Source organism: Andrographis paniculata, unplaced genomic scaffold, assembly GCF_009805555.1.
Source record: "Andrographis paniculata isolate CXL003 unplaced genomic scaffold, ASM980555v1 Contig54END, whole genome shotgun sequence".
Lineage (NCBI taxonomy): Eukaryota > Viridiplantae > Streptophyta > Magnoliopsida > Lamiales > Acanthaceae > Andrographis > Andrographis paniculata.
In genome coordinates this window covers 1,310,878-1,382,966 of record NW_026137589.1, presented here as the reverse complement: position 1 = coordinate 1,382,966, position 72,089 = coordinate 1,310,878, and the positions used below count along the sequence as shown (strand labels likewise).

General features: G+C 30.9%; 5 protein-coding genes across 5 annotated transcripts; 3 read left to right on the top strand and 2 right to left on the bottom strand.

Annotated features, from left to right (window-relative positions):
- Window positions 1-29,135: 29,135 nt before the first annotated feature.
- On the bottom strand, window positions 29,136-32,745 carry LOC127255858 (polypyrimidine tract-binding protein homolog 2-like). The gene is made up of 6 exons (XM_051281611.1): window positions 32,742-32,745; window positions 30,675-30,736; window positions 30,503-30,576; window positions 29,827-29,919; window positions 29,602-29,659; window positions 29,136-29,309 (listed from the first exon to the last, which is right to left on the bottom strand). Exons 1-6 carry the CDS (start codon window positions 32,743-32,745, stop codon window positions 29,238-29,240), a joined length of 363 nt encoding a protein of 120 aa, XP_051137568.1. The 3' UTR covers window positions 29,136-29,237.
- A 5,558-nt stretch (window positions 32,746-38,303) lies between these two features.
- LOC127255880 (uncharacterized) lies at window positions 38,304-39,121 on the top strand. The gene has a single exon (XM_051281638.1). The coding sequence runs from the start codon at window positions 38,366-38,368 to the stop codon at window positions 38,996-38,998; it is 633 nt and encodes a 210-aa protein (XP_051137595.1). The 5' UTR covers window positions 38,304-38,365; the 3' UTR covers window positions 38,999-39,121.
- Window positions 39,122-58,798: 19,677 nt separating this feature from the next.
- Window positions 58,799-59,239, bottom strand: LOC127255857 (glycine-rich cell wall structural protein-like). Its single transcript, XM_051281610.1, has one exon. The coding sequence runs from the start codon at window positions 59,237-59,239 to the stop codon at window positions 58,799-58,801; it is 441 nt and encodes a 146-aa protein (XP_051137567.1).
- A 2,600-nt stretch (window positions 59,240-61,839) lies between these two features.
- Window positions 61,840-63,825, top strand: LOC127255856 (GDSL esterase/lipase At5g41890). Its single transcript, XM_051281609.1, has 5 exons — window positions 61,840-62,083; window positions 62,707-62,837; window positions 62,937-63,176; window positions 63,261-63,519; window positions 63,584-63,825. Exons 1-5 carry the CDS (start codon window positions 61,840-61,842, stop codon window positions 63,823-63,825), a joined length of 1,116 nt encoding a protein of 371 aa, XP_051137566.1.
- A 4,857-nt stretch (window positions 63,826-68,682) lies between these two features.
- Window positions 68,683-71,198, top strand: LOC127255855 (uncharacterized). The gene is made up of 6 exons (XM_051281607.1): window positions 68,683-69,502; window positions 69,702-69,776; window positions 69,993-70,320; window positions 70,407-70,506; window positions 70,595-70,957; window positions 71,127-71,198. The coding sequence occupies exons 1-6, from the start codon at window positions 68,683-68,685 to the stop codon at window positions 71,196-71,198; spliced, it is 1,758 nt and encodes a 585-aa protein (XP_051137564.1).
- Window positions 71,199-72,089: the final 891 nt, after the last annotated feature.

Genomic DNA, 72,089 nt, shown 5'->3' with positions numbered 1-72,089 from the left:
GATTATTGTTTTGAGACGAAAGAATATAGCAAAATGAAATTTTTGTTTTTGAACAGAGAAAATATATTTAATTGAAATACAATACTAAAAATATTTAAACATATATTTTAATTTTTTTAATAATATATATTAATTTATATTTTTAAAATACTAACAACACTATTTATATAAAAAATAATAAAATAATATTATAATTTACTATTAATAACTTATAAATTTACACTACCTAAATAATTATTTTCTATAAATAAATGAATCATCTATTTTAGACAAAAGTACTATATCTATATATATATATATTTATAAATGAGAATTAGATTAAAATATTTGTCAACATAATAAGTTGATTTTAGTTTCTAGGGAAAAATAAAAATAAAAATTAGTATGTACTTTTTATTTTTGTTACTTGTATTTTTTTATGTTTTTTAACACTATTTTTACCACATGAACATGTTGTGGTAATTTGAATAGTAGAAATTTAATTTTTATCAAATGATATTAAAAAAAAAATCAGTTAAGATATACATAATCACTAAACCAAATATATCAAGGGAACTAATTAATCTTGATAATATTAGATTATTCGAAGGATTGTTTAACTTTTAAATAAAACGGTCATTCAAATTATTTAATATGATATCACAGCCTTAGCTTCGAGTTCATGTTCCACTTTGATTCCACATAATTTATGTATAAAATTTTTACCTTGGTACGAAAATATATATTTATTTATGAACTGTTGTATATAAGTTTGCTTTAAATAGCTTACGATTTTAACATTGTATTTTAATCCTTCCGTAAGTTTATTTTAATAAAGTAGCATTCACAAGCATTTTACATGAAAATGTGTTTAGTTAGCATATTTTTTTCAACATTTCTACTACGATGTATTTACGATTTTCAATGAAAATATATTTCTTCCGTTTATTTATAAGAGCATTTGTAGTGACATGAATTTAACTGGTCTCACTAATTTTATTCAGGTTCTTTTAATCAAATAATAATAATAATAATAATAATAAAAACTCTACACAATAATTTTAATATCCAATGCAAAAAATTAAGAGAGGATTGAATGTGGCCTTATGGAAATGAGTATGCAATCAAATTGTTTTCTTTTTTTTTTTTTTTCTTTTTTTTTAATTATCTTTTTTATGTTTTTCTCTCCCATTTTCTTCTTTTCTTTCTTTTTTTTTTCTTTTTGTTTTTTTTCTCTTTGTTCCTCGCACCTTCTTCTCTTTCTCACTGTCGTTGTATCCCTATTTCTCTCGCATTCTCTTTCCTTTCCTTTCTCTTTTCGCTATCTTTTTATTCTTTGTGTATGAAAAACAATAACAATAATAATAATAATAATAATAATAATAATAATAATAAAGATTATATTTACAATTTAAGTTGAAGTGAATTTCAAATGCTTTGACACATTAAATTTAGAGAAGATTGAGAAAATTTTAAGGATAATCATTATAATTTTTTTAAAGCGGATATTAGCTTTTGACACGTAAATTAAAAAATATTAGTATTTTAACATTTTAGGAGTTAGTTGTGTAAAAATATTTATGCTTTTACTGAAAAGTAATAATATGTAATAGTTGTTATGATTCATTCATATAGCATACGTGCATTTAATTGGATTATCAAGTCATCGTGATGACTAATATTGTTATGAAATGACTATAAATATTCATACTTATACCAAATAAATGGTGGAATTTGTGGAATGAAACACACATTTTAAATTTTAATTTCTCTATCCCCTCTCTATCTCTCTCACTCTCTCTCTTATGCTTTCTCTCTCAAAACATATAAACACACTTTCGGTTATGTATATATAATCATATATTATATTTTGTATACTTATATATTATGTTGTATTATTATATATATATTTTGTTATATATTTATAACACGTTATTAGTACGAGACTTTGCAGAGGAAGTGCTAATGTAAAGATAGCGTATTTTTTTATGATTTTTTTAGTTACTCAAACACGTTATGAAATTTGTCCGAAGAAAAAAAATATCCCGAAGTTCTGCTCTGATACAATAAGAAAATATTAAAGTGCTACCGAAACTCCACCAAAATTTTGAGCTATTTATTCAATTAATTTTTTCAATACAATTATTACTAACATAAATTTGCAATTTTTCCACCAGCTATTATAGAGAAAACGGCACTCGAAGATGTCAATATTTAATAAATGAATTTATCTGAAAATAATGCGAGTGATGATGATAATTTTATAAACACACAATGATATGTGTGATTTTTTATGTACCCAGAAGGTACATATTTTGATAACCATGAATGTTATATTTTGAAAATCCCCGATGATGTATATTGAATACCTTGAAGGTGTATATTAAGAACTCTGAAGGTTCTTATTTTAAAACCCTTGATGGTGTATATTAAGCATCTTGAATGTGCATATTGTGAAATTTCTGAAAAAGAAATATGAGTGTTGAGCATGTTATAATGAATAATATGGAAGATAATTTATGTCTCATTGATAGTGCATCAACGCACACCGTTCTGAAATATAAGAAATATTTCACCAATATGAAGTTAAAAAAAAATTGAGGTGAATACTATAAGTAGTTGTGCGAAATTAATTTAGGGCTCTGGAAGAACGATAATATTTCTCCCCGAATGAGTAAAACTTGTATCCAAAATGCATTATATTCTAGTAAATCCTAAATAAATTTGATGAGTTTTAATGATATTCGCATAAATAGATATCATATTGAGACATCAAGTGAGACAAATAATGAATTTTTGTTGATTACAAAATTCATTGATGGACATAAATATATATTAAAAAAAATTGTCTTCATTGTCTTCCAGATTAGATTGCACAAAGATTAATGCAGTTGAAACATATATGGTAGATCAGAAGTCTACGGATTTTATGATTTGACATGACCGATTTCGGCATCCCGATAATACTATTATGAGACGACTTATTGAAAATACCTATGGCCATAACTTAAAAAATCAATGGGTATTAAATACAAATAAGCTTAAATGTGTTTCTTGCTCAAAAGAGAAGTTAATAACTAGACCATCACCAGCAAAAGTGGAAACTGAATCCTCTACATTTTTAGAATGAATTCAGGGTGATATATGTGGGCCTTTAGATCCACTATGCAGACTATTTCGATATTTTATGGTATTTATCTATGCATCTACTAGATGGTCGTATGTGTGTGTTTATTATCCACCCGCAATTTGACATTTGCGAGGTTGCTTGATTAAATAATTAAATTACAAGCTCAGTTCCCAGATCACCCAATAAAGAAAATTCATCTTGATAATATTGGGGAATTTTCATCTAAGACATTTGATGATTATTGCATGTCTATTGGAATTGACATTGAACATCATGTACCTCATGTACATACACAAAATGGTATACCTGAATCACTTATAAAAAGACTGCAATTAATTTTAAGACCTATGTTGATTAAATTTAAGCTTCTCGTATCTACTTGGGGACATGCAATTACGCATACAACAACACTGATAAAATTAAGACCGACAAGCTATCATAGCTACTCCCCAATACAATTGGTGTACAATGAAAATCCGAATATTTCACATTTGAGAACTATTGGGTACGCAGTTTATGGGCCAATTGCACTGCCCCAACGTACAAAAATGGGTCTCCAACAAAGATTGGGGATATATGTCGGGTACGAATCACCATGTATCATTAAATATCTTGAACTATTAACTGGTGATTCGTTTATGACTCGTTTTTCTGATTGTTATTTTGTTGAGTTATATTTCCCAACATTATGAGGAAAAACTAATCAACTGAAAAATAAAATTATTTGAAAAATACCAATCATTTTTCTTTATCCACGTACAAGTTAAAGTGAATTAGAGGTGCAAAGAATTTTATTTTTGAAGCGAATAGCAAATCAGTTGTTTGATGCTTTTTTGTGACGTCAGCAGAGTTACTAGATCTTATATAGCTGCTGAAAATATACCTGCTAAAATTGTTATTCCTATAGACAAAATACAAAGTTCTAATGAATAAAATGCACGACTAAAGCGTGGTACACCTGTAGGTTTCAAAGACAAAAATCCTTGAAAAAAAAAACAAATGAAAGGGTTGAGGATTTGAATGTTAATCAAAATCCTTATAGAATAAGTAGTAATATAGATCAAATTTCTGAATAAATTGATCCTGATAAACTTGCTGAGGATGTTAATCCTAATATAATTTCTCCTGAAAAAAATGAAATTATTGAAAATTCAATAAATTATGTTACTATTGGAAAGTATTGGAACCGAAATGATACAATTATGGATAATTCTTTTGCATATAATGTAGCACTTGATTTAATGAAAAATAACGAGGATCTAGTTGATGAATGTCGGAAAAGAATAGATTGGCCAAAATAGAAAAATGCGATCCAGTCTGAATTAAATTCATTGGAAAAACGGAAAGTTTTTGGACCCATTGTTGGGTATTTGTTCGAAAGCGAAATGAGAATAATGAAACTGTCAGATATAAAGTAAGACTTGTTGCCCAAGGTTTTTCACAAAGACTTGAAATTGATTTTAATGAAACATATTCTCCAATAATTGATGGAATAACATTTTGATATCTTGTCACTTTGGCAGTACATGAAAATTTGGATATGTGTCTGATGGACGTCGTAACTGTCTATTTATATGGCTCCTTAGATACTGATATCTATATGAGAATCATTGGAGGATTTAGTATGTCTGATGCATACAAATCAAAGCCAAAAGAATATTATTATATTAAATTACAAAAATCTTTGTAGGGGCTCAAGTAATTTGGTCGCATGTGGTACAATCGTCTCAGTGAATCATTATTGAAAGAAGGATATGTCAATGATTCTACTTGTCTGTGTATTTTTATAAAGACATGTGAGAGAAATTTTGTGTAATAGTTGTTTACGTGGATGACTTGAATTTAATTGGAACTCCTGAAGAGATCCAAGAAGCTATTGAATATTTGAAAAAAGATTTTGAAATTAAAGATTTTGGGAGAACGAAATTTTGTCTTGGTCTAGAAATTGAACATTTGAAAAATGAGATTTTGATACATCAATCTGCATATACCCAGAAGGTATCGAAACGATTTTCAATAGATAAAGCACATTCATTAAGTACTCCAATGGTCGTTAGAACTCTCAATCCTATTAAAGATCATTTTAGACCAAAAGAAGAGAATGAGGAAGCACTTGGTCCTGAAGTACCATATTTAAGTGCTATTGGTGCACTAATGTATCTGGCTAACAGTACTATACCAGATATAGCATTTGCTGTAAATTTATTGGCAAAATTTAGTTGAATGCCAACACAACGACCTTGGAAAGGAATCAAACATATTTTTCGTTGTCTCCAAGGATCTATTCATTTCGGCCTATTATATCCAAAATGATCTCGACATGAATTGATTGGATATGCAGATGCTGGGTATCTTTTTGACCCGCATAAAGTCAAGTCTCAGACTGACTATATATTTACATGCGGTGGTACAATGGTATCCTAGAGATCCACTAAACAAACATTAAACGCAACTTCTTCGAATCATGCAAAAATAATAGTTATTCATGAGGCTGGTCAAGAATGTGTCTGGTTGAGATCAATGACTCACCACATTTTAAAAAATTATGGTTGGAGATTTGAAAATGATAATCCTCCTATTATTTATATGAAAATAATGTAGAAAAATGGTGAAATAGATGTGTTGGAGATTCGATCAAATGATAATTTAGCAGATTTATTGACCAAGGCTTTACCGACGACAACATTCAAGAAATTGATAAAGAACATTGGGATGCATCGGCTACGATATTTCAAGTGATGTCCATATCAGGGAGAGAAAGATTTCGAGTGATGTCCACACCATGAGGAGTATTTTTAATGCATGAATATCGTATTTTTTTTTTCCTTCACTAGGATTTTTGTCCTGTTGGATTTTTTTCTGATAAGATTTTAACGAAGTGTATTTATTACAATTAATGACACATAAGTGGAAGTGTTATGACTCATTTATAGAGTATACATGTCATTTAATTGGATTGTCAAGACATCAATTGTGGTGACTAATATTGTTATGAATTGACTATAAATAGCCAATACTTATATGAAATAAAGGGTGGAATTTGTAGAATGAAACACATATTTTAAGTTTTAATAATAAATAGCAGTAGATATAAGTGAATAAATTATTTTGATGCATATAACTGTTTCTCTTATAGTTATACCAATTCATCGATTGTTTTAAAAATATTTTTATTTTCTTTTAAGTGATTATTATTATATTTTGTGTGTATTTATATCAACAATTTGATTTTAAAATTATTATTTTGATTTTTTTTTCTCACTTGGTAGATATGCTATTATTATTATTATTATTATTTTTATTTTTTTTTATTTTTTATTTCAATACTATATATCTTACTTTTTAATTCATTGTTTGAAGGTGTTGCCAGAATGTCATCAGATCGTTACCCGCTATAATAAAAAAAAAAATGCAATATTATTATGGTAAGAATATTTATTATTTATATTTTTTTATATTTAATAAATTTATTAGATACTATATTATTACTATTAACTTTAAATATAATTTTTTGTATTTTTTCTTTTCAAATAGATAAACCATGAAAGATGTTAAAAAAAATATAGATAAGAAACACGAAAGAAAACCAATACTATGGTAAAAATATTTTTAATTTTTAATTTAAATTTGAAATGTTTATGCATTTATTTAAATATAATTTATTTTTTATATAATTTCCTTTTTAAATTCAAAGTGATGAATAGACAAAATCTCAAAAAAATACATAATAGAATAATCGCATTTACTTTAATTTTTAATTATATTTGTTATATTTTATGAGTTCGTTTGATTATTATTAGTTGAATTTATTATTTTATATACTATGACTTTTAATTTTATTCCGTTTTTTGTTTTCTTATTTAAAGATAGAAAAATTATGAAAAAAATTTTGATGAAAAATATAAATAGAAATAATTTTATTATCCGATATCTTAAATTTTAAATTTATATTTATTCTATTTTATAGTTTTATTGTGATTACATTCTATTTTTTTAATGAGTTTTTGAATATGTATATATGATTTTTTTGGGTATAATAAAAAAATTATCTTAGAAGATAAAAAAAAAATTAAGAAAAATACATAAAAAATAAACAAATATTAAAACTGTATTTGGTTTATGTTTTTAAATTTGAAACGTATAATATTAAGTATAAAAAAGTATGTAATTAATATAAAAAATAAATAATTTTTTGTTAAAATATAGTGTATTTTGTGTAAATATATGCATGTATATATATATATATTCTTCTTTTATGATTTCATTGAGTTAATTAATTTTTTAAATTTGATAATTGTATTACTACTAATGCAATTTTATATAGTTTTTAAAAAATATATTAAATTGATTTGATTTAAGTAATATATTATATATAACAATATAAGTATATAATTGTATAGAAAATATTTTAGTATTATTTATAAAAATTATTAAATTAGTATATAATTTAATATAAAAATAATTTGTGCATAATACGGGTTACACGTTGGCAAGTATTATAGCATTTACCTGTATATTTATAGAAAATTATAATTATAGTATAAAAAAATGGAAATCCAACGATAAAATAATATAAAAATGCAGAATATATATTATCAATGTTGCATTTTCTAAAATTTCCACTCTTTATTTCTTATCATTAGAATGAACAATTTGGGTATCAATATATTTTAAGAGGCTTTTCGTCTAATTAAAATATAGTAGTTGAATAATTTTTCTTCTTTTGGGAATAGAATTTTCTTTCAAATATAATATATGTGTTCTTTTGGGTCTCATTTTATATTTATATATATATATTTTAATGTGATACAATATGAAAATAATAATAATAATAATAAGATATAATATTACAATAATTATACACTAATAAAAATTTAAACTAAACTCAAAAAAATTGAGCATATTTTCCAACTATATGGATGAAGGCAAGGAAAATCAATGAGGTCTTCTAAAAGCATATATGATGTAGTTTTGGATGTTCATTATTTTTTTATGAGGCTTTTTTTTTTTAAAAAAAAAAAAAAAAAAAAAGTAAGTTGTATAACTTTGTTTAAAAGTAAATATTTTTGTCTTTTATAAAGATTTTATTTTCTTTTCATATGTTTTAAATATTTGAAAATGACCACTTGTATTTCTTTTTAATTTTGAAAATGTTTGTTTTTAGCTTTTTACTATTCAATTTTTATATTTTTCAATAAAAACAATTTTTTTTAACTCTCAAAATATCGTGACAAATTATTATTTAAATAAAAATTCAATGTCAAACATAAGTGTAAATATCTTTTTGATATGATCTATCTTTCAAGCTTAAGGCTAATTTCTTATACATTTGTATAAAATAATAATAATTCCGATTTTCTCATCTTAAAATTTAAGCTCAAAATCAAAATCCAGAACCAAACACAATCTAAACAACATTTGAAATTTTGATCATTCTTCTCTTCATCAGGGCCGACAATCTTATGTTTGTTTGATTTATTTTTCCTTTTAAAATTTGTAAAGAAACTTTGAGAAAATAGAAGGAATGTAAGATCATGAGATGGATTTGGAGAAAATAAAAAATATACTCTATTCAAAAATTTTTTATTATTTTATTTGAAATGTTGTAAATTTTTTATATTTGTTCTTATTTTAAAATTAAAACACTTGAGTCGGCACGAAAATAAAAAAAAAAAATAAATTAAATATTTATTTTTTAATTTTATTAAAATTAATAACGAGTACTAAAAAGAAAATAGAAATAAGTTTGGAGGATAGATAGTATATAACTATTTCCCTTTCACTATTCTAAATATAATTGTATGGTTCTTTTAAATAAAAAATAAAGACAAATTTGTTAAAAATATTATATTTCTTCCGTCTTAATACAATAATCTTGTTTACCATTTTTATCCGTTTCAAAACAATAGTCTTATTTTCATAAATAACCATATCATCATAAAATTATCCATACTTTTTCATTATTATTACACAATTATCACTACTTTTTACACTAATATACACACAAGGGCAAAAAAGTCATTTATCTTTACTTTTTACCGACTATTAATATAATATCAATATTCCTTAAATATTATGTCCTAACATATACCCTAAATTCTAACAAGGCCTAACAAAATCTCTTGTAAGGTTATTGTAAGGCCCAAGTTTGATTTTTTATTTTTTATTTTTTTATTTTTTTTTTATTTTTATGTCGGTCCAGTCAAATTTTGTGCTCTAAATAAAATATTATTTCAAGACAAAATTTTTATTTATTTATTTATTATTATTATATTTTTAGGAGGATTTGGAATTACCAGATTATTACACAAATAAAATGTATCATCAATATATAATAGAATATCTGAAAAATATGTGCTGATTTTGTATGTTTTTTTTCTTCAGTTTAATATATTAAATTTATGTAAAAAGAGTATTTCCTCCATCCATAACATATATCTTCGTTTGAGTTAGACATAAATTTTAATAAATATTTATTTGTGGATTTTGAAATAAAGTAAAAATATTTTGAAATATGAATAAATTAATAAGGTAAGTTATAAATTGAATGCATGAGTAGTGATAAAATACTTGTAAAATATGTATAATATTAAAAAATATTTAAAAATGATTTATTATAAATAAACATACATACTTTTTGTGGACTAGCAAAAAGCAAAAAATAAATATAAATTTAGGGGACATGAGAGTATTATTTTAACTAGTGTGATATATTGTTACTCGAAATTTTTAAGAGGTCAAGATGTATTTATTTAAGGGTGTGTTTGTTTGGGGGTTTGGATTTTGAATTGAGATTTGAATAGTAAAATTTTTGAATTTGAATAGTTGTATGATGTAATATAAATAAGTGTTGATGTGATGTTTTGAATGTCAAATTAATTTTTATTATAATATAAAAATAAAAAATAAGTGTTTGATTTGATATTTTTGAATGAAAAAAATTAAATAAATAGTAAAAATATGAGGAAATCCCCCAAAAGAACACACTCTTAGTATAATTATGCAATATATTAAATATTCATATATGGAATGCAAGCATGTAAAATTATATGTGGCTAAACTCTTGTTAGATCAAATAGTTAATACCACCCTAGTTTGATATTGGGTGGGTGAGTGAGTTAGGTAAATATAAAAAATAAAAATTGGGTGGGTGAGTGAGTTAGGTAAATATAAAAAATAAAAAATAAAAAAATTATATACTGTGTGTGGTGTTATTTTTTTTCATCCCAGTAAAAAATATATATATTTTTATCATATAAGTGTGTTTTCTTTGATGAGTTTGAAAAAAAATTGGTTTGAATTTAGTATGAAAATAATACTCCCTCTCTCCACGGATAAAGTATATATTTACTTTTGGCGCGGTGTTTAAGAAATAATAGTAATTTAATTATAGTGGGTTGTTAAAAGTAGTGTAATGACATTTTTGCTCTTGTTTTTTGGTATAAAAGTAATGATGTGATGTAAAGCAAGAATATTTGTGGAAAAAAGTGAGGTATTTAATGAAATGTTTACATTGTAATTGGACGTCCCAAAATAGAAATATGTATATTTTTTAGCTGGACGGAGAAAGTATTTGATAAGATATTTTCTAAAAAAAAAAAAACATACATTGTTTTTAAGAAACACAGATTTCAAATAGTCCAATTGAAATATTCTAAAAATTAAAATAAAATATTTTCCCACATTACTTTTAAAAAGTCAATTAGCCATAACTTTCTCCCTATAAATAGGTGATATTGGGTTGAATTTTATGACACACCAAAATTGATAAGTAATATTTTTATATATAGTTGTGAGTTATTTGTTTTATCTTTTTAAAAATTGAGTTATGACCTTGTGACGGAAGGAGTATTATTTTACATATGATGTGTAACCATTACAATATAATACTCTTTTCTGTTCTATTCATAAAATATATATATATATATTTTTATTATTATTTTGGGTTGTACAATTACAAAGTAATTATTTTTTTTAAAAAAAAAAACTATATATCTTATATATATATATATATGTAAATACTTCAATTTTACCATCACATCATTACTTTTATACCAAAAAATAAAGACAAAATAATTTTATATTATTTTTAATTATCAATTATAATTCAAATACTATAATTTTCTATATTTCACACTAAAAATAATGATGTGTATATTTTTACCTTACATTCTTAATAAATATTTAAATACCACTTATTAATTATGATCATTTTAATTTTATTAATCATTTTTTAAAAAATTATTATCTATTAAATAAATTGATTAAGAAGTCATAGTGATTTTTATTTATTTAAATAAATTTTAAAATAATAAAATGATCACTTGAAGAATAAATTTAAAACTGTAGAATGAGTTTTTTTTTTTTTTTTTTTTAAGTTTAGTAAAATTATTTACTTAACTTAGGAAAAGAGTAATATTTACTTGTATGTATTGTTCATTTTGGTGTTTTATTATATGATATTTTTAAAATAAAAAAAAATAATTATTGAATATAAAACATACATATGTAGTATGCAATATTTTAAAACAGAAATAAAAATAAATTAAATAGTGTTAAAATATGACTTTGTTTATTTTGTATTTTAAGATAATATGATTTTTCTTAAATGTTAGGAAAAATTGTAAAAAATGCCTCGTATATAGGTCAAATTATTATTTTCGAATATTTTTTTTTTCACTTTCGCAATTTAGGACATCATGTGTACTCTGAATATTATTTTTGCTCTCCGGCGTCGAAAAAACCCACGTCACCATCACGTGTGCCTTCGTGGCATGACCGGCGCATACGTGGACATCGCCGTTGCTGTGTTGTCGTCCACATGGTAGTCGGACAAGTGACGTAAAATTATTTTTTTTCACTTTTGCAATTTTGGTTATGTTTACTCAAAGTATTATTTTTGCCCTCTGAGAATTTTTTTTTTTTTTTAGGGTCATCGGATAGGTGACGTGGAATATTTATTATTATTTTTAAATATATATTTTTTAAAATTTTAATTTGACATAATTGAACAAGTTGCTAATAATATATTTCCAATTTGATCCAATTGGAGCAAATTGAAATAAACAAAAAATATGGAACAAACTATTTTTCTGGCGTTAGAGGATAAAAATAGTACCTGAAATACAAATAATGTCCTAAATTGTAAAAATAAAAAAAAAAAAATTTTATGTCACATGTCCGACGACCACGTAGATGACAGCACAACAACGACGACGTCCACGTATGCGCCGACCATGCCATGAAGGCGCACATGACGGTCACGTGCATTTTTCCAGCGCCGAAGGACAAAAATAATATCCGGAGTATACCTAATATGTCCTAAACTGAAAAAATAAAAAAATATGTTCAAAAATAATAATTAGACCTATATACAAGATATTTTTTTGCAATTTTCCCTCAATATTATTAAAAACATATAATATATATTAACATAATATAATATATATATATGTTATTTACATATAAAAAATCTAATAATTCAATATTAAATTTTATACTATTATTTCAAAGGAGCCATTTGAGCTTTTTGTAGTAGATTAATAAATAATAGTATTTTATTAATTAGTGAAAGCGTATAAGAGATTTTTGATATTTTTGTCGAATTAATTTTTGTATAAAGTAATTGCATATGTAACGGTATGTTTGTAATTTAAATAAAAATTAAAGGTATTTTGGTATTAGTGTATAATTACTTTTACTAAAAAAAATAAGAATAAAAAATACTTTTAAGTGTAACGACCAAAATAGTAAAAAGATATTCCCTCCGTCCCAAACACCCTGCAATATTTCCTTTTTTGTTTGTCCCAAACTCACGGCAACATTTCCAAATTTAGAAATAATTAATAATATTTTATACATATATTAATATACACTTTAGTTTATCCCATCACATCACTTAAATAAAAAATCATTTATCTTTCCAATCACATCACTTAATATCCAAATTATCTCAAATTACCATACTTAATACTCCTCATCTAAATTCTCGTGCCAAACATAAGTGTTGCACGATATTTGGGACGGAGGGAGTACTAAATTAGGAGGGAGGGAGTATAAAAAAGCCAAATCCAAAAATACAAAGTAAATAAACCTTGTGCTTGAAAGCAAATCAAACAAATCCTTATATCAATATCAAGTTTGTATTACAAATTTTGTTTTGCATGTGCTCTAATATACAAGTATAATGTTATGCCAAATCTTCACCTTTCAATTATTTATTTATTTCTATAAGTATCATGCTAGTTTTTGTATATTATTCATTTTAGTTAGATATATTGAACATATATTTATGTTATACAAAAGTTTGATAATAAAAAGGATATGCTATTACTAATAATGCTTAATATATTAATTTACATTTAAAATATTTATCAGTTCTTATACCAATTATAGTAATTATATGCCTCTTTTACATATTTCATTCGCCTAACTAGAAAGTATACATATTTTTATTTTGGGACATCCAATTACAAAGTAAATATTTCATTAAATATTTTATTTTTTCCACAAATACCTTTATTTTACATCACATCATTATTTTTACACAAAAAAGTAAGGGCAAAAATGTCATTACATTACTTTTGACTATTCACTATAATTAAAATACTATTAATTCTTAAACACGGTGCCAAAAGTAATGTATACTTTGTATGTGGACGGAGGGATTAGAAGTTTTGAAAAATTTATAATTTTGTTTTAAAAAATAAATATTTAATACTTCATCCGTCCCAATACAATAGTCATGTTTAACATTTTTGTCCGTCCCAAAACAATAGTCTCATTTCCATAAATAACCATATCACTATAAAACTACCATTACCTTTTCATTATTATTTTGCACAATTGCCACTATTTTTTACACTAATACACTCACAAAGACAAAAAAGTCTTTTACCTATACTTTTTACTCACTATAAATAAAATATCAATATTCCTTAAATCTCGTACCGAACACAACCCAGACTATAGTTTTAGGATGAAGGAAATATAATACTCTATATCAGAACAAAAGAAATCTTGGACGGAGGGAATATAATACTTTATATCAGAACAAAAGAAATATTTGATATTATATTTTTTTAAAAAAATACTTTTAATAATAATAATAATAATACCAAAAATTTCAAAATATTATTCTCACACAAATTTATAGTTTGGGTGTGAGGGAGGATGGTTCTATTATTATTTTTACTTTCTCATTTAAATTTATACTCTTTTTTTTTTGGATTGTCATTGAGAAGTATTCTTATTTTTTTTTAAGTAAAAAATTATTATATTTTTATACTTTTTTTACTATAAAAAAATAATCATTATTATTTATTTTTGTACAAAAAGAATATTATTATTATTATTATTATTATTATTATTATTATTATTATTATTATCTAATCTTGTCTTGTCTGGGTACATGTGTTATTGCAAAATTATTGTCACACTTTTGTGAAGTGAAACCGACAGAAATATATAAATAAATAAAACTAGCTCAAACAAAAAGTAGAAAAAGCTACTAATTTTATAACTGATATTTCTCTAAAGCAATAATAATAATTTTTATTTATTTATTTGTTTTATTGGTGATCCCAACTAATCTCCAATAAGACAAGAGAAGTGTAATTATAATATGATATGGTGAATATATACAAAATTAATTGTGTATCAGACAATGACAAATGGAAGGAACATTCTCCACTTATAATTTAAATTCTTTTTTATTTTCCCTATTAAATTCCTTCCTTAATAGCGGGCCTTTATTTCCTGAAAATATAAAATTAATATTGGATATTATATTTCAGATATGGCAATTAAAAAAAATAAAAATGAATATATAAATTAATTAATTAATGCGAAATAAATAATTACTCCCTCCGTCCGAGATACCATGTCTACGTTGCCGTTTCTGTCCATACCACGTACCATGTCACTTTCCTTTTTTGGAAAATGGTTACACACTTTTAAATTTTTAAATTTTATTTTTTTAATTTTAATTAAATTAATTAGTTATCTTAATTTTAATTTATAATTATTTATATTATAAGATAATTATTTTTCACTAATACATTTATAATTATCTACTAATTACACTCCTTCTAAAATATCGTATCTACAGTGTAGCAGATACGGTATCCAGGACGGAGGGAGTAATATATAATATTTATGTATTGGGTGATTCCATTACCATTAAGCGCAATTTCGGGTCTGTTCGCAACCCCTTGAACGAAATCTGCATTGTTTACCCTCTTGCTCTCACTACAAATTCATGATTGAATCATTTATTTATTTACTTATTTTATGGAAACCCATGCTATGCACTATTTTTTATATATTTTTTTTATCTATTAATTTTTTAATATTTTTTTTTATTTTTCATTAAATTTATTCTATAATTTGTGAAGGAAAAAAAATATTTTATTATTATTTTTTATTTACTACCATTATTACTATAAAAATATATATATCTTCTTTAAATATATATCAAACAAATATAAATCATAAATAAAATAGAAAAAATTAGACGAACATAAAGAATTATTATATAATCAAGATAAAATTTTAATTCAAAACTTATAAAATTTTATAAATAAATTCGAAATTAATCTTATTCAAAACTAAACTCAATCATAATTCATAATTAAAGAAAAAAAATCTAAAAATATAAATTAAAATAAATTTTAAAAATTTAAAAAATTAAAAAAAAAATGTTATGAAATATATCCTTATATTTAACAATTTGTTCATATTTGAAATAATTGTTGTTTTTTAGTTGTAATAATTTAAATTTTAATCAAATAAATTTGTACAAATTACTCAAAATTCATATGTTTATTTGAATATATAAATATATAACATAGTATATACGTATTTTTAAATTAAAATAAATAATTTAATTGAAAAATAAAGAAAAAAATATTCTATACTTTATACAATATCATAAAATTTATATCAAATTTTTTATTTTTATAAATTTGGTTAGTTATAGTTTTATTAATTATGAATATTGTAATAAAAATATGTATAAAATTCATTTAAATCCCATAGTTATATTATAATAAATATACATTTAAATAAATTTAAATCATAAATAAAATAAAAAAAATAATTTAGAGAATATATAAATTTTATTCATATATGTATTTAGATAAGTCAATTGAATAAAAAAAAATATGAAAAATAAAAAATAAAAAATATGTACATCTTATATAAGTTGAATATTAAAATATAAAATTATTAAGTAAATATTATAAAAGTAATACGAACAATCAAACATCAACAAATACACACAAACATAAGATACAAAATATATTATAAACATTCAATTAATAAAATATATTTTTCATACAATAGAAAAAAAAATAATAACATCAACAACAATATCATTCGAAATACATATGTCTTTTGAATAAGCATATTATTTGAGGGAAATTCAAATTTTTATAAGATGTATATATATTTCAAAATAATCAAAAATAATTATAAAATATTCAATAATTTACATTGGGTCGATAATAAAACTTCGACCTATAAAATAAATACATTCTAATAGTACATATAGTTTATTACGTAATAATAATTGTTGATGTAATTTTTCAACAAAAATAAAGTAAAATTCAAAGATATAGAAAATATCCTTAAACTTGATTAATTAGTGCCTGAGATTAGGAATCTCTAAACACTGTATGGTACAGAAAATAAACTGGAAAATAAAAGACTGAAATTTAAAGTGGTGATCCCCAAATCTGACTTTGCTTTGTTGAAGTTGATTGAAGATGCCTTTTCAGAATAAATCTGAATCCTTAAATAACCTTTGAAGAAAACGGTTTGAACCGCCGTCTGGTCGGTTACAGCAACCGCTGTCAACCGACCACCAATTTCTCCTCTATTGACACGTATTACAACTTCCTTCAACCGTTCCCACCAGTCACAGAACTCAGACCTGCCTCTTACCCGACCTGCCTGTCCACTGCCAAATTTCTTTTGCCCGACTTCCTTTTTCGACCGACCCCCATAGCAGCCAACCTTTGTATCAACCGACCCATTTATCCGACTGCGGATAATCCGACCTGCTTGCCCGACCGCGGACCATCTGACTTGCTTATCTGATTGAGAACCAACCGACTGAGAACCCACCGACTGACTCTGGATACCTTATTATTATTATTATTATTATTATTATTATTATTTTTTGTGCGTAACAATAAGCCTCCTCCTCAAGACTCCTAAACATCACTTCCAGTGATGTTTTAGGAGTTTGCAGGCCGGCATCCGAGGCTACGTCAGCCTCAGATCCGACCTCCATCCTTCGAGGCTACGTTGGACCCGACCTCCATTTATCGCGGACTGGTGCTGGCCTGGACGTTGGTCGATCTTGCACTACCATTGTATTCAGACTCCCGTCCGACTTATTCCTCCTTTCGGCCACTGTTGTTCTGTCATTCTTTTGCTCGCCTGAAAAGTTATGGTCGGCGACCTGACCCGTGTCCGTCCATTCGGCGGGGTCCTCCTGACCTGTATCCGTCCATTCGGCGGGGTCCTCCTGACCTGTATCCGTCCAGGTTACGTAGTCCTCCCGATTTTTGTCCGTCCAGTCGACGTGGTCTTCCCGATCTGTATTCGTCCAGTCGGCGTGGTCCTCCCGACCTTTGTCCATCCAGTCGGTGTGGTTGTCCCGACTACGGTCCGTCCATTCGGTGTGGTCCTCCCGACCATGGTCCGTCCAGTCGGTGTGGTCTTCCCGACCATGGTCCGTCCAGGCGTCGTGATCCTGCCGACCTGTCTCCGTCCATTCGGTCGTCCCTGGTCGGGCCTGTCCTCCTGTTTGGTCCTGTTTCCAGTCTGTCTGACTGGGTATATGCTCAGGAATGGCGTTGTCCGTTTGGGGGCATGACATTTCTGGCGGTGCAGGAACCGAATTCAACATGAATTTTGATTGCTCCATCAAGTTTTGCATTGCGTCATGTATTGCCTGCAGATTTGCTATCTGCTGGTCGTACATTTGCCGAAAACATGCTGTAAAACCTGCTGTCAATTCGGCCCGTAGTTGGGAAGCTTCTTCTGCCGTGATAAAGCCAACGGCTGTACTGTGGAATTGAAAATTTGCCATATGGATCAGCAATTTTCTCCCACTGTGGTCGCCAATTTGTTGATGTAATTTTTCAACAAAAATAAAGTAAAATTCAAAGATATAGAAAATATCCTTAAACTTGATTAATTAGTGCCTGAGATTAGGAATCTCTAAACACTGTATGGTACAGAAAATAAACTGGAAAATAAAAGACTGAAATTTAAAGTGGTGATCCCCAAATCTGACTTTGCTTTGTTGAAGTTGATTGAAGATGCCTTTTCAGAATAAATCTGAATCCTTAAATAACCTTTGAAGAAAACGGTTTGAACCGCCGTCTGGTCGGTTACAGCAACCGCTGTCAACCGACCACCAATTTCTCCTCTATTGACACGTATTACAACTTCCTTCAACCGTTCCCACCAGTCACAGAACTCAGACCTGCCTCTTACCCGACCTGCCTGTCCACTGCCAAATTTCTTTTGCCCGACTTCCTTTTTCGACCGACCCCCATAGCAGCCAACCTTTGTATCAACCGACCCATTTATCCGACTGCGGATAATCCGACCTGCTTGCCCGACCGCGGACCATCTGACTTGCTTATCTGATTGAGAACCAACCGACTGAGAACCCACCGACTGACTCTGGATACCTTATTATTATTATTATTATTATTATTATTATTATTTTTTGTGCGTAACAATAATAAAAAAGTTCATTTTTATATTAGGTGAAACTCTAATATTTCGAAACTCCGACGAACTAAACTAAAAAAAAAAAAAAAGAGTTGTGTCGGGAGGCTTGAACACGAAGGAAAATCGTGTTATCGTCGAAAAACGCACCATCGAAAAGATACATAGAAAGAGTGATTGAGAGAAAAATTTATATTAGTTGATGAGAAAAATGAGTTATGCAGATGACTTTTTATATGCTCACCAATATATATAAATTAAATGTCGGAACGATAATTGCACAATTATCTCTGGTAATTGTTGACAATTAATGTCAGTCATAAATTTTCGGATTGATGTATAGAATTTATGACAAAATTTAGAATTTATGCATATTTTTATAATATAACCACCATTATTCTATTATTTTTTACAAAATATCTCTAAAATTGTGTTGATTATTGTATTACGAGGTATGATATATTTAATTATAAAAGGTTAATATATATTTTTTTTAAAAATAAGAAAATAATTTTTAATATGAATTTTACTATAAACCAATATAATACAATATTAAAAAATCTACATGCAAAAAACAAATGATGGTAATTTTATTTCGGGGTTGGAGATTTTTTTCTTCGAAAAAGTTAGGTTTTTTATCAAAGACGATGGTCAAAGTGTTAAAATGATCCCAATAATAACATCTGATACCAAAAATATTATGCCAGGAAAATTCTATCTTACATTGATAAATGGAGCAAGCAGTGGGAAAGCAAAACATCTGCTAGCCTCCCCAACTATAAAGTTGGAACACACACGCCAAATAGCTTTATTTCGGGTTGGAGATTTTTTTCTTCGAAAAAGTTAGGTTTTTTACCAAACACGATGGTCAAAGTGTTAAAATGATCCCAATAATAACATCTGATACCAATAATATTATGCCAGGAAAATTCTATCTTACATTGATAAATGTCATCAACGTAAAATTTTGAGGCAATTATTCTCCTGCACTTAAGAAATTTTGCCATCAGCTTGCCAATGCATTTAGATTCGTACGCCCAATTTTCTATTTGCAACCGGTTAGCAAGGAAAACCGGGAACATAAACTCTTCTTAGGACTTGAAGTGTTGGCAACGATACCAGTTTAGGAAGCCACAAGAGCATAAGCATTGTCAGCTTCATCAGATAGTCGATGAATATATTCCAAACGATAGCCAGGATGGGGTTTGTCCTCAAATAGAGCAAGCAGTTGAGATGCCAAATATTTACTAGTCTCCCTATCAGTAAAGTCGGCACGTGGCCGCCATATAACATTTTTTCGGGTCTGAGGATTTTTTCCCTCAAAGCAGTTAGGTTTTTGACCGAGCACGATGGTCAAAGTGTTAGGATGATCTCAATACTCACATCTGATACCAATAATATTCTGCTAGGGAAATTCATCTTACATTGATGAATGTTATTAACGTAAAATTCTGAGATAATTGTTCTCCTGGGCTTAAGGAACTTTGTCATTAGCTTATCAGTGCCTTTAGACTCGTACTCTCAATTTTCTATTAGCATAAGATTAGCACGAAAAATCGGGGACTTTAAACTCTTCTTAGGATTTGAAGTGTTAGCAATGGTACTAATAGAGAATGCCACAAGAGTATAAGCATTGTCAGTTTCATCGGGTAGCCGAGAAGTACTATCCAAATGATGGCCGGGAAGGGATTTGTCTTCAAATGGAGCAAGCAGTGGTGATGCAAAACATTTGCTAGTCTCCCCAACAGTAAAGTCGGCATACGGCCAACAAATAGTTTTCTTTTGGGGTTGGAGATTTTTTTCTTCGAAAAAGTTATGTTTTTTACCAAGCATGATATGCAAAGTGTTAAGATTATCCCAATAATCACATATGATAACAATAATATTATGCCAGGGAAATTGTATCTTACATTGATAAATGTCATCAACGTAAAATTTTGAGGCAATTGTTCTCCTGCACTTAAGATATTTTGCCATCAGCTTGCTAATGCCTTTAGATTCGTACTCCCAATTTTTTATTAGCAACCGGTTAATAGAAAAATCGTGGACTTTAAAATCTTATTAGGACTTGAAGTGGTTGCAACGGTACCAGTAGAGGATGTCACAAAACTATAAGCATTGTCAGTTTCATGGGGTAGTCGAGTAGTGTTATCAAAGGATGACCGGGAAAGAGTTTGTCCTCAAATGTAGCAAGCAGTGGAGTTGCCAAACATCTGCTAGTCTCCCTATAAGTAAAGTTGGCACGTAGTCGCTAGTTAGCTTTTTTTTTCGGGGCTAAGGATTTTTTTCCTCGAAGAAGTTACGATTACCGAGCACGATGGTCAAAGTGTTAGGATGATTCCAATAATCACATGTAATACCAAACTGTTGACAGCGGCGAACGGTGGAGGAAGACAATGGCTGCTTGCTGTGAAAGAAGACAACTGTGAGAGGAAGAAGACGGCGGCGATGATATGATAAGTAAACGATGGAGCGACTACTACTAGCGAGTAGCGAGTGAAGATGAGAAAGGAGCGGCGGAGTGAAGGTGAGAAAGAAAGGAAAGAACACAAAGGAGCGGCGGAAATGAAATAGAAATTAAAGTTTGAGAAATCACAATTGACAAGTATATTATTTTACTTTTAATATATATATAATATTTTATGTATTAATTTAAAGAAAGAAAGTAAAGAAGAGAGGAGGGCGTTTATTTAATATTATTTTTTAATTGAAATTAAAATTTAAAATTATTTATTTATTTATATATATATTTTAATTTTTTTATATATATGTATAAATTAAAATTAAAATTTAGAATTATTATATTTATTTATTTTAAATTAATACTTTATTTATTTATAAATTATAATTTTTATATATAATATTTAAAATAATATATTATTTTAACGAACGTTCGCGAACAGGGCTCGGGCTCGTTCGTTAACTAAACGAGCCTATTTATGTTGTTCGGTTCAGCTCGTAACGTTCGCGAACGAGCTTTAACCGAGCCGAACCGAGCCGTGTTCACGAACGGCTCGGTTTGTTTAACAGCTCTAACTGAGTCCCTAATGCTTTATGCAAACTCCTCCAGAAATTAGATAAAAATCTGGAGTCTCTGTCCGAAATGATAGTGAGGGGTACACCGTGAAGTCTAACAATTTCTTGTATATATATCTGAGCATAACGGTCCATAGAATATGTAGTGCAGATCAGTAGAAAATGAGCTGATTTAGTCAATCTATCAACAATTACCCAGATTGCATCATAACCCTTGACTGTCTTGGGAAACCTTGTAACAAAATCCATTATAATACTCTCCCATTTCTACTCTGGAATAAACAAGGGTTGTAAAGTTCCTGCTGGTCTCTGATGTTCTGCTTTGACCTGCTGACAAGTCAAACATTGTTCTACATATCGAGCAATGTCTCTTTTTATACCTGACTACCAATAATGCAATCTCAAGTGCCTATACATTTTAGTGGCTCCTGAATTTACAGAATAAGGTGTCAAATGTGCTTCAGCCATCACCTCTTCACGAATTTTATCAGTATCTGGGACTATAACCGGTTCTTGTATCGGAGTACGTCATTCTCTGTCAACTGGAAATCAGAGGGTTCACCTAAAGTGATATCTTTCTTCACCTTAGCATAATACTCGTCATGTTGTTGTCCTGTGTGAATTCGATCCAGCAATGTCGCTCTGAGTGTTAAACCTGCAAGTTTTGCTGTTACAAGTCCAGGTTCAATAAGTTCGATGTTCATCCTCTGTAGGTTAAGGAGTTCAGGTTTCTGAATTAAAGTCATAGCTGTCACTCTTTCTACTGATTTTCGACTCAATGCGTCTGCCACAACATTAGCTTTACCAGGATGATAGTTGATCACACAGTCATAATCTTTCACAAGTTCTAACCATCTTCGTTGTCTCATATTCAATTCTTTTTGAGTGAAGAAATATTTTAGACTCTTGTGATCGGTATAGATCTCGCAACGTTCACCGTACAAGTAATGTCTCCAGATTTTGAGTGCAAACACCACGGCTGCTAATTCCAGATCATGTGTAGGGTAGTTCTTTTCGTACTCTTTCAACTGCCGAGAGGCATAAGCGATCACTTTATCGTTCTGCATCAATACACACCCGAGACCATTCTTCGAAGCATCACTGTAAACTTTAAAACCTCCAATCCCGGTTGGGATTGCTAAGATAGGAGCTGATGTCAATCGTCTCTGCAATTCTTGAAAGCTTGTTCACATGATTCTGTCCATTTATATGTCACATTCTTCCTGGTCAATTGCGTCAAAGGAGAAACAATTTTAGAGAAGCCTTCCATAAATCTACGGTAATATCCTGCCAGTCCGAGAAAACTACGCACTTTTGATGGATTTGTAGGTTGTGGCAGTTATTAATGGCTTCAACTTTGTTTGGGTCAACTGAAATTCCTGCTTCCGATATCACATATCCCAAGAATACAACTCGATCTAGCCAGAATTCACATTTCTTGAACTTTGCATCCAATTGTTTCTCTTTCAGAACTTCTAACACATTCCTCAGATGCATGGCATGCACTTCATCAGTCTTGGAATAAATCAAAATATCGTCAATAAATACAATAACAAACTTGCCTAAAAAGTCTTTGAACACCCGATTCATCATATCCATGAACGCTAATGGGGCATTTGTCAGTCCAAATGGCATTACTAGAAATTCATAGTGCCCGTATCTTGTACTGAATGCTGTTTTGGGAATGTCTTCTGCCTTTATCTTCAATTGATGATACCTAGATCGCAAATCAATCTTCGAAAAGATAGTCACACCTAGTAGCTGATCGAACAAATCATCGATTCGGGGTAAAGGATATTTATTCCTAATCGTGATTTTGTTCAATTCTCGGTAATCGATACACATCCTCAATGTGGCGTGTTTCTTTCGAACAAACAAGACTGGTGCTCCCCAAGGTGAGAAACTAGGACGAATGAAACATTTATCTAGTAGTTCTTGCAGTTTTACTTTCAGTTCTTTCAATTCATTTGGCGCCATTCGATATGGTGATTTAGAAATAAGTGACACTCCAGGTTGTAGCTTAATCACAAATTCAATTTCGCGATCTGGTTGTAGCCCTGGAAGATTATCTGGAAATACCTCAGGATATTCTCGCACTAATGGCACATCACCAACAGTAGGACACTGTTTCCCCTCGACACCCATCACACTTATCAAATAGTCTTCACAACCACTTTCCAGTAATCTTTGTGCCTTAACAGCTGATATTATAGAAAATTTGAAACGCTTCTTCATCTCGATAAAAGAAAATGGTTCTTCACCTTCACACTGAAATACAATACTTTTTTCTGACAGTCGATTGTAGCACCATATTTCGATAACCAATCCATACCCAATATCACATCATAATCATTCATGTCCAGTACGATCAAATCAACATATAATTCTCTACCTTCTACAGGAATAACACATCCTCGCAGGATCTAATTCGTTTGTTTTGTATCACCGGAAGGAATCATCACATCGAATTTAGCCTCAGTTAAGTTAGGTGTTCTACCCAGTTTTCTCACATACTCAGTGGATGCAAAAGAATGTGTAGCCCCCGAATCAAATAACACATAAGTCAAAGTACCGAAGATAGAAAGCTTACCGGTGACAACTGGATTTTCTTCTGCATCTTTCTTTGTCATCGTAAAAACTCGCGCCGGTACTCTCTCTTAGTCCTTTTGTGCTCTCGGACACATACTAGTCATATGTCCCCTTTGTCTGCAAGAAGAGCATGTTTTCAGTTCGTTACGACAAATCCCAAAATGTGATTTACCACAATTTTGACAGAAAGGTCGTGGTGGTGGTGGCGGCGGTAGTGGTACTCCTCTTTGCTCCACCCTGGGACGTTTATCTGGTCCTCCTTGTTCAGGTCTCTGTCCTTGTCGGGGTTGGAATGGTCGTGATGATTGAGGTTGTCATGCCCTTTTTCTATTATTTCCACCCCATTGTGGTGCTTTCCGCTGCTGAAAATGACGTCTCATCTCTTGTGCATGTTTTATTTGTATCTCAGCTTGTTCAACAGTTTTTGCTCTCTCTGCAACTTGTGCATAAGTCATTCTTTAAGTTCCCGCCATACTCACATCTCTATAAAGCTCAGGCCTCAAGTCTTCAAGGAATCTCTCCACTTTTAATGCTTCAGTACTGACCATGTGTTCCGCAAAGCTAGATAACTGCTCAAATTTACAGAGGTAGTCTGTAAGAGTCATGGTTCCCAATTTTAACTGTATGAATTCATTCATCTTCATGATTCTGACTGGAGCCTTGAACCTCTCCCAGGTCATTACAGCAACATCTTCGATACTTTTGACTGTGTCCCACCAGTGTCCCGCACTACCACGTAACATGAAGGAAGCACACAAAACCTTCTTTGTATCTGGAATTCTGCTATATTGGAACATATTGTTTAAAGTTCTTAACCAGTCTTCAACAACCAAAGGATCGGTAGCATCTTCAAATATTGGTGGATTCAGTTTACGGAATCGCTCGCACCCTAACTCAACAGGCTCTGTTCGCGGTTGTGGTTGATTCACATCAATACGCTGGTTGTCCACATTTCTTTGTTCAATAAGCTGTTGAATCTGTTGCGCCTGACGTTCAACTAAGTCTTTCAGTCTAGTTATAACAACATCCCGATCAACACCAACAATCGGTGTTGTTTGCTCAGGCGTTCTTTCCATACCACTACTTTCACCATGTTCTCTCACCATATCTATTCAACAATACTACTCGTCCTGCACCACATGGCCAATATAATTTATAGTACATAAAATGTAGGAACAAGAAATAACTTGACTCTAGCCTACTAAACATGTATCCGATTCGTTTCACATTCGTATTATTCACAGTATACCTATATAAGATAATTAAAACTACTTCTATCCAAACTTTAAACACAAACCTAAACTCACAAGTACCATGACTACCACACATGTACTGTACCTCAATACACATGCACGATCACACATGCTCACGAGCACACACTGCTGCAGTCAGCGGCGATTAAACAATAACATTTTAGTAACAGTAGCATTATGTAGAAGTACGGTAGTAGGAATCATTTTACCACATATCATCTTCATTAATTTTTAAAAATAGAAGAGCACGTAACATGGAAACCAATCGCCATTCATTATAAAATTATTTAATAACCAGCAATTCATTATTAAGTAAAGTCTAAAGTCAATATAATTCATGATACACAAATATAAACAAATTTTAAATAAACACTTACTGGGTATAGCCGGGCTCTCTCAAGTTCTGAGCTCGTGTACATAGACAGTCTACAGGAAGCTAACCGTGCTCTGATTCCACTCTGACACGACCCCACTTACACTATACTACTAACGCCAATTCACATATAAGTAAACGATAAACATGCTATAATCTCTCTTAATTACTTACATATATAACAATCTGTTAATCTGCTATAATTTTTTTTCTCAGCAAAACATAACATAACTCAACAGTAAGCTGTCAACATTCACCAAAAGGATCTCAAACCATATCAAAAACTACGCAATCGACATACTATTTATAACATCATACAACTTCTAAAACAAACGTAATATAGAACAACGGAAGCAAAAAAAGCCACGGTCCTGCCCGTAGGTTGTCATCTATGTACATGGTAACTCAAAATGCCTGTAAGAGCGCCACGGCTACTCCAGTCTGACCATCAAGCCATATATCATCAGGATTACCTACAATGCATAAACTGAGTGACATTTATAAATCTCCGTAAGTAGAAATTATGTATGATGTGAAGTTTATCTCAAAATTCTCAATATGCAGAATGTGCTCTCGTTTGAAATCACCAATTTATTTATGAAATACTCTCCAGGGCCCCTAGATACACTGGTATACACCGAAAAGAACTCAATATCCACATATTCAAATCAAACGGTGGCCTATACCATGTAGCCTACACCGGGTTTCCTCGTAAGGTTTCCCCGGGTCGCTTCTTCCCAGGTCGCCTCTTCCGAATGCATTGTTTAAGCATTGTATGTAAAGTCACAATAGATGGTGGCCTACACCAGGTAGCCCTAGGTCGCTTCTTCCCAAATCGTCTCTCGCATTTGGTGTATAATCAGCGGTCTAACATAGTAAAATCATCTTATTTCATTTCAATGCATGATATGCGTACTTAATAAAAATGCAATGCAACATATTTCACAATATACAGATATTATTGAACTCACTGGTTCAAACCACATCAATTTTGAAGCTCACAAACTCCTTCAACATCAAATATAGAGTTCACTAGCTCAACCATATCACATACAGAGCTCACAGACTAAAACTAATTTATATATAGAGCTCGCAGGCTCAAACCACATAATCACAGAATATTAATAACATATTACAGTTTTATGATATTCACCTATTATCAATCAAACATAATTAACTCACAAAATAATATATTTATGCATAGTAGTTGCAAATGAATTTCTACTTACCTGAAATTCGCCAAAAACGTCAATAACTCTAACTCTTAAAGCACTTTTCCCGATTTCAGTATTGTATCTAACAACAATTAATTACAAATATTACCCCAATTTACTAAATAGTTATTTCTACTCAAAACTTCATCTACTTAGTAAAATAGCAATAATTCGTGAACACGGAAAAATACCTGAACTAAACTTATAACGAATTCGACTTAATTTTTTTATTATTATTTTTATTTTTCCTTCTTCGCGTTGTCTTTCTCCTGTTCTTCTGCAATTGAATTGATATAGATGAGGTAGGGGTGGGGATTATTACCCCGCCCCACCGCCTTACTTTACTTTTTTTTTTTTAATTATTATTATTATTTATTTATTTAATTATTCTATTTATTTTACTTTTTATTTACTTACTACAATTAATTTTCAAGTAATCTATATTTAACTTACACTACTAATATCCAAATAATTTAACAAACCTATTTGTATCTTACTAGAATCTCAGATAAATTATGATAATATTTTCTTATTAATAAACAGGTAAAGTATATACCAAATTATAAACAATTTAACATTTAATAGTAAAATAAATAACATAGCATCACCAGTGACATATAAATAATATAAAGTACACTAAAAGTATGAATTATACTTAACTGATTATAGATTTAACACATAAATAATATAAACAAAACATATAATTAAACAATTAATACTCAAGTAAACTAATGTATGCAACTCATGAAGTATATTTAAACTACCACAAATTAACATATAAGTAATTTATCAACACTTAAAATATGAAATATATATTGGCTAATGAGTAGTGAAAAACTTGGGTATCACAGTTTATGCATAATTCATTTATAGTAGACTTTATCAACCTACAATTTCATTACTCATATTTTAACAAATAATAAACACTTTCTCACTACTTTTTCTACTTGCTATATTACTTTATTATTAATTTTTTAATAAATTCTTTATAATACATTTATTTGACATTTTACCAACTCCACTCTTATATTAAAATATTATTATTTTTTAGTCTTTGTGTCCAACTATTGTCCCATAAGTAGTGAGAAAGAAGTGAATTTTTTTATATTACTAATACAATTTTTCATACCTAATACTCCATCCGTCCCATAACTATATATTTGTTTATTTTTTGCACGGATTTTTAGAAATATTAGTATTATATTGGGACGTAGTAGGAATAAACACTACAAAAAAAATTACAAATTAATACGGAAAAATTCCGTCACAACTGACAAAATTTCTGTCATAACTTTCAATTGCAATGAAATTTGCGACCAAGTGGAAGTTGTAGTAAATATTATTGTAGTAACCCAATGTGATAATTAAAATTTTCCGTTGCAGAGAATTGCAATAGAATTAGTGACAGTCATTTCTATCGCAATTTTTTTACTACAGAAATATATTGTCATCATAGTGCAATGTAATGGAAAAGATCTGTGGCTAATTCTGTTGCAAGTTTTTGCAACGCATTTTAAAAAAGAGTATATATGTTGCAAGATCCGTTGCAAATAGAATAGCAAATTGCGAGCGAATATAACTATTGCTAATTCCGTCGCAATTTTTACAATTTCTTTTGTTCATTTCTTGTCAATTTTTTTTTTCAATATCTATCTCAAAAATATTAATTTAATCCTCCATAATCAATAAAGTTAATGATTCGATTAATATATCTTCTCAAAGATACAAGAACTAGTTGAAATCATATAAAATTTTCAAACTTAAACACTATCAATAGACCAAAAACACAATGTATTTAGTATGAGTACCGCAAGTAACACATATCAGAAAAATGCATAAATCTAATTCAAGTTACCATAATATCATACCAAAAAAACTAAAGTCGTAACTAAAACACTTGTAATGATAAAATATCATGATATCGGAACACTACCACCATCTGAATCGGGTTCGGACCTATGAATGGATGGTGCTCCAAAACTGACCTGCATGAAGAAAATAAAGTTAGATGTGAGAGAGCATCAATTAACAATGGGAAACTATAACAATTGCAAGAAATCAATGTTGCAATATCCTATTTAAACAAGTGATAATTTCTCCACACACTAGAATGATCTACAAAAAAGAATATATCATCTTAGGAAAAGCAACGTGAAAATCAATGGGCTATATAGGTAAAATCTCAGAAGTTAACACAACATGATCACATTAACTTTTCATCTAGGACAACAGAGAGACAATGATTCATAATAAATAAACAGTTCATTTTGTTGTTACCTGGCCACTAGCATCCATAGCCGAATGAGCAACAGGAAGGAGCGGGTTGGTATAATCCCTGAATTAATGCATAGAATAAGATATTTGAATATTTCTAAATACTAATACACATAAAAAGTTCTAGATTATAGGGTTCTACAATTATTAAGAACAAAATTACAATATTGTCATGTTTATCAGCTCTGTTTCATTATAATGGAATTGGCTAAAAACAGGCTCAATTACCTACTACGATGACTTTGGAATTTAACACTCAAGTTCGTATGTGCAGAATATGTGATCCTAAGCGAGCATGGCCCCAGCTCTTGAGTTAAATACCTGGATCAAACACAAGCATCAAAAGAAAAACAACAAATTTAGGAAATGCAATGAATAAATGGAGATCTCAAACAGTTGTTTGCAGCACAGCCTCAAAATTGAGGAACTTGGAAATCAGGAGAAACCAGCTGAGATCTTTTATCGATGTTTTGAAGTGGGGATGAACATGCTAAGCATCCAGTAGATGGGGAATAACTTCAATTAAATCCTTTTGAACATGAACAGTGTGGCCAATCAGAACTTGAACAATTTTCACAACTTAAAAACCATTTCATCTAGTATCAGTCATTTTAGTCACTAAAAACCTCATGCATTTGAAGATAGAGCTCTATCCTACCCAAAATATATTTGAAGTAGCAATTTAGATCCACCCCAACATTGAAGATAACATTATTTACAGTGGTCCAAGGTATGAAAGGTAAAGGTTATCAGAAATAACTAATCGGGGAGAGGTGAAGTGGGCTAGGGATCATGCATGTACCCTTTCAGCAGATTCTTAGAATAGCTTCTGAAAGATGCCGAACCCCAATGTATTGATAACATTTGGGGTACATCCAAAGCCAAATATTAAAATCCATATCACCTTGGAATGCTTCTTCCATCAAGAGCATCCTTCGCAGAAGAGGCAGTCTCTGAATCAGAAAATTGCACCGGAGCCTGATGAGTGAAGAACAAGGAGATAGTGAACAACAGAGATCACTGATTACCCAAAAAACAATACCATTCTAAAAAAAATCAGTCTACAAGATACCCACTTGGAAACCAGTTGTCTTCTCAAAAGTGGTTATTTTTTGAACAAATCCAAAAGCAGAAAAAACTTGCAAGTTGGAAGAGAATAATCAACAGTATCAGCAAAATAAGCATACAAAGCTCTCAACACCGCCTATGATCCCACCAAAAGAAGAATAATATGATATTGGTAGAAGTGTGTTGGCAATGCAAATTTATTCAAGTGTTGAAATGTGTTACCCGGTGTGATATCACCACAACTGGACCGCGTTGTCGTTCAAGCTCGATAATTACAGGCTCCAACCTGAAGATTGAAGAAAAAACAGATGAATATAATCAAAGCTTTTTGATAATTGAGCTATTCACATTAACTAGTATCTGTATAAGAATTTACTGCACAAACCTCTGTATGACATCAAGATAAGATTCCCTACGAAATGGCAGGGGCAGGCAAGCGTGCAACAGAAGAAGAAGAAGAAGAAGAAGAAAAAAGGAGAAAAAGAGAAAGGAAAGAAATGGGAGGAAGAAGGAAGGAAGAGGGAGAACCTGTGTGTGCGGGCGCAGGCGCGGCTGCGACGTCCGAAGGAAGAGAAGAACCTGTGTGCGAGGGTGGCTGCGGCGTCCGTCGAGTGTGGATGTGGATGGCTAAGTATTCATTAGATATTAGGGTTAAATTATGTATATTTTATAATAATATTATTATATTTATAATTAAAATTTAAAATATAACAATAATAATATTAATAAATATAAATAATTATTACTAATATTAAAAAATAATAATACTATTAATATTTTTTTATTTATATTTTATATTTTATAATTTTTTATTATATAATTTAAATTATTTTATTATCTATTACAATATTTTATAATTTAATTATTTACTATATTTATTATTTTAATTATTTTTATATTGTAATAATTTAATTAATTATTCATATATATCGTTTTTATATAATAAATATATCTAAATAAAATTAAAATGAAACTTAATTATTTTTAAATAAAATTTAAATTTTTAGAAAAATAGAAAATAAAAAAGAAAATTATTAAAAATGATTATATATAAACGGGCGGTTTATAAACCATAATCGAAACCGTCAAATCGTAACTGAAACCGTCATTCGGAAAGTTCGGTTTCGGTTTGATATTTTGACAAACCGTAACCGGCGGTTTGTAATCGCAATCGATGGTTTGAACCGTTTTGGCAAGTCTAAGCTTGTTTGCGAGTGAGTAGCGTCGGGTGAGAATTAGGAAGTGAGTATCGCAAGGGAGAATTATGGCAAATTTGGTAAAAAATCAAAATTAATAAAAATATATTAAAAAAAATTAAAAATATTTAATAAATAAATAAAATTAATTATTAAAAATTAAAATTTTAAAAATTAAATTAAAAGTTTAAAAAATAATAATTATTAAATTATTTATAAAATTAAAAAATTAATTTTTTTAAATTTGAACTCTGCAACAAATTTAATTTGTTGTTATTTCTGTCGCAATTTTGCAACGAAATATTATATTTGTTGCATAATTTTTGAAAAATCTGCAACAGATTTAATCGATTGTTATTTCCATCGTAATTTTGCAACGGAATATTTTATTCGTTGCATAATTTTTAAGAAATCTGCAACAAATTTAATATGTTGCTATTTCCGTCGCAATTTTGCAACGGAATATTATATTCCTTGTGTAATTTCAAAAATATTTGTGACAAATATATTCTATTGCAGTATTCTCTCACAACATATCGCAATTGAGACTATTTCTTTGTTGCCTAATAAGTTCCATTGCAATTTTGCAATAGATTGTATTCCGTAGCAATATTCCATTGCAATTTCCAATTTTTTTTTGTAGTGAAAATAGAAATGACTAAAATAACCTTATTAGTATTTTGTAATATAAAAATAATGACATTTGTGTAATATATTGTAAGTTGTAAGAGTATTTGTAATGTTAGGTAGATTGTACAATTACTAAAAAATATAAATACTTTATTTAGGACGAACTAAAATAAAAAATGAATAATTTATTATGGGACGAAGGAAGTATAAAAAATACATTTATTTAAAAAATATATAAAGTAAACATACCCATAGTTCACATGAATGTTGACGAAAAAAAATTAATTATCATAACTCTACAAAAGGTAATAATGCAACGGATTTACCTCTTTCTTTCAAGATTGATTTAAAAGTACTAGGTAAATAGAAAAAACAAAAATAGAAAATTAAATTTGCCAAGACTCGCAATCAATTATTAACCTAAAAAACTTCTTAATATACTAATAAAATAAAATAAAAATAAAAACTATGAATTGTCTAGATGTGATACTCGGCCCGCAAGCGAACTTGACCAGGCATGTCGGGATTATATTGGCCTCACCGGTCATCATGAGTAGTGCGCTTTGTTCTTAGTCATGCGCACCCTAAGAGACTTTCCATAAAAATCTATCATCAAATTACTTTAGGACAAATACGCTTAACTATATAATTTTTTCAATAGGACTTCTAAAAAAATATGCATATTGTTGAGTAATATATCAATTTATTTAATCTTTATTCAATTTCGGATAGCGTAATACCGATTTATTCCTACAAGAGAGTTGGACTAACATCGGTCCAACTCCGAAGTATCACCCTAGACCAAGAAAAAAATTCACTATAATAAAAAATAGGGGATAAAAAACTTTGAAGAAAAAATCTCAAACAATATGTGCAATTATCCAAATCAATTCATCCAAATTCTTGTGGATCAAAAACAAGAATCCAAAATTCTTATGAATGACTTACATAAAGAACAAAATATGTAGAACCAATATATGTAATTATCAAAATAAACTCACACAAATTCTTATAGAAAAAAAAACAAACAAAGAATATTAAAATTCTTTTGTATAAAGTTGTTCTTGAAAGAAAAATCTTCTTTCAAACTATATGCTAGTTGACTATCTCAATGACTTGGATAAAGAACAAAATATATGTAGAATCATATATCTAAAAATCACACCGTTGGCCTTCGAATCAATAAAAACAAGATTATCTCCAATTTTGAAACTGATTCTCTTATTTCTTATATATTTTGTGATCTTTACATTTACTTATATAAGTTAGGTTGTAAACGATTCAAAAAGTTAATTGCATTAATAATGAAAATAAAGATCTATATATAGACAATTATAATATGATTGAAAATTATCGGCATGGATCCAGTGCTGAAATAATAAATTCAGCACACATATGCTGACAACTAAAACTTAATTATTTCTAATTATATTAATTACATAATTTAATAATATTATTTAACATAATTTATTTTTACACATTCAGCATATGTACTGAAATTATTATTTCAGCATTTGATCTCCTACCGAAAATTATAATATATCACTTTATAAAGCTCGTTGTGTACATTACACATGAAATTATTTCTTGGTGGTTAAGGTTTTAAATGAATTTGGCTTCATTGTACACTAATTTATAAATAACATTTTGTGAGTATGGTGACTAAAATTCTTTTAAATTTAAGGGTGTAATTAATTAGGATAATAATATAACTGTGTGTGTATAAATTTATACTCCCTCCCTCCCGCGACAGATGGCCTTTTTTTTTTTTGTCCGTCCCATTAAAAATAATTATTTTTTATTTTTAGTAAATTTATTTATCTTAAACATATTTAACAAATATAAATCAATTTAATTAAATTTATAATCTCTTACACTTAGGACCCATTTATCTATATTTAAAACTTATTATTTTTAATAAAATTAGTTTTAAGTTAATTATAAATAAATAAATAAATAATTTTTTTATTTATTTGTATTGTATAAAATTTTATTCTCTACAAAATGATATTCATATTGTATATATTTTATTGGTATATAATACTAAAAATATTTAAAATGCCAACAATACTGCTAATATAAAAATAATAAAATAATATCATAACTTATTATTAATAACTTATTAATCTACACTATTTAAAATATCGTGTCCTTAAACAAAAGAGTCATTTGGCCGGGTAGGAGGGAGTAAATAATGGTCAAACGTTGTGTGGGGGCAAAGCAGGAACTTTAGCTTTTGGTGGTTTGAGCTTTCGTTGTTGTACTTTGTGGCCCACGTAATAATAATAATAATAATAATAATATAATAATAATAATAATAATAATAATAATACTCTATCTGTTTCAGATATCATGTCCACGTTACCGTTTCTGTCCGTTCCACGTACCATGTCACTCTTTTTTTTGGAAAATGATTACATACTTTAATCTCATTTTAAATTTTTATATTTTTTTTAAATTTTAATTAAACTAATTAGTTATCTTAATCTTAATTTATAATTATTTATATTATAGTATAATTATTTTCACCAATACATTTTTAATTATCTAATAATTATATCCCTCCTAAAATACCGTGTCTATAGTGTAACAGACACGGTATCTGGTCCGGAAGGAGTAATAGTGTTTGGTAATATTTCATTTTGTACATACAGAGAAAGACGAGAAGCCGACGTCAAATCAAAAAGCTTGTCTACACTTTCTACTTCCCCTAATTTTGTTTTATACATGGGGAATTTTCAGGGTTTGTTTGGACGGGTTTTTCAATTTTTATTTATTTATTTATTTTTTACATTATTTGACACAATATTATTGAAAATTATTATACCAATAAATAGAAGTATTTAAAATAGTTTTGATATTTTTTGTTATTTGTATTTTATGTATATATATAATTATATATTTATAACTAAAGTAACATTTAAATTATTTTAGTATTAATGTATGATTATTTTTACTATAATATGAACGAGATACTTTTAAATATAACCAGAATACTTTAAGTTAAGACGACGATATATACTAAATTTGCCATAATGTTTTATTTCTATACCGATACCGGATAAATGCACTAGCGGTGTTTACGTGAAACATGCCAAAATAATGTGGACTTGCATATGTGTGGATTGACAAATATTTCTCTTTCCCTATTTTAAAAATAATATGATCAAATATATTTTTCTCTAAAATATATATATATATTTAAAAAAATTAAACATTTGATTTACCGAGAAATATATGTGGATTGACTTGGAATGATCCAACCTATTGAGATAGATGGATCCGACCCGGGCTGACCCAAGAAAACTCGAGGCTTTGTTCTTTTTATTTTTTATTTTATATTTTTTAAAAAATATTAATACATTATAAGCATTCACTGTATTTATATTACTTATATAATTTTATATATCTCATATAAAAAAAAAAAAATTCTTTTTTAATATTCTCACAAAACATACACTCCTCACTCACTCAACGGTGTTTGGTTACTAATTTAATTGAAATTTATTTATTTATTTAAATATTATGTAATGTAGAATTCTCTTAAAATATTACTCCTTCCGTCCCAGATACCATGTCCACGTTGCCGTTTCTGTCCGTCCCACATACTATGTCACTTTCATTTTTTGAAAAATGATTACACACTTTAATCTCATTTTAAATTTTATTTTTTTAAATTTTAATTAAACTAATTAGTTATTTTAATCTTAATTTATAATTATTTATATTATAGGATAATTATGTTCACTAATACATTTTTAATTATCTATTAATTACACCCCAAATACCGTGTCTACAGTGTCGCAGACACGGTATTTGAGACAGAGAGAGTATATTTCTGTATATTTTTCCATATTAAATATATATCAAATTTTTTTATTTCTTATATATATATTTTTGCATGTGGCAAACATAAAAAATAAATCATTATACACATATATTGTACTAAAATCACAAAGCTTATATTTGAAGGACAAAATTAATAATAGAGTTAACTTAAAAGATAAAATATAATTACAAAAAAATTAAAATAATACAAAATATTAATTACACTTTTTGTCTATCTAAATTTAAGCTGTTATGTACTCTCTCTGTCATTTAAATCTATGCTCACTTTTCTTTTTAGATTATTACTGAAAAATATTCTCGTTTTATTTTTAAGTAAAAAATTATTATATTTTTGTACTTTTTTTTACTATAAAAGGAAAAAAGTAACAATTATTACTCACTTTTATTAAAATCTGTGCTCGGTCAAATGAGCACACATTTGCATGACGGGGAGGGGGAGTATTTTTTTTATTACTCACTGTGTACGCTCTTATTAGAAATTGCCACATGACGATTTACAATAAATTTGTAATTTTATCTTCTGTATTTTATTTTGATAATAAATAAATAAATAATTGAGGCTATCTGGTAGTAGTACTCAAGAATTTATTTGTAGATATGTAACATATTGTACTAGTCATATTCAATAAAATCAATATAAAGACAATGGTTTAATTTTGCGGTGCATTAAATTTATGCAAAAAGAATAAAGTTAAAATCATCGCTTCAATATATTTAACCAAAATGCATACAAGTTCGTACGATCCTATACAATACTAATTAGCACCTAATCTACCACAAATGCATTCATTAATTAATATTGCTAAACATTATTCACTAATAATATATAATAACCACACACATATTAATTAGTTAATATATATATATATTTTTTTTTTGATAACGTAATTCAAAATAGATTTTTAATTATTTTTGTATGCTTCACTTCAAAATATTTATTTATTATTATTTTATATAAAAAGTAATCATATATTAATATCAAAATAGTTTTAATTTTTATTTAAATTATAAACATACTATTGCACATACAATTTATATATAAAAAAAATCAAAAAAATAAAAATATCAAAACCTCCTTTAAGTAATAAAATATTACTATTATTTTTAATCTAAATCTACTATAAAACCCCATAGGGCTTCTTTGATTAAGGACGGAGAGTGTAATTTGAGACAATTTTTTAAGGTAATATAATGATAAAAAAAAAATTATACTATAGTTTTATTATTTTCATCTGAAATATTCAAAAGTATTACTTTTTTTTATTTTGGTAAAACTAATCATACAAAAATATTAAATATTTTAATTTTTACCTAAATTACAAACAAACCATTATACATACATTTACTTTATATATAAATTAAAAAAATAAAAATATCAAAACATCCTACGTATTTCTACTAACTAATAAAATATTATTTATTAATTTTTAATCTACTGCAAAAACACATGAAACCAAAGGAATGTAAATTACATAGTAAAAAAAAAGAAAAAAATCAAATAAGCACTAAAGTTGTTACTACGGTGGATATGACTACGGCTAAAAGTTCATTCAACCCAAACAAAAAATATATATATATATAATAGATAATGCATATTTTAATATAATACAATATATAACTAGTGATATAAAAGTATATACTATTATGTAATTTATATTTTATTTTTTTTTAAATAATAGTCTCATTTTGCCATATTTGTTTGTTTTAAAACAATAATTATATTTCTATTTTTTTTTTAAAACTAATTGAGCAAAACTTAATAATATACTGTATCATATGAATAACTTCTTAGGCTCGTCTTATTTAAAAATATAAAAAATTATTTAATATAATATTATAATATATATATATATAAATAATAATAAATGCCGGTCATGAAAGAAGAAAGCAAAAATCCAACACCCAACTAATAAATATTCTTTTGTTTTATTTTTTTTCTTCCCTCTCTTTGTTTCACTTTATTTAAATAACCCTCCAAAAAACACAGAATTGTTGATGCCCACTTTGCCCAAAACCTAAATATAATGGGGAATTGCCTCATCGGAGGAATGGGGGACGGCGGCGGCGCCGCCCGATCCCTCATCAGAGTCGCCACTTCCAACGGCGGCGTCATGGAATTCGCCGCCCCCATCACCGTCGAGTCCATCACCGACGAGTTCCCCGGCCACGGAATATTCCGGTCTCACGACCTCTTCTGGAAGCCTCTCCCCCACACCGACGTCCTCCTCGCCGGCGAATCGTACCATCTCCTCCCCCTGCTCGACGCCGCCGCCGACAGAGGGCCACGTGTCGGGCACGTGAGATCCAGCAGCGCGCCGCCGCCGCAGCTCGGACCGGCGCCCTACCGGATGTCCTTCGACGGCCGAGGCCTGACAAAGTGGCCCGCCGGCGACGATGCCGTTCCAAAGAAGGCTCCGGCGTCGTCCGGCGGGTTCTGGAAGGTGAAGCTGGTGATTTGCCCGGAGCAGCTGGTCAAGATTCTGGCGGAGGAAGGGAAGACGGAGGAGCTGATCGACAGCGTCCGGACGGTGGCGAAATGCGGCAGTGGTCTAAGCTGCGGCGGCGCCGGCGGGTTTTCCGATCAGTGGAGTCTGTCGAGCAGCCGGAACGCGGCGTCGGCGAACAATAAAGCTGATGGTTCAATATTGGAGTTTTGATTTTTCAATAATTAGGGTTCAATTTAGTTTAATTTAATCGAATTTACTATGAGTTTGTTATGAGAGAGAAAGAGAGGACATCAAATTTATTTAATTTGTTGAATATATATATATATTAGTAAATGACAGGTTAATCATTGATTATAAATATTATCATATCTTAACAACTCATTCAACTCAACTGCCATTCTTCTTTCAATTACTTTTTACTTTTTCTTTTTTATTTCTTTGGGTCACACTCACACACAGAGTATGAGACAAACAATTTGTTTACTCCCTTTCAACTTTATTTTCTTGGGATTATTATTATTATTATTTTAATAAGTTTTTATTTTTATTTTTAAAATATATTTTATACTTAATTTTTATTTAAAATATTTTAAAAATAATTTCGACTAAAACAATAAATAATAAAAAGAACCAACCATCAATAAACAAACCCAAAAAAGGCGCGCGGGTGGGACTTTAATATTTTTTAAGTGAATAAATTGTCGTTTATGGTATTTTGTATGATAATAATTCATTTATTTTTTTTTTATATTTGAACATTAATTATTATATTAAAGCATAGTACAAATTAAAAAAATTATATAAATACTTTAATTAATGTCTTATAATACTAATAAAAAAATATTTATATAAAAAATATAAATATAAAAATATTTTTAATATTAAGTACAATGACGCAAAAGGTAAATATGATCTTAGAGGTGGACAGAGAGAGTATTGAATATATAAACTCATTTGATGTAGACACTAATTTTAATATGGTATGTTCTTTTTATTTTTTTAATAAAAAAATAAAAAAGAATAGTAAAAAGTATAATTTTTTTAATATAAATATATTTTTTATGAAAAAACAAATAAAAAAAAATTATTTTGTATAATGGACAAAAAATTGACCTCGTCCAAACAGTTTTTTTAAATGATTGATTTTTAATGTGCGACATGAAAAATTATATAAAAAATATAAAATATATTATTTTAAGTTCAATATTTGACTCTTTATTTTTTGTAATGATAAATTGAAGTGTTTTTTTTTTTTTTTGAATTTTTAACTTTCATAAAAAGTTTTTTGTATTGTTTATTGTTTATTATTAATTATTTTTGGGCATCACAATTAAAAAATGATATTAGAAAACATAGTGAGTTTGTTTCGGGAGGAAAATAATAATATCATATGGTTAAAAAATAGAAAAAAAAATTAAAAATAGCTCTATTTACCTTCTTCATTGCAATAATTTGGGTATTCAATATTATTTGTAAGAGAATATTTTTTGAAATTAAATATATATTTTCAATAATTATAATTAATAAATAGTACAAAAAAATTTAAAAGTGCGAATGTAAACAAAGTATTGATGAAAGAAAATATCGTTAAATAATTGTTTATAAATTATATATTGTGATCGGTCGAATTATAACTATTCGGTCGAATGAACCCCAAAAAATGACAAATCAAATTTCTCGTTGTTGGGAATTTTGACCGTTCAAGGTCTAATTTAAAAAGACCTTCGATAAATAAATAAGTTGGCCCATTTTTTAACTCGGCCCACCGGATTCGACCCAAATCCTAACTCAAACCCAATTCCCAAATCCATATATCAAACCCTAAGTCAATTTGTTAGATTGTTATGTTGGTTATAACCGTGTGTGATTTTTTAGTTTGAGGAAGTTATATAAGGTTAGTTTAAAAGGGTTTTTTGGGTGAGTCGGTTTTTGATATAGATAGATACACCAAAACCGTAGAGAGAGTGTGGGTGAGAAGAGAGGGAGAGTAGCCGGTGAGTTTCTCCGATTGAGTTTCCGATGAGTGTTCGGTGAGGTTCGGGATCCCCTTTCTTGTGCCGATTCTGGTGGGTGTCGAGGTTTGGAGTGAAGAGCCGACGTCCACCTTGAGGCATGGTTACCATAGGCCATCGAGCACCATGGGGCTGAGCCGAAAACCGCCGTCCTTTTCGCCGGTGAAAGAAAGTTCAAAAAAGGTTGGAGCAATTGTCGTAGAAGCTGCTAGATTTTGGATTCGTCGCCAGAGTTGAGAGTTGTTGTTTCATCGGTCGTTGCTCGGAGAAGATGATTTGTTGCTGCCTGGTGTGGAACCGTCGCTGTGAGGCCGTCGGAGAAGGAATAAGCCGCCGCTTGCCGCCGTGCACCGAAGCCGTTGATCGATAGGGAAGAAATCAAGAATTGATTTCCCAGTTCGTGTTTCGGTTGAAGTCACAGGAAGAGGTTCAATGACATTCAATTGATTTAATGGTCTGTTTGTTTTCATTCAAAATTCCAAAATATGCGTTTGCCTTAATATGTGTTAATTCATTTCGATTCGGTATTAGTTTAATTTGGGTTTTATTCGAATTTTGCTTCTGCTAATATTAATTCATTGTCATTTTTTGTATACGGGGTTTGTTCGATAAATCCAAATATCCGGGAATAAATTCACAACACTCGTATATAAATATAAAATAAGTAAGGATTTTACTGCACTTATAAAAACAAATTACCTACAACATGATTTATCATCCATAAATAAACTATAAACATAAAATTGATCGGCGATATTCCTATTCCAATCAAAATAAAATCTAGTTACCGCCCTTAATCCAAAACATAATATTATTAAGTCCATCTAACAAAATGATAGCTATAAAATATATTTTTATATTATCTTTTATGATGTCGTAATAGTTGTAATTTTTCGAGTAGTCATATTTTGAAAGTATTGAAAAATTGCTTCAGTTTCAATAGTTACAAAAATTCACTTCTTATTGTAACATACTAGATAGTCAATGAGATATTCATCTCGCATTGCATTCCGTAAATTAATTTTGACAATTTTCATTACTGAGAAAAATCTCTCAACTGTAGATATCATGACTGACAAAACCAATAGTAATTCGATTAGTCGATAAATCAAATAGAAAGTATTCTTACAATTCATTTGAATCATCTTTTACGTAAAATCTCCAATATCACAAACTCCAATAAAAGCTAGTGTTCATAACGAATGAATCAAATTGCGGCTTTAAATATGATAAATCATGCATAAAACAATCTTTCTAATATAATTCAGCTAGAGGAATAATCCGTTCTTGATCAAAAGTAGCAAACAAATTGCTAGAATTAAGACATTCTATTCCCGTCAAAAGCTTCGAGTTTGATTAAGTAAACCAATGATTTATTTTTTGAGAAATAATATCAATTATTTGACATTGTAAAAATAAAAAAAAACTAATATTTTATAATGTAAAATAATACTGCAATAATTTTCAGAATAAATTAAAAAGAATACAATACAAATATGAAAACGTCTATTAAATTTATTTTTTTTTTTTTTTGCATCAACAAGTATTTTCAATTGTCCAAAATGATTTCATTAATATTGAAGACAATAATATCATGATGTGAATAAAACTTGGTTACTTCTTCAAAAAAATCCTTCAACAATTTGTTCTGAATTTTTGCAATTTATCTTTAAAAATATAATTACTTGCACAACAAGACTTATGTTTTGATTATTTTGTTGAAGTGGTTGCGACGGTGGATTTTTCTTTCACAATAAATGTTTAATCAATTGACCTACAAAACTAAATTCAAAACTTTCCATTTTGTCAAATAAGCCGACAAGTCCTAGATTTTTCACATTACTACTATATGTAGTTATAATTTCAATCACTTCATTAATTGGATTCTAAAAATTAAAAATTCGAGTAATTATCTTGAAATGAGAACCCCAACGAGTATCATCGGTTCGAACTAGACTCATTTCTTGATTATTTTCTTTTCGTGTAGCAATATCATCCAATTTTATACATCGACTTGGTGTTGCCTCAATTCATCTCTCATTTTGCACAAAGCACCGAAAACAATTATATTTATAGAGAGATATTCAAAGAAATTTTTTACAAATCCATTTTGACTGACACTAGAAACAATAACTAATTAAAGTTGATGTTTAAAACAATGAACATAATGTGCATGTTCATTTTATGTCAAAATAAGGGCTATAAGCCCGTTAAACTCTCCGTGCATATTAGAAGCACCATCATAACCCTGACCTCTAATAATTGACCATGATAATCTATTTCTTATAAAAAAATAACTCATCAATAGAACTTTTCAAAGATTGTGCAAAAGTGTCAGTAACATGCATTACACCGAAAAATCGTTCTTGAACTTCGCCAAGATAATTCACAAACCTTCTATTTAAAAATATATTTTTCTTTATAAAACTATTTCGAGCCTCATCAATCAAAAAAGAAAACCATATATCCCCAATCTCTACTAGAATAACATTTCTTACTTATGAACCACTTATTTTTTAATAAATAGAGAAGTCAACTGATTACTTCTTAGAGCATTTAAATCATTTCTATTTCACTTTATCATTGTTGTCATAATACCACTTGTAAAGCTTAAGAAAATTATTGTGACGTATTGATTGTGCTAATTCATCATGGCCATGAAATGGGGATAATCACATTTTTTTCCTCATATTTAACCGTCTTTTTATTATATATTCATATATTATTAGTTTTTCAAAATTTGTCTCAAAAATTTACTAACGGTGTATTTTTTATATTTTCTTTCATTTAAACTTTAATATTTCAATTAAAACCCTAATAGTGATAGGATCCTTGATTGAGTCAATATTTGACCTTAGAGCCATATCTTTTTAGCCACCGTTAAAGGCAAAAGTGTATGATTTGTTTACCTGTGATGTCTTTCTAATAAATATTACAATTCAACATACGTATACACATTATACTTAAACATACATACATACATATATGAGAACAATTTCTGTCATAGATTTATCAACACGTTATGCACTGCACGCATGCATCCATGGTGCCAACCTAATAATAATATATATAATATATAGATAGATAGTTCCATTTAATCACTTAATGGTTTACAGGTTTAATTAATATATTGCTTGTTCAATTCCTTCTCTTACTTATATATACATTTATAATATTATTTTTTTATCATTTTCATTGTGCAAGTTATACATGAACTATGATAATTCTAACCGGCGGAAGTGACCATGGTCGGAAGATACTCAAGGCTTCTTTGATCCTTTTTATCATACTTTCTGTTGGTGCATGCATATATCTATCTATTTATGTAAATATAGTATTCTTGTACGAACATAAAATTACCTAATTTGCTGAAGCAGTGACTGGTATTTATGGACGATCTCTTGATGGAAAAGATGCAGTATGTCTCTGCAGCTACTACTAATGGTAAGATTCATATGCAAATTAAATCAAAGCACTAGATTTGATGATCTTTTAATTTAATTTAACTAACTACTTAATATTATTTAATTTAATTTTTTCAAATTGGCATGGAAGACAAGCGTGGGGTACAACGGCGGCGAGAGAAATGAAGACAACGACGGATCTATGAACACGAGATGGAAGACATCGTGGTATAATAAAACTCATCGACCCCACTCCCCAACAAAATTTCAACCTACACCGACGAATTCTCCAACCCTCCGTCGAAAGAAATATCCACGTTAGTTGCGGTTGGTTTAGCACCGCCAGATTTATTAATCCATAGTATGTATAATGTATTGAATAATGTGAAATATAGAGGGAGAGATGAGAGATTGAGGCCTTTGTTTGTTTATAAGGAGGAGAGTGAGCGTGTACAATATATATTGTCACACATGAAATCAAACAAACAATTCCATAATGTAGTACATGAAAAGGATAAAGAGAACTAGAAGTGAATGAAGATATATAGTTGGAACAATAAAATAAGGAAGAAAGTTAGCATTGTATTACTCAACACTACCATAAAATTTATTTAAAAAAAAAAGAAGTATACGATTGAAGAAGAATCTAAATGAGAGAAATGAGAGCAATCAAAATAGATCTTGTGGCGATATTGGTGGATAAATGAGTTGGTTTGATGGAAGATCAAAAGGATTTCCGTTTGGCCATTCAGTCCGGCGAGATCGTCATGACTTTCGGCATGCGTCGATGGGGTTTTTCACACGACAGAGGGTGTTTGAGATCGGCGACCTCGCATTCTTGAGCCGTTGTCGTCGACGCTTCCGTCACCACCCCTGCCGCTGTCGCTATTGCAAGAATCGACAAGATAGAATTGAACATACAAGTTAAAGAAAAAGACAAAGAGTATGATCAATCAATGATGTTTGAGTACAATCACATGCTGCTGATACGCTTTAGTCAACTGTAACTATTAGAGTGTTAATTGAAATATTAGGGTATTGATTTGAGGAAACTATGAAAAATGCTCTAATTAATAAATCTTATGGACAAATTTAGAATAATAATAATAATAATATAAATATACATAATGAAAAAAATGTGATTACACCCCATGAAATGCTAAGTCTTCTTTTAAACTATATATTGAATTACTTTTACACCAACAATTAATTGAGTCTGGTAAGTATACTTATTTTCCAAACCTTTTGCATCATAACATAATCCATATTATTTATTTGATCTTTATATCCAACACACACAATTATAGAAAAATTGTGAGAACTATTTATGATCCTTGATGACATTTGAATTTTTCTATAACTTTTCTCAATTCTTAAAACTAATTTCAATAAATGCAGTATCCTTATGTGTATTTCCATTAGTGCCATAAATAATATGCGGCATCTTTAAATATATTTTACTCTAACTAATCGTATATTTTGAACCATTGATCTTGAAATAATCTTTAAATTTCACAAAATTTTGTAGTTGACAAGTTATGACTATGAGGTTGAGAAGGAGCCATTGTCAAATATCTTATTCTCAATTCATCTATAAATCCAATATGATAACTATCAATCAAATTACGTAATTCAAGATCCACAATAATATCATAATGTAAAATTTGAACTTTTTCTCGTGTTCTTTCATTTTTTTTTTTTTCATTATCATTGTTATTCATGTCTTTTACACGAGATATTTCAATAATTGAATTGAAATCTTCCAGGGCTTTATGAAAAAAAAAAAAAAAAAAAAAACTTTCTATTGTACTTTTCCTAAATAATAACAAAATATTTTGATTAAAATTACAATTGGACTTCAATTAAATTAAAAGCATATATATATATATATACAATATGTAACAATAAAATATAAATTAAATTAAATTGAGAACAGAACATTTTAAAAATATTTGAATTTTAAGTTTAAAGAATAAATGTATATACACACTCCCAACCTTCTTCTATTTTGGATGGAGACCGGAAATGGTAGTCGACAATCAATGACAAGATCGATTGGCACCCGGCGCTCGACAGCTTTTACCTCAATGGCCAAATTCAAAATTTCCAATTCCAAACCTAATAATTCATATCAGATTATATTTTAGAACTTAATTAAAATACTAAAATATATGGGCTCATAAAATTATTATCCACTAGCCCACTCAATTTTAAAATTTTAAATTAGCAGCCCAATTGCAAATTGCAATTCAATTCACTTTCTTCTTTGCTCCTAGAGCCGTCAAAATGGATTGAGTCCGTCGGATTGACCCGCCCTATCTCACTTTTTAGGAGGATTGGATTGTGATTTTATAAGCCCGTTAAAATGCGGGTCTAAACGGGCCAACCCACGTGGGCCGTAGGTTGAGAGTGGGTTAGCCCGCAGTGGGGCGAGTTAGCTCACGGCTAAGTAAATATAATAATTAGTACTCACCCGTGTCAACGAAATATTTTTTTAATTAATTTTTACTGTCATATTAAAAAATTATAATAAAAGTAATCAAATATTAGAATATATTTTTATTTTATATAAACTACAAATATACCATTATAAATACAATTAATTTATAAATAACATACAATGAGGAAAAAAATATCAAAATCATCATGTACATTTTATTTAATAAATAATATATTATTATTTTTAATCTACTGAAAAGATATATTTTTAATTAAGACGAATAAAATTAACTTAAATAAATTAATCAATATGGTCTACACCTTGCTTTTATTTTCTAACTATATTTATAGTAAAATCCGTAATCCGTCCCGAACTCAGCCGGATCTAAAACTCAAAATTCACAACCCGTCCCGAATCAAATTTTTTAGACCCGAACCCACCCTATTAAAACTGGGCTCGGGGCAAGTCTGGGGCTAAGCCCCTCCATTTGACATTCCTAGACTTCAGCCTCCCGAGCCCCTTCCTACGCCTGCCACTACTTACATAATCTATTTTTAATATAAATATGTGCTAGTTAAAACACTATATATAGAATCCCTTGTAATTGTATGTAAATATATACATATATTTGTCGTATAATTTTATAAATTCGAAGTATTTGTTACAAAGTAAAATTTGTTGCAGAGTTCAAATATTTATATTATTATATAAAACATCATACTTATATGATTATATATATATATATTTGTCGATATATTTTATTTATAAGTATTTCGGTATTTAAATTATGTTAAAATCTAAATAAAATAGATTCTAATATCTCTATTTTAAATATATATATTTTTAATACAAATAATTATCAATATAACTTTTATAAAAAAGAATAAACTGTTTTTTTTAGTCCCGTGACTGGATCCTTTATCATTTTAGTTCTGTAAGTGGAGTCTATCGCAAACTAGTTTCATAAGTGAAATTTTTTTGCTATTTTAGTCCCCGGCGCCGGAGACGCACGCGTGGCTTGCCGGAGGTGACGTGTCCGCCAGGTGTCCCGCAAGTCAGCGACACCTGGCGGACACGTGGATTTATTTTATTTTTTTTCATTTTCTTAATTTTTTTTAATTGAATCAAATAAAAAAATACAAATAAAATTTAAAATAAATTAAAAATAAATTTTAAAAAAATTTATAAAAATAAAAAAAAAAATCCACGTGTCCGCCAGGTCAGCGAGACCTGGCGGACACGTCACCTCCGGCGAGCCATGCGGGCATCTTCGGTGCCGGAGGACTAAAACAACGAAAATTTTTCACTTATGAGACTAGTTTGCGACATGCTCTATTTATGGGACTAAAATGGTAAGGAGGTCCAGTTACGAGACTAAAAAAACAGTTTACCATATATGATATTTATACAGATAACTAATATTTTTATATACAAATAATAACAAATATAATATAAATTATATTAACTAAGCCAATTATAAAGACTAATTCTAATAGTTTATGTCAATTTAAATTTATATATATATTGAATTGATTATTAAAATTAATTCCAATAATTTAAACCTAAATCAATTTAAATTTGTTTATTTAAATATTTGTCGTTATTAATATATATATAACTATATATATACTTGCTTATATAATTTTCTTTTTAAGAGTATTACAACTAATTTTGATTAAGGGGGTATTTGGGAAACAACGTTTGAAGAGCTTTTAGCTTATTGAACAGCCCTTTTAGCTGTTTGACCAATCAAAAAGCTAATTTAGGTGTTTGGTAAATTAGCTTTCTGAAAGAGCTTTTTGGACCTAAAAAGCTAATTTCTGAAAAGCACATCTACCCAGCATTTTGAAAGAGCTTTTTCATTTTAATTTTGCTTATTCTTTATTTACCCTTAAAACTTAATTATTTAATTTTTACATATAAATATATTTTTATAGCAGTATTTATTAATTATTTTTAATATATTTAATTATTAAATTATATTTTTATTTTTTTGTAAATTTAAAATAATTACTGTTATTAATTATTAGATATAAATTATTTTATTTGTAAAATATATAATTTAAAATTAAATCAAATAGAAAAAACAAAGGTTATTAATTTATTTATATATATTAAAATAATAATTAACATAATAAAAATATATATACGAAAGATTTATTATTTTATATATTACATAATTTTAATAAAAAATTATTATTTTTTAATAAAAATAAATATTTTATAATATTTTTATAATTTTCAATAATTAATAACAAAAATTCTCATAAATTTCAAACCAAAATGAACAAAATTAAATATTTTAAAAAATAATATATCAATGTCCTTAATAGTCATTTTATGTATAAATAGCTAATGTCAAACAGTTGTTTTACCAAACACTTAAATACAAACCGCTAATTGAATCAGCTAGTCAAACCAGCTAATTAAATCAGCTAGTCAAACCAGCTAATTGAATCAGCTAACAGCTAAAAGCTATTAGCTAATTGCCAAACACACCCTAAATTTTTAATTAAAAATATTTTATATACTTAAATTGAATTATTATAATTTGTGATGTAATTTGATTTGGATCATACATCTAAGTATTTACTAAATTCAAAATACAAATAAATACTCTATCCGTCATAATTCAAAGTATTTTTTTAAATATTTTGTCTGTCTTACTTAAAAATACCATTTTTTTTAAAGTAAAAATAATCATACACTAATACTAAAATATCGTTAACTTTTATTTAAATTACAAATATACGATTACATATACAATTGTTTTATACAAAAAGTTACGAGGCAAAAAATTTAAAATTTCTTACACACTTCTACTAATAAATAAAATACTATATCTTTTAATTTATTATAAAATACTAAAAAACTTTTTCAAAAAAGACGAAAGAAGTAATAATTTTGCATGTAAATAGTAAAAAAAAATATATAATGGGTCAATTATAATACTAATTACAATAATTTATGTTAATTCTTTTTTTTTTTTATTTGCTTGAAATTAGCCAAAGCTATTTGCTTAAAAGTTTAGTATGCCCACTCACGAATAAAAAAAGGTGTAAGGGGAAGACTAATTCTTATAATTTATATCAATTCAAATTTATTTATATTGATTAAATTAATTATTAAAATTAAATCCAACTATTTTACAATAAATTTATTTATTCAAATATTTTTATTATAGATATAATTATATGCTTGTTTATATAATTCTATTTAAAAAAAATTATAATTAAGCTTAAAAATTTTAAAGTAAAAATATTAAAAACATATAATATAATTTTTATATATAACTAAATATATATAATATGTATATATTAATATTTCTAATTTCAATATTTGATATACATAAAAATAAAATAAATAAATACTAAATTTTGAAAGATATTATAAAAATTTTAAAGGTATAGTACTTAATTAAAAAAAAAAATATTAATAAAATTTCTCCTTACAAAATTCTCTCAAATTGAAGGGAAAGAAAAAATTGTCCCCTCCAAGCGGGCAAGAGATCCTCGGTTTAAAATTTATTCTAATTATTCAGTTTAACCAATTATTTTATGACATTGGTTTAGATTTTTTAATATATTTTTTTTAAAATAAAAAATTATTTTAATTAAAATTACAATTTTACCCTCCAATCTTTTATTTTTCCTTCCATTCGTAACACTCCCACCCAAAATTTTCTCCTATAATATCATCGACACTCTAGCCCTACTTTTCTCGTGACGCCGACGGCTGCCGAACGCCTCCACTGAAGACGCCACCAACGCGTTTCGCTCCGTTCCGGTCACAGGTAAATTAGAATTCTATGTTTATTGAATTTTTTCACTTAATTTTTTTATGGGGTTTAATCTAATACACTTCCTTCTGACTTCACAGCCTAAAAAGTGTCTTTGCCGCTAACGCAGTTTTTCTCCGTTTTGGTATATTTTATTTTATTTTATTTTTTGTATGCATTTTGGTCATTGTGTTGATATATTGAGGTTTGCTTAAATACTGTGTTGTAGTTTTTTGTGGTAACATTTGGCAGATTATTAATTGTTGGTGGTAAATTATTAGCATTTTTTTAAAAATGATGTATGCTAAATTTTTAATGAGATAGATGAGATATGAATAGATAATGGAGATGTTTGCTGAATTTTTTTGAAATAATGCGTGTTTGAATTTTTAAATTACAAATAATGGAGGTTGATGAATTAGGCTTGAATAAGTCTCTGTCTTCACGTAGATTAGACTTTACGAATATGGAAATTTTTAGCTTATGCTAGGAAAAGAGGTTTTGGTATGAAAAGACACAATGTGCAAAAAGATCGAACATGAAAAATAAAATTTTAGAATGTTTTCTTGTAGTCTTGAGGGTACAAGGGGGGAAGATAAAAGAAATATCAACGTAAGAGCTCCGCGGGCAATAACAAAATTTGGGTGCAAGGCAATGATGAAAATTCGATTGAAAGATAACGAGAAATACAAAGTATTTGAGTTTATTTCTGAACACACTAATCAACTCACAAGTCCTCAAAAGACTTATTTTTTTTCCATCGCATAAGAGGATAGATGAGGTCCATGCTACTCATATTGATATAGCCGAATATGTGGGACTTGCTCCAAAACTCTCGTATGATTTAATGGTTAAGGAAGCTGGTGGTCGAGATAGCTTAGAATTTACAAGACTAGATACTAAAAATTACTTACGATCAAATAGGACAAAGTACATGGAGATGGGAGACACTGGAGGTTTGCTAGAATATTTGCAAGGGATGCAAAGTAGAGATCCAAATTCCTCATATTCCATTCAAGTTGATGAAAATGATATGATTACAAATATATTTTGGGCTGACGGAAGAATGAGAGCAGATTATATTGATTTTTTAGATGTATTTTCTTTCGACACTGCATACATAAAATTTAGAAAAAATCTTCCGTTGGCGTTGTTTGTCGGTGTTAATCACCACAGGAAAACAATGGTTTTTGGCGCAAAACTTTTATATTACTTTACTATTTTTTTGTTTAACTTTTCTACTGTGTATGTATTTAGGTCCAGTCATCGCGTATTGGTGGTGAAAACAGTGATTATCATCATCTCTAAAGTATTGGGGAGTTTGTCACAAGAAAGTTGGGTGGTAGTTGCGATGGAAGAATATTCATTTTAATTTCGCTTAATATGTAATATTGTAAATTGTAATGGTTGATGTGGTGGACACAATGTATATATGTAAACTTCAGTTAAGAAAAGAGGGAGAATGAGGAGAGCAGAGATTGAGTAGAATTTGAAAATTGATGCAGTGAGCAGACAGTTGGAATGTGTATTGTTTCATGGAGCAGATTATTAGAAGATGTTTCTTGCTTGCCTTTTGGGAATTTATAATTAATTGGATATGTTTTCTTTTAATGATTAATAGTAGTAATAGGACACAATGAATATGTAGGTATGCATACTTTATTTTAATGATATGTGTTACATGATTGATGGTTAATATAAAATGATTTGATTTCTTTTTCTTATGTTTAATCATGAAAAATTTATATAAAGTAGGTATATAAGAACAAGTTCATTCACAACTTAATTTACAATTAGGAATATAAAAACAGGTTCGCATTAACACCGCCACGTGGCCCCAAAAACTCACTAAAATCCACCAACGTTTAAATTCATTCAACACGAATTCATGGATAACATGATATAATGTAACAAACAAGTTCCACCTAAATACATACATACAAAACTAAAGATACAAAAAAATTTGCAAAACTGTATATTATTAAAACCACATTCTAGGAACAATAAAAACAACCAACAAAAATATTATTAATTTCTTTAGAGCTTCATGACAGTTTTCCAACAAATGCAATAGGATGCTGCGAAACTTGCTCAAATAAGCATTGAGTTCTTTTGTCCCCAACACCAATCATTCATTAACAAGTTAAGTGGTATCATCATGTCATGTAGAAGACTATCCACACATAGTTCATAGAAAGAAAGAACCATATGCCTGCTTAATAAATGTAAGAATAAGATATGTTAAACTTGGATAAATGCACAATAGATAAATTTGCATGAATAAGAAGGTTTAAATAATGGCACAAAAAAGTCTTGATATCAGAATGTGGGTCTAGTTTGATTAGAAATCTATCCAAGATCACTTGAAAATATTTCACTAGTATATGCCCAATGGTTCTTTACAATTAAGTTATATTCAGTACTGGTTTCCATATTTTTAAACAAACATATAGTCATATCTTCTTAATTTCTAAAATTTCAATATAGAGTCACAATGTGCATATTAATGGTTAATTAATTTTAAAGGAGAAAGAAATACATACCTGATAAAAATTTAATCAAAGCCTAATACACCCATATGACAACAAAAAATGCAAAAAAAATAAAATAAAAAATACTGAAATTGAAACAAACCGTGTGTCGTCGGCTGTGAAGTAGGAATAGGGAGAGTAGTGGATTAAAATAATAAGAGATAAAGAAAATCAAATATACCAAAAATTCTAACCTGCCCGTGACCGAAAAGGAACGAGAACGCATTGGTGGACGTCTTTGGCGGAGGCATTCGGCGGTCAGTATTGTCCTATTCATTCATCAAACTCAAATTTCATCATAATTCCCAAATTAAACTTCCCAAACTTTCATCTCTTTTCTACTTCTTTCTCTTCCTCCCAACTTTCTCTTATTCTCTTCCCCCTCATCGATCACCCTGACGACGACTTACGCTGCCGCCAAAGCCACCGCCCGCCATTCAGCCTTTTTTCCTACCCTTCGTCGACCGCAACACCAGCCATCGGAGTCTGCTCCACCGAAGCCACCGTTATCTCTCTTCCCTCTCTTCTTCTTCTTCTCTTCACTGGAGTATCTTCCTCACCAGAAAATTAGGGCTGGAAGAGAGTAAAAGTAAATTGGGTTGGAGTGTTTAGGAATGGAAGGAAATAAATAAAATATTGGAGGGGTAAATTGTAATTTTAGTTAAATTAATTATTTTTAAATTTTAAAAAAATATTAAAAAGTCAGAACATATGTTATAAAATAATTGGTTAAAATGAGTAAACTGGGTAAATTTTAAATTGAAGACCTCTTGTCTCTCCAATCCCTCTTAAAAAATTATGAACCAAATAAAATTAAAATTTTCTTTTTTTATCTTCTCTCCCTTCCTCTTCTAAACCCTCAAACCAAATAAATCCTTAGGAAAATATTGTTGCTCAACTCCAAAGGTAACATACTTCAATCATTTACCTTTGATGACTTTCTGAATTTTCTTCAAAAATATACACATTGATTAATATTATGGATAAACAAATTTTGTCATTTATATTTTGACATATCATTGATTTCTTCTTTTGTGGCTAGATGCTGGCATTTTGGAATACAAGTCTACTTATTAACTAACAAGACATCAAATATGTAATTAGCTTTATATATATCAAAGCAAAGTTGCTCTTTCTTTTTTTCATTTTCAGGTATTGGCTTAAATTCTGAATATATATTTATATATAGTTTTGTTTTTCACCAATTTGGTTTTTATTTGTTTAACTTTCTTTGCAATTTTCAAACTTAAATAATTTTTTGATTTCGTGTTTGCTATGTGTTGTATCTTACTTTTACGTGTCATCCGATTCTTCTCTTTAAATAATGCTACTAATCTAATGAGATTAACTGTATCAAATAAGTTATATCATATGAAGTTAATTGTTCTCATATTTAGGTCTGTACATTTCAGACCATTACGTTGATGATATATCTTAATTTTATATGAATTTGGATATAATTTTTAGGTATAGTTTATATAAGTTGAAGTTAATTTAATTGACTTTTGAGGTAAATTTTAACACAAAGTCGACTAAACGTATTGCGACAATAAACGTGAAACTGAGTCGATGATGGATTCCCTTTCCAAAAATTAGATACGCCCCGGTAGTGCCTCCGGTGGATGGCGTTCTAACCCAAAGATAAAACGGTTTTCGTCTCCAATGAGAGTGGCACCTCTAATCGTTGAAGCTCCGACGAACAAAACGATAGAGGAACTGAGCTAGGAAGGCTGCCGGAAAATTAGAAGAGATGAGAGAAGGATGAGAGAATTGTTTGTGTTGGTTTTTAGAATGAAGGGGGAGACCATTTATATAGGCGTCTCCACTCGGCCAAAATGGCATGGGATCAATTACGATCATAATTACGACCTTAATTATCGATGTAATTTATTCTAAATTCAAACCTTCCATTTGAAGCAATCGTTATTGATTCTAGTTACAAACTTTCCGTTTGTGACGATCGTAATTATTCTAATTTCAAACCTTCCGTTTGAAACGATTGTAATTTATTCTAATTTCAAACCTTCCGTTTGAGATTATAATAAATCTATCCAACGGATAATATTTCGTCCAAATAATATTGCGACTTAGGCCATATACCCGGGTTTAATTTGGGGTTGCACAATTTGGTTTGTCTCGAGACAGACAAAATAGCCAAAATATTAACCAAACCCCATACAGAATGAATAAATAATTTATTTATTCCTTCCAAATTAATTTAATTAATTTGGTACACCGGCCCGCCGTATTTTTATTCACAAGATAATCGATTGCAAAATAATCAATTATCCAACAATCCCCCATATGAGTGGAAATGTCCATAAATGACAAAAACCCAGCTCAATCCCTGTGAGACATTGACACATCGGGACATGTAGTTTTTAACTTTGAACCTTCCATAGTAAACATTACATAGTGTACTGGTGGCCCAGTTGACATGATGCATTGAACTGTTCTACCTCTGCGTGCACTTAGTCAATAATATTGACGTATCGCTATCTCAGTCTCAACTTTGTTCTAACGTTTTGATCCATTTCGGCCATGGATCTCATATTTGGATTCATAAGTGTTTCATTTGAAGCGGCCCACACTTCACACTTTTATAGGTAATCCTATATCAAGGTATCTAATTCACACATTTAGGATCATTAAGAGTAATGACTCAACCTCACCACTTTTGCACATTATAACACTCATTGATTTTCAGGGAATTGAAATTGAGTGTTCGTGTCGGAATCTTACAGTTTAGTTTTCCCATTGAACCAAGGTTTGAGATTTCCAAGTGATTTGGTTGGGTTACTACTGTAGTTGTCTCTATCTTGTGGATTTCAAACCCATTCTCTTTAGCAGTTTGTACATTTGATCTCTCTGCAACCCTTTGGTTAGCGGATTTGCTAAGTTTTCTATTGATTTTACATATTCAATAGTCAAAACCCCATTGGTGATCAAATGCCTTACAGTGTTATGTCTACGTCGGATATGTCAGGATTTACCGTTGTAAATTTCATTTTTAGCCATTGCTATTGCAGCTTGGCTATCGCAGTAAATCATTACGGGAGGTACTGGTTTAGTCCAGTATGGAATATTATATATTAAGTTCCTCAGCCATTCAGCTTCTTCGCCAGCTTTGTCCAAAGCGATGAACTCCGATTCCATTGTGGACCGTGCAATGCACGTCTGTATTTTTGGATTTCCACGAAACAGCTCCACCTCCAATCGTAAATACATATCCACTTGTAGACAGTGAATCTTTTGTATCGGATATCCAATTGGCATCGCAGTACCCTTCGGTTTGTCTGTAGCCTTTTACTACGAGACGGGTTTTGTATTTGTCAATAGACCAATCAACCTTGAGTTTCTTTTTCAAAACCCATTTACACCCTAATGGTTTGCAACCTTCGGGTAGGTCAAATAACACCGAAGTGTTATTATGCATTATTGAGTCTATTTCACTATCTATTGCTTCCTTCCAAAAAGGAGCACCAGGACTAGATAATCCTTTATTGATCGTTGTTGGATCATTGTCTAACATATATGTAACAAAATCCGGACCAAAGGTTTTCTCGACCCTTGTCGTTTTGCTATGCATAGGCTCTGAAGCCCCTTGATCAGGGCTATTGGTCATTTGTCTTTTTACCCCCCGTAGTTCTTCATCTACGAATTTTGGGTTTGACTGCATCCTTTCCTTACAAGGGTAGATATTTTCAAAGAATGTGACATTCCTTGATTCCATCGTAGTTCTCTCGGTCATCCTAGGGATTTCCGATTTGTGAACTATGAAACGATAAGCACTATTGTTTAGTACGTATCCGATAAATATGTAATCTACCATTTTTGGGCCGATAGCGACTTGCTTTAGAGGCGAAACTTCCACTTTTGCTAGGCACTCCCACACTTTTAAGTATTTTTATGTGGGTTTCTTGCCTTTTCATAGTTCGTAAGGGGTGGCATCCTTACCCTTAAGTGGAATCTTGTTCATGATATAATTTTCAGTTAGTACAGCCTCCCTCATAGGTTTTGGGGAAGTCCTAACTTATCAACAAGACATTCATCATTTTCTTAAGTGTGCAATTTTCGCGTTCTGCAACGCCGTTCGATTGAGGTGAATATGGAGCCGTTGTCTAAGGAATTATGCCACTTTCGTTACATAATTCTTTGAATGGGGCCACATATTCGTCACCTCTATCACTTCGAATTGTCTTGATTTTACAGTCAAGTTGATTTTCTGCCTCAGTTTTGAAGTTCTTGAAGGCCTCGATTGCTTCGCTCTTTTCCTTTAATAGGTCAAGATAACAATACTTTGTGCAGTCATCGGTAAAGGTGTTGAAATATTTCTTTCCACCTCTAGTTTGCACAAATTTTAAATCACATACATCAGTGCGAATTAACTCTAATGGCTTAGTCTTCCTTTCGACATATGAGAATGGTAATTTTGTCATTTTGGCCTCCACACGCAAACTTCACATTTATTTTGAGTGTTCACCTCTTTTATATTTAGTAAATTCATATTTACTAATCTTTTTATAGCATTTAGGTTTACATGACCTAGTCTACAATGCCATAAATCAGAACACTCAATCAAACACGAAGAAAAAACAACATTTTTATTATCAGTAGGTGGTGCTCGGCGCATGGCCATTACATTCAATTTGAACAGCCCATTTGTAAGATAAACCCTAGCTAGGAACATCTCGTTTTTCGATAATATAAATTTATCTGCTACAAAGACAAGTTTAAAACTATGCCGAACTAGTAGCGATCCTGAGACGAGATTTTTCCGAATGTCTGGCACATGTAGGACATCTTTCAAGGTTAGTTCTTTGCAAGAGGTCATCTTCAACACTACAATCCCTACGCTTGGACCTCAGAAGTTGCGTGATTTCCCATGTGTAGCTTCCTCCCTTCGGTCTCTTTGTATGTCGAGAAGTTTATTTTGTCGGAGCAAATATGGCAGATTGCTCAGGTGTCAATATACCAAGCTCTCGGACTTTCCACATTATTTGTTTCGTACACAACAGCGACAAGGTTGTCATTATTGAGATCACGATCAGTCCGGTGGCTCGTCTCGACCAGTTGGGAACTCTGCTTCTTCTTTTTCAGTGCCTTGCAATCCTTAACCTGGTGTCATGTTTTACCACAGTTAAAATAATTACCTATAAACTTGGACTGTTTGGCTTTGCCCTTGTCCGTTTGAGTTAGGCGTGCACGTTTTTTGGCGGGATCTCCGACCAAGTTGGCTTTAGCATTATCTCCACTTTTAGCCTTATGTTGTTTTCTATTGTCTTCCTCTATCAGGATTTGGACAATCAGATCTTCAAGCCCCACTTGCTTTAGCTCATGCTTCAGCCCGTGCTTGAAGTTGCTCCAACTCGGGGGCAATTTCTCGATTATCACACTTGTGATGAACTTTTCTAGCAGTGGCATCTCCTCGTCAATAACAGAGTGAATAATATGTTGAAATTCTTCCACTTGTTCGACAACAGACTTTCCATCTACCATCTCAGTCCATAAACCGGACCACAACAAATATATTAGACCCGGCATTCTTGGACTTATATTTTTTCTCAAGGGCATCCCAGAACCCTTTCGCACTCTTTATTTTGCAATATATATTATAAAGAGAGTTAAAGAGACTACATAATATAGTATCTTGTCATGTAGTCTCCGTATTCCCACGATGCATTATTCGCATGCGTCTGCTGATCTGCACCGGGCTCTAGGGTGATTGGGCCATCGTGCAACACGAACATGGCAAACCCAATCGCAGTCAGGTAGAAGAGCATCTTCTCCTGTCACCTCTTAAAGTCCACTCCCGTGAATGGTTGTGGAACTTGTACATGGGGCATCATCCGTGGCCAAGCACAGGACCAACAGTTTGGGCCGCAAATGAAGTAGAGGGTGCGACTACAAATCCAGGAAATCCCTCATATCCCTCAGGGGCAAATCCAGAAAATATAGGGCTACCCATAAAGGGAACTGGCCCAAGTGGAGGACCTACTACCTTGTCTACGGCTCCGGCCGCGGCTCCTCCGACGGTGGCTTCGGTGATTCCTCCGGCGGCAGCTCCGGCGACTCCTCCGGCGAACATTCCAAAGACTCCTCCGGCAACGGCTTCAGCGACAGCTCCGGAAATTCCTCCGGTATAGATTCTGGTGACTCCTCCAGTCGCAATTCCGGCAACGGCTCCGGAGACTCCTCCGCCGGCGGCTCCGGCGACTCCTCTGGCGGAAATTCCGGAGACGGCTCCTGCGACTTCTCCGGCAGCAGCTTCCGCAGGGGTTGACATTCTCGCAAAATAGTATCTAATTTTTATTGTTGGAGTATATGGGTATTGCGAGAATAAATATGAAACCGAGTCGATGATGAATCCTCTTTCCGAAAATTAGATTCCAGTGGATGACGTTCTAACCCAGAGATAAAACGGTTTCCGTCTCTAATGAGAGTGACACATCTAATCGTTGGAGCTCCGGCGAACAAAACGAGAGAGGAACTGAGCTGGAAAAGCTGCCGGAAAGCTAGAAGAAATGAGAGAAGGATGAGAGAATTGTTTGTGTTGGTTTTTAGAATGAAGGGAGAGGCCCTTTATATAGGCGTCTTCACTCGGCCAAAATGGCAGGAGATCAATTATGATCATAATTACGGCCTTAATTATCGATGTAATTTATTCTAAATTCAAACCTTCCGTTTGAAGCAATCATAATTGATTAATAGTTACAAACTTTCCGTTTGTGACGATCGTAATTTATTCTAATTTCAAACATTCCGTTTGAAACGATTGTAATTTATTTTAATTTCAAACCTTCCGTTTGAGATTATAATAAATCTATCCAGTGGATAATATTTTGTCCAAATAATATTGCGACTTAGGCCATATACCCGGGTTTAATGTGGGGTTGCACAATTTGGTTTGTCTCGAGACAGACAAAATAGTCAAAATATTAACCAAACCCCATACACAATAAATAAATAATATTTATTTATTTCTTCCAAATTAATTTAGTACACCGGCCCGTTGTATTTTCACTCACAAGATAATCGATTGCAAAATAACCGATTATCGACGAAGAAATTTGTGATTTTTGTGTTTTAATTGCCTTAAATTTGTATAAATTATTGAAATTTAAATTTTACCAATTAAAATCCACCAATTACTCAAAATTTAAGGAATCTACATGTATCCTCATTTTTTTAATTTAAATTGAGCTTCTATGCTAAAAAGAAATAATAATAATAATAAAAAGACTACTTATCATTTACACTAATCTATTTACACTTATCATTTTCTCGTCCTAGAAGTTAGTCAACTGGCTCCCTTGGATTATCATTGAGCAATCTACTTTTTGGTGGTTTCACATGTTCTATAAACCATATAGCAGATTTTTCTGGAATCTCTTTAACTTGGAGTATATATCAATCAAGGAAACGGTAGATATAGTATTAAAGAATCATGTATTGGCACGATGTTTCCATATCCTTCCCAATTTGAAACTGCCCTGATGATAAATTAACAAATCAAGAAAAAATATTTTTTGTCAATGAAAATGAAACAAATGCAATTTGAAATAGGGATTTTTCCCAACTCTTGGAATTATGTGGTGAATCATCCCACATGTCTGAAAGTGGGAGCATCGTCTTCCTCTAAAAATCTCTCTTTAAAATTTTGAGTCACATCCTCTGGTGAGACCCTAGCACACAAGACGTTGCGTGTCCTTTTAGGGGCGAGAGTTCATTCTTGTGGCTCCTTTGGTTCTATATTTATCTTTAATTGTGCTGCCACTATGGTATATAGGCAAACCATGCATTTGTTCCTCCTGTTTACCGGAAGATTTTTGGTTCGATACTTCCCTCGAAATTAAGATTGGAATTATTGGAGTTGAATTTTATGGTTGAGAAGTAACTATACTTGCTTTAGTAATGACTCGTCTAGAACACAACCTATGTAAATATTTGGATGTAAGATTAACTATTTATATCATATTAGATATTATTTTATTTTACTTTTTTTTATTATTATTATAAAACTTGAATTTGAAATTCAAATCTTAAACTTAAAAAATATAAATAAAAATTGTTAAAGTTTGTCTTGAAGTATTTGGTAATAAGTTGAAAGTGGACTTTGAAATTGAGAATAAGTAAAAACTCATTAATATAATTATTTAATATAATATAAATGAATGTTGATATGATAATGTAAAAATAATTTTTAATATAATATAAAATATTAAAATATTAATTTTATATTTTCCTCAGTTTATTTGATAGAGTAATAATTACTTTTGGTGTGTGTATTAAGAAATACAATGTTTTAATGATAGTTGATGTTTTTTTTATATTCAATGACTAATTTATCTTTATGAATTTATTTGTAATGAAATGATATTTGTGTATATAAATGTGATTGAAGAGTATTTAAAAAGTATAATAGGTAGATTTTTATTTTGAAGGAAATATACAACAAAAAGATAAGAAAATGTAATTTTTTCAAGTGGACGGATTTATGTATTTTTTATGAAGAAAATATAAATATATATAATGAATTGTTGAAGATGTAATCGAAGCCCCCATATCCAAACAAACAGATTATTATAATCTGGAAAAAAAGAAGACAAATAAATGAAGAATGGATAATGGTTGACAGAAACATTCGACATAAACATTCTGTGATTCTGTAAGAATTAAAGGACTAACTCTACTGTACTTACTGTCAATCGAATCGAATCGAATCGAAGTAGATAAAGAATCCTAACTGAATCTTGTGGCATGGATTCCCAGTGTTGATTGGATGGACCAATTCTCATTGACATATTCCAACACGTACAAGGAATTGAATGAACTATAAGCTAGCTTCACATCACACACACACCTTCTGTAAATCCAAAAAACACTATGAAGAAGAAGATTCTTCCAACTCTCTTCACATTTTATTACCACCTCTTGAATTCCCAGATTGTTCCCTCCTTATGTTTCACTTCGTTTCTGTTCGGAGATTCCCTCGTCGACACAGGTAATAATAACTATCTCTTCACATTGTCCAAGGCCGATTCGCCCCCTTACGGCATCGATTTTGCTCCCTCCGGCGGCCATCCCACCGGAAGATTCACCAATGGACACACCATAGGAGATCTCATAGGTTATCACATTAATCCAATTCTTGATACGTTTTGAATTTAGGGTTGAAATACTAATTGATTTGATGTGATATAAATAAATATATAATACGCACTCTGGTGGGTGTAAAAGTGTTTTAAAAGACTAAAATATCCTTATTTATGTAATTAGTGTGAAAGAAATTGGGATAATTTTGTAAAAAAAAATGATGAGATAGTTACCAAAAATAAAAAACTGAACTATTGTTTTGAAACAGATGAAAATAATAATATGAGACTATTATTTTGGAACGAAGAAAGTATAACATAGTACTAAATAGAAAAAAAGTATTTGATTCGATGATTCGGAGGAAAAATTTTGATAAACAAAATCATACCTTAATGGTGTGTTTGTGGATTTGGATTTTTTGAGTTTGAATATTTTACTAGTAAAAAATTGAATTTGAATAGTTGTTTGATGTTATATTTTGAATGTAAAATATAGTATAATATAATAAAATAAATTATTTAATTTGATATTTTTGAAAAAAAATTAAATAGTAAAAATTTGTAATAAAATGAGAATAACACAACCTAAAGAAACATATATTTGACATTGATCGTCTTAAATATGCCATTGTTATTGATTTTTTTTGAGCTTTTTTAGGCGAAGCTCTCGGAGCAAAATCGTTCCCGCCGCCTTATTTAAGCCCGAATGCCGCCGCATACGCCTTCGATGTTGGAGTTAACTATGCTTCGGGAGGTTCGGGGATCTTGAACGGGACCGGAACTCTCTTCGTATGTGCTTTTATTTTCTTTCGTATCATTTACTCTAACAATTAATCGAAAGAATTCATCGCGGATTCGTGGAGGACTAATGTGTGTCTTATATGGCAGATCGAAAGGCTACCGTTGTCCGAGCAGATCAGCAATTTCGAGATGACGAGAAACTACATGGTGAGCTCTGCGGGCGAAAATAGGACAAAGGATGTCCTAAAGAACACAGTTTTCTCAATAACTATCGGGTCCAACGACGTCATAAACTACTTCCAACAACCGTTTGCGTTTCTCAACGGGAACGTCTCCATGGCGACGTTCCAAGATTTCATGGTTTCGAATCTAACGGAACAGCTTAAGGTAAAACGACGTCTCATCTCCCCCGTTCGACATTCAAAATCGAATTTCTGTTTTCTGACGAGAAATCCTTATTTTCGCGCAAAGCGATTGCACGGTTTAGGGGCTCGTAAGATTGTCGTCGTCGGGATAGGCCCTCTCGGATGCATACCTTTCATCCGCGCCATTAGTCTCGTCCCGAGCAGAGAATGCGCAGCTACGGTTAACGCCTTCGTCAGCAGCTACAATCAGCGACTAAAAGTCGAGATAAATCAGCTGAATGTCGACGCGGGGGCTGATGCGATCTTCGTTTACGTGAATTCTTACGACATATTTTTAGAGATCATCGACAACTATGGAGATTACGGTGAGCTATGAAACTGTATCATTTTCGATGTTGGAATGTGTAATGTACTAATATGAGTCGACAGGTTTTGGGAACAACGACGGGCCGTGTTGTGGAGGCTATGTCCCGCCGTTCTTCTGCTACGACGGGAATGGGAATAACGCGACTGCAGCAGCGTGCCCCAATCGAAGCGCGTATGTGTTTTGGGACGCGTATCATCCGACGGATGCTGCGAATCGCATTGTCGCCGATCGATTGTTGGATGGCGACGAAAATGATTGTTCGCCGGTGAATATTCGACAGCTTTACTATCACGAGTTCACTTGATTCTTGATGGATCTAAGGATGAATAGTATGGTGTTAAAAAAGATCGAAATTGTCGATTCTGGGTCGTGCGTGCTTTGGCTCGATCGATGTTGTTGTCGAAGTATTTACGCGTTGTAATGAAAATCCCTCGAAAATTATTCGAAATCCTCTCTACATATTCTTGTCGACATATATATATATATACACATGAACAGTTAAGTAGTGGTTAAAATTAATCGTCACCGTAGTAATTAGCTCTGATCAGCATATAAAATATGGTCTATTAGTGTAAGATTTTAATTACTACAACATGAAACGTATATATTTTTATCATGTGTCGATAGTTTATATATACAAGTGTGCTATATGAATATGTTTTATATGATGAGGTACATGATAATATGTATTGTATGGATCATTGTCATGTATTGCTAGGGTGTGGTTAAATTTAGCATTGTGTTGAACAATACGTAAGTAATGTGCTAACAAATAACACATGATATTACTATTGGTAGCACATTATTTATATTAATATAATATAAATACTATACGTAATATAGTCTCACACAATACATGTAACATGCTTATTTTCATATTTTACATGTGCTAATTTTGTAAATCACGATACTGATTTCTTCAAATTAGTGTCGTAACCCTTCTTATATAAGATTAGAATAGATAATATAATTATATCCTATCTAATTTCATTTTTTATTTTAACGTATTAAAATTTAGGATTGATTAAAGCCGGCTATAATCACTACCAAAAAAAGGTTTTTTTTTGGTAACGGGCTGATGTTCTGTAACAATAATCTCGTCACAAAAAGTGGTTTATGTTACAATTTATGTCGAAACAAAACAAAACGGGCGGTGGTCAACCTTTTTTTTCTTTTGTTACAAAAATTTATCCGTACCAAATACAATTTTGACAAAAAGTTATCTTATATATATTTGTTACGTGGACCGACCGTAACCAAAAAAGTAAGTATTATAAATTTAAATTTTTTTGAAAATTAAATCTAAAAATAATTTCAAAAATAATTAAATACAAGCTTTTCATTACTTAATAAATTATTAAGTAATGTTTTGTTAAATTAAAATAAATTCAATATAAAACTTATTACTAAAAACAAAATTAAAAATAAAAAAGCGTCAAAGCGCTTTTATGTCTTCGTCTTCGGCCAACATTCCATATACAATAAATCAAATCAAATTATTTTTCGCTTCTCTCCTTAGACGAATTTACAGAGAAGCCTCAGACTCGCTCCGCCGTTGCCTCCACCTTCGCAATGCCGTCGCCTCCACCTTCTCGCCGCCGTTGCTAGTGGAAGGCAGCCCAAAATTCACCCTAAGCTCGCGACCTTCATCAGCTAGGTTTGAAGACGGTCATTCGGGCTACGTTTTAGGGCGCAAAATCGACGGGTGAGTTAAAACAATTTGTTAACCCAACGTATTTGTGTGTTTTGAGGATTTTTTATATAGTATAATAATCATCTACTTGATGTTCATTTATTCGATCAAGTTTTTGCAATGTAGGTTTTTGGATTTAAAACCTAGATTTTCCATTGACTGCGTAAAAATCGATTTTGTGGCTTTTGGATATCTTTATGGTTGAAATTATTTCGTACCTAATTACACAAATGTAATGGGTATAAAAGAAGTGGTATCAGGGCTTCTTCAAGTTTTTGGAGGGAATTACTGTAATGTTTGAATTTTTGGAGGGGATTAGCAGGATTTGTTTTCCTGCGCTCTTGTCCTTCTCGCCGCCTCGTGACCGGGTTTGCATCTGTAACGGCACCTACCGGGATTGATTGTGTTGTGCACGCAGAGGAAGGGGACTCTCTTTTTGGCGAGGATTTTGAGAATTTCGAGGATTCGTCTGAAAGTAATGATGATGAGGGGGATTTCGAGAATTTCGAGGATTGTTCATAGTGCAGAGCTTATTTAGATATGTTTAAGAAGTAGTTTTTTTTTTTTTGTCTCAATCCACTCCCAACACCAAATTATTTGTTTACCCCTTTCAAACACTTGAACTGCAATTGGGAAATTACAAGCTTCATATTCAAGTTGGTGAAAGTCGGTGGTGATGATTAAATGATTACCACAGTATTTAGCATGCAATGGACTGCCACATTCTTGGCTGTGGATGGCATTGCACTGCTCCAAACAATCACAAGTCCAAACAGATTTTTGAACTTCAGTTTTTTTATTGCCGAGGCATCTGATTTAAGCAAAGAGAGGAATTCATTATTACTTGTCTCTTTGAAATTTCCCGATCTTCATATAGAGAATGGAGTGCAACAAATATGAGGCCATACAGGCAAGGTCAGTTGTTCAGCGCAAGATGGAAGAGAATGAGTTTGAAGGTGCTCCAAAGTTTGTTTTGAAAGCGCAAAACCTTTACCCAGGACTTGACAGTATTAGCCAGTTGCTAAGCATCTATGATGCTCATTGTTCAACTCAAAATAGATTAGGATCTGAAAAGGATTGGTATGGAATCCTTCAAGTTGAGAAGCTGGCTGATGAATCAAAGATCAAGAAACAATATCGACGGTTGGCCCTCAGTCTCCATCCCGACAAGAACCGATTTCCTAGAGCCAAGGGTGCTTTTAAGTTGATTTGTGAAGCAAATTCAAAACTTTCAGATCCCTCCAAGAAATCTATAATATGACAATAGTATTAGTTTTTTAGTCAAATCTGGTTCTGTCAGTTCAGCTTATCAGCACAGAGCTCAAAACAATGTTTCTAAGGGTTTTAGAAATTAGAATCAAAATCAACCTGCGGCTCAACCAGCATCCTCAGGATGAAAATGTGTCTTTCTTTATTAGTGTGATAAAGGAACACTATGATTTTATCAATTCTGAAGATAAGAAATTAAAAAAAAAAAGTGTGTTGTAACTTTCATTGCCATTATTTTGGAGGTTCTGAAATTTGGTTTGACTTTTATTTTTTACAATTTATCTGCCCTCTGCTTCTAAGCTTATGTGATTACTGCAAGTAGTAGATATATATTTGCTTATGAATTCACACTGTCTTTTTGATTCTCCAATAGGAATGGTGTCCAGTGGCAGAAATTTTTGTGCGTGAATGTGCTTAGGGGGTCGATATTATCTTTGGAGATGACCTACGGGTAGAGGAGCGTACTTGTACCTGTGCCTGCTTCCGCCAAATAAATTTTGTACGTTATTCATTCCTCCTCTTTTATTTTATGGCCTGCAAAGGTGTTAATTGAAGTTCATAACAATATGAGAATTATAGTGGTACATCACTATGCTTAGAGCTTATAGGATATATGGGTTTGGAGATAAGTTTCCTTTTGGAGAGATCGAACAAACATGATTCTGCTATCATTTTTGGTTTTAAGGGGCTGTTAATTTTTTGATACTTTAAATTCGGCCTCATTGGAGGCATATGTCTTATTTTTGGTTCTTTATTTTTATTCTAGTGTCTTCTTTTGATCCGGTTAGTCTTATTTCATTAGTTAGTTCATAACAACTAAATAATATTTGTTTCATAACGGTGTTTTTCGCATGTCTAATGCAAGGGCGGTGTTTTTCAGTTTGTTTCAGTTGTATATATTTTTGGGGCGTAACCCAGAAGTGGTTATATTTCTTATTTGCTTGCTGATACATTACACACTATGCATTGTATTACATTACCGGCTGTTTTATTGTAGAACATATTGATGAGTTATGAATTGTTTAAGGAACATGCAAGTTTTCTTACAAAGATAGACATCATATCCACATATAGTTGAAAGTTGAAACAAATAAGTCAAATTATTGTCACACAACCGATACATACATAACTAGCATATAATGTGTTGTCATTACCCCGTAACTACGTTGGTGGCTGCTTGATTGGATTCTTTCCAAAATTGTTTATTAGATGGATAGGACTTGGATAGAAGAATCCGACTACACTTCCAATAGATACTTTGACAAAGTGATCCAATTCTTAAGCTATGCTTTCACCGGAAAAACACTGAATCAGTTGTGCACTGCCCCTGTAAGATTTGTGGCAATCGTGCAAATTATAGCCGTAGGGAGATCTTGCTCCATTGTATCATGTACGGGTTTGACACCTCGTACAAGGTGTGGACTTGGCATGGGGAAGCGGGGAGTGAGACGACCACTAGCAACTTGGTTGAAGATGAGATGACTTCGCAACGGGAAGATGAACTAGACCTGCTTCTGTGCGAGTGTGTTTTCTCACACAATGTAAACCCAGAGAACAGTCATGTAAACATAAATGACGTGGATCATGAAGAGGGGATAGAGAGCGGTAAGAAGGGATTGAAAGACATGTTAGAAGATTTGCAAAAGGACCTAATACCGGGGTCTAAGAAATTGAGTAGGTTATCATTTATCGCACGCCTTATGCATTTGAAGGTTTTGTATCAATGGTCAAATAAATCATTTGACCTTCTGCTAACCTTGTTGAGGGATGCTCTACCCGATGATGTGGTGTTGTCGAAGACTTACTACGAGGCAAACAAAATAACAAAAGAGTTGGGATTTACTTTTAAGGCTGTGGACGCATGCATGAACAATTGTATGTTGTTCACCGGAGAGGATGCAGATCTTCAGGCATGTGTTGTATGCGGTGGAAGGAGGTTTGTCGAAGGGAGCTCCACCGTGTCTGTAAAAAAGATGAGGTATTTTCCATTAATTCCCCGTTTACAGCGAATGTTCTTGTCCTCCAAAACAGCAGCGTCAATGCGGTGGCATGCTGAATCTCGTGTTGATGATGGCGTTTTGCGGCACCCAGCTGATAGTGACATGGAAAAGGTTTGATCTTCGAAATCCATTATTTTCCGATGACATTCGAAATGTACGATTGGGATTGGCGTCCGATGGCTTCAATCCTTTTGGTAACATGAGTGTTAATTATAGCATTTGGCCAGTGGTGCTCGTGATCTATAATTTACCCCCATGGTTATGTATGAAACAACCATCATTCCTCATTTCTACAATAATAGACGGTCCTAAAGGGCCGGGAGATCGGATCGATGTGTTTCTGCAGCCTCTTGTGGCTGAGTTGAAGGAGTTGTGGGACATTGGCTTGAGAACATTTGACGCAGTAAGTCAAGAGTACTTCCAAATGCGTGCTGCCTTACTATGGACCATTAGTGATTTTCCAGATTATGCTATGTTATCTGGATGGCCGACACGCGGGGGAAATGCATGTCCAAATTGTGGTGTACGGACACACTCTACATATTTGAAGAATGGGCACAAATTTTGCTACTGTGGCCATAGGCGTTTCTTACCTGATGGGCACAGGATGCGACGTGATCGGCATTCCTTTGATGGAACGATGAACTTTGAGCCCAGCGTCACACGCATAACCGTTGCCGAGTTACATGATCAGTTGAGGGATGTTCCTACTGCCTACCGTAAGGAGGATTTGGTTGCGCAACAAGCGGCACAACAATCTAGAAAACAGCGTCGGAGAGAGCAAAGACAATCATCCACATGGAAGAAAAAAAAAAACATTTTTCTTGAATTACCATATTGGGCTGATCATGATATACGACATAATCTGGACTTGATGCACATTGAAAAGAATGTTTGTGAAAATATCTTGCATACATTGTTAGGCACTAAGGGGAAGACAAAGGACAACCTTAGTACGAGGAAGGACTTGCAATTGATGAATATACGGAGTTCTTTGCATCCAGTTTCCAAGCCCAATGGTAGGGTTTACTTACCGGCAGCCGCGTACACCATGTCCTGTTCCGAAAAAAAATATTCCTATCAGTTTTGAAAAATTTGAGACCCCAGATGGTTTTAGTTCTAATTTAGCTCGTCGGGTCAGAATAGAACAACAAACAATATGGGGGTTGAAGAGCCATGATTGCCACATTCTAATGCAGCGAATCCTTGGTGTTGCAGTTAGACGGTACATTATGCACTACCCAACCCATCGTTTTGTACTATTGGCACTACAGTTGCATGACTTTGTGAGAGGTGATTTTTTCTATTCTTGTAGGGCTTTACCCAAAGAAGTTGTCGTTGTGTTGATGGAACTTTGCACCTTCCTCAACTTAATGTGTTCAACAAACAACACAGTACGGGATCTTGAGAAGCTATAAGATAGAATTGCTCTGACGCTATGTCACTTAGAGAAACTATTCCCACCTTCTTTTTTTGATTTTATGGAACATCTTCCGATTCACTTACTAGAGGAGGCGATGCTTGGAGGACCTGTTCAGTATAGGTGGATGTATCCAATCGAAAGGTATTTAGGTACTCTCAAGAGATATGTACGGAACCGTGCGAATCCGAATGGTTCAATTGCACATGGATACCTCGTGGAAGAGTGTATGACATTCTGTTCGAGATATCTTGGGGATTTAGAGACTAAAGAGAATCGTGTTGTGCGACATGACGATCTTGGATCAATAAGGGGGCGTGGTCTTTTTGGGTCCCGGTGTAACCTCGATTTCATCACTTTGCAACAAATACACGGATACATATTAGGCAATGTCGAAGTTATTGGTCCACTCAGAAGGTATGTATCTTCAATAAAGGATATTTTGTCTTATTATGGGTTACCATGTCTAAAATCCTTGGGGACTCCCCTTCTTTCATCCGCAGTGTGCATCTAGAAAGTATTAAGAGAATGCGACCCAATGCAAGCCCCCGAGAAGTGCAGCAGATTCACATCAAACAATTTCCAGGGTGGTTTCAAACCTATGTGGGTACAAAAATATCACAATTTAGAGTTGGGGGTACAGTCAATAAAAAATTTACTGCGAAAGTAAATATACTTAACTTGTCTGTAGGTAGAGGATCCTACCCACAATGTCGATGGCACAATCACTGCGAACATAAAGACACTAGCACAAGGACCTTACACGCATGCAACAAGATTCACGTCTTGCATCGTCTCTGGAATCCGGTTTCGAGTTAAATCAAGGGACGAAGGAAAAAAGACTCAGTGTGCTGGTGTGATGGTCAATGTAGAGACGATTAGCTATGCAAGTGCAAGAGACCTAAATCCTCGGGCAGGTTCGGTCGCATATTATGGGTTAGTAACTGACATTATAGAGGTGGAGTACAGTAATGAAATCCGCTTTCTTCTATTTAAATGCGATTGGGCTGACCCAGAGAAAGGTGTTAAGGATGATGAGTACAAGTATAAGATGGTAAACTTTCAGCACTTGATGTACACAACAAATCTCCCAACAGATGAACCATTTATCTTAGCTAGGCAAGCAAGATAGGTTTGGTACATCATTGATCCCGCAGATGAAAACTGGAGTATTGTTGTTCCAATGTCTATGAGAGATACCTATGATGTTTACACGACCATAGATGATAATTTCAGGACAAGGTTTAACCTTGACGATGGTTGCATATCCAGATGAGCGGTTGATTATTGGTTGAGGGAGGATGTAGAGGGGGTAGTAGTGGAAGGTGAAGCCAATATGAATGTAGGCACTAGCCTACCAGGGATGGTTGAAGAGGATTCTTCCGAAGAATCCAACTGCGCTTCTTTATAATAGAGTGTAGTCCTTTTTGTTTTTGACGACTTTTTGGAAACCCTCCCACATTTTTGGCGTTTTTGGCTGAATTATAGAGTTGGGAAGCAATAACTACGTAGTAGATGTAGGATACTCCAATCTCCTAAACCAAACTTCAGGTACATTCATATTATTTGTGTATGTTGTTATATTGTCAGTCATTTTTATGCAGGAATATCTCAATTCTGAACTCAACAAAATCCCAACATATCAGAGAACACCAGCCGTCCGTGAATTTTTATACCGACGAGCGCTTGCAGGGAAAAGAAAACGGCGAACGGCGGTTGATGCGCAGCAACCTTTGCCCAAACCAAGACTCAATCTGCCAGCCATGTCGACAGTGAAGCCATGCAATCACAAATGAAGGAATTTCGCAATGGTATTGCTGAGATGAAGGCGGTCTTGTCTGAAATTAAAGCTATCAAAGATGAAGTGACTATGTACAATGCAGAAATTTCTTCATGGACACCTCCTTCCATTGGACCATCTCCAGAAGCCTCGGTAAGTATGGTAAACTCTATATGTAACGTGGGGGAAAAATATCGACTCTACTAGTTGATGTGAATCCAATGTCTATTATGAAGGGAACTACCCGATTGGCTGAAAGGACGGGCGAGTCAGCTGGCACTAATTCACTTGAATTGATGACGGTTTGTGTTATTAATATGATTGATGTCTACAATAATGTCGTATAATAGTTTTACGGTAAATTTTAATTTGTTTCATGCTCTTAACACAAAGGAATGTTGATAAT

Bases quoted from the DNA above. Each gene is read 5' to 3' on its own strand.
- LOC127255880 (XM_051281638.1), top strand. From the start codon at position 38,366: ATGGGGAATTGCCTCATCGGAGGAATGGGGGACGGCGGCGGCGCCGCC.
- LOC127255858 (XM_051281611.1), bottom strand. The intron at 29,920-30,502 runs GTGATATGGATT...TGTTTGATCCAG, and splicing joins GATGGAAGAAGCATTCCAAG to GTATTTAACTCAAGAGCTGG. The intron at 29,660-29,826 runs GTAATTGAGCCT...GCATTAATTCAG, and splicing joins TTCCAAAGTCATCGTAGTAG to GGATTATACCAACCCGCTCC.
- LOC127255857 (XM_051281610.1), bottom strand. From the start codon at position 59,239: ATGTCAACCCCTGCGGAAGCTGCTGCCGGAGAAGTCGCAGGAGCCGTC.
- LOC127255856 (XM_051281609.1), top strand. From the start codon at position 61,840: ATGAAGAAGAAGATTCTTCCAACTCTCTTCACATTTTATTACCACCTC. The intron at 62,838-62,936 runs GTATGTGCTTTT...CTTATATGGCAG, and splicing joins ACGGGACCGGAACTCTCTTC to ATCGAAAGGCTACCGTTGTC. The intron at 63,177-63,260 runs GTAAAACGACGT...TTTCGCGCAAAG, and splicing joins ATCTAACGGAACAGCTTAAG to CGATTGCACGGTTTAGGGGC.
- LOC127255855 (XM_051281607.1), top strand. From the start codon at position 68,683: ATGAGTGTTAATTATAGCATTTGGCCAGTGGTGCTCGTGATCTATAAT. The intron at 69,777-69,992 runs GTGATTTTTTCT...TTCACTTACTAG, and splicing joins GTTGCATGACTTTGTGAGAG to AGGAGGCGATGCTTGGAGGA. The intron at 70,958-71,126 runs GTAAACTTTCAG...ACACGACCATAG, and splicing joins ATGAGTACAAGTATAAGATG to ATGATAATTTCAGGACAAGG.